The following is a 72,089-nucleotide window of genomic DNA, read 5'->3' on the forward strand; positions in this document are numbered from 1 at the left end:
AGTAAGTCACAAATACTTAGTTTGAGTCTGGTCCAGAGGGAAGACTTCTTTGCCCCTCCTTTTTATAATGCTAATCTCCTCACAAAGTCTAACATGTGATTAGCTATAGGAAGCATTGGCACCAGCATGAACTGCTCCCTAAGGAGACAAATTCTCCATCTAACAGAATTTTCCTTACAAAAAGATAAGGAAGCAAACTCAACAATGAACTTCAAACCAATTTTTTTTCACAACACAGAGCAATGTCACTCTAATGTTTCCCATTTATTGAGCTCTTACTAGAGTCTGTCATTGTGCTAAGAATCATTTCATTTAATTCTCACAAAAAGCCAATGGAAAGCAGACCTAGTTCCCCATTTTATACATGAAGAGACTGAAGGTCTAAGAGTTTAAGTAGCCTTCCACAGGTCATGATGAGTGATAGATCTGGGAAGGAAACCCAGATCTTGCTGACGCAAGTCTGCATTTAACCCATATCGGATCCAAGGCAAAAAACAAAACATGGTATTTTAAGTAACTAGAATTTTCCCAGCTCCATAGTTCACCTCCAAGTTATGCTCCATGACACTTGGCATTTCCTGTTTGGACACCATTTACTATTCTCATTTGGTTCAGGGAAATCAGTGTCCCATCCTTGGGAATAAATTCGTAAAAGGTATGGAAGTAGGAGGCAGGTCATGTGGAATAAAACATAGAGAGAGGCAGTGAATCACAGAGGTTTGGGGCCCAGGTTCTCAAGTCAGAAGGATCTGGATCTGCATCCCTGATCTGCAGAAAAAGAAATGGAAGAAACAGGAAGGGAGAAATCCTTGGCAGCTCTGGTGTTCTATTACATCTGCAAAATGATGAGATAAGTGATCTCAAACATATGAAATTCCTAATTTTTAAAATATTCTTACTATTTACTATTGGGGAGAAATAAAAATATTGCTTTGTTGAGATAATGGATTTACTTTTTGTTTTCAACTTTTTGATTCCATGTATTCCTATAAACCAGCATTTTTTATAAACCAAGCCAAACTGCCTTCTTCAAGAAGTCCAGATTGGATACAAACACACACATTAAGTTATGGCCTGGGTTACACTGACAGGCTCAGGCCATGGTAGAACAACTGTGTGATCAGTGTCAGGGCCAGGCCTTGGATGACAAGGGGGCACATCAAGGAAGAGAAGGAATCGTTTAACCCAGGACCAGACTAAAGTAAAAAGCCACATCCTGTAATTAAGTCCATGGGTTAAAACCAGGCTAAGTACTTTGAGATAATCACACTAAGGAAAGTCTAATGCCAGGAGTTGCATGTATTTGAGTGAAAGGGCCATTTACCATAATTTCATGCTGAATCCCAAATCAGAGTGTGTCTTGAAATAGCAACAGAACAGTCAGCTGGCAAGGGTGCATGGGCAGTACGAAGTCTCACACAGGCAGACGGGCACTGCAGAAGGCTATTACCTCCCTGAAGGAATTATGTTAGAACAAAGGTTAATCAGAAATCCTCTGTAACATATTCACTTTACACTAAAGGCCAAAAATCTCACTATGATATTTCCCATCCTGAATTACTTCCAACCCACACTGTCCAGTAGGGGGTTCTGCAGTGAGATCGAATGATAACATCAAGAGATTCCAACCATAAAATATCTCCAGTATAAAAGAAGCTGAAAATTTGAATATAAAATTTCTTCCATTATAAAATTTTCTGAGAGAAACAATCTAAAAATTAAATCATTTTGCAAGTTAAAGCCCAAATTTAAAGGCCCAAATGACATCCAAAGTTAAAATATCTTGCTTCTGTGAATTAATTAACATTCAACAATTACCCCCCTCCAAACCTTCTAATTCTATCCAGTCTCAGCTGTTATAGTTAGGGTTCTTCTCACAGCTGAAGTTTAGGCTCTTTCACTGGAATCAGTGTATCTTTCAGGAATTAAGTCGTTGAATTATTCAACAATAAATTTCTCTTGAGCCTTACTTTGAAGAATTCAAAGCATTAGTAAGACAAGAGATTTTTGCAACTCTGGCCCATAGCCTCCAAATTTAGAAAATAAGGCAATTCCCAGCCCATAGAACCATTATCATAGGTAATAGTTTCATAGAGGCCAATGCGTAGGAACTCAAAAGTAGGTAGAAAGTCAGTTTGGAGTCCATCTACAACAGTATGTTTGTTTGTTTTTAAGAATCCAAGCACATAAACTCAAATGGAAGACTAGCCCATAAAGATTTCGATTATGCTGCTCTGTACATCTTATCTTGTTAGGGGGAGGAATCTACCAATACAAGTTACTCTCTTAGAGAGTAGCATTGGAAACATTACTGTCTTTTCTCAATCTATGGAAAATGTATAATGGTGATAGCTGACACTCACTAATTCTTTTTTTTTTAAGATTTTATTTATTTATTTGAGACAGAGAGAATGAGAAAGAGAGAGAGAGCACATGAGAGGGGGGAGGGTCAGAGGGAGAAGCAGACTCCCTGCCGAGCAGGGAGCCCGATGCAGGACTCGATCCAAGGACTCCAGGATCATGACCTGAGACGAAGGCAGTCGCCCAACCAACTGAGCCACCCAGGCGCCCCAACACTCACTAATTCTAATTTGAAATGTGTTTCTTATGGCAAACACTGTCCCCTCCAGTATGGGATCCAGTGGGGCTCCACTTGTAAAGCTGTGTCCACTCTCTCATAAGCAGGCATTTTCAGTCTTATGTTGCAGTGGCTATTTCCCCTGCCTCTTGTAAAATTGTTCAGGACTCTCTCACCTGCCTCCTAAAGGGCCTGTCTCTCATGCAGCTTTCCCAGTAGCATGCTATGACCCATTCCTGTGTGGTGAATGGGTTACTCATGTACTGAGTACTTGTATCCTCCAGGCATATCGTGTTGGTGCATTTACTCCAATGAACAGCAAATACACTATCATGTTCAATATGGACAATGGCATGAAAAATGTTGGGAGGCACTGAAACCAATCCAAATCAAGAGCCAAATTGAGAACACCTAAGTGAGGTATCTCATGAGCCTGTGCATGAGCAATATGAATGTAGGATTATTCCTTCCTTAACCCTCAATTCCATTCACTGAAATGCAGTTTGGAAAAGCCTGACTCCTGAACCTGACCAGACCTGTCACTATCAACTTACATCTGGAATTTCACCAAATCTCTACAGTTTTCAGAGGACTCAGCTGCTTTGCAAGCCAAAAGCAGCAAAAACTCTTCTGCACTTCACATAAGCAGAATATATTTCCCCTATAACTGAGTCCTTGCCCCTGATGCTTCAAACTCAGGATTAGTGGTAGGGTGACCATATAATTCATCATACAATTTGGTCATAAAATGAAGCACTAAAAAGCATTATCTGAGACTTAGCTGAGCAAACAGGGACACAAGGTCACCCTAGTCACTGAGGAGCAAGCCTCAGGCAATAGGTTAGTAAGGTTAAATAAAACACCAATAATATGAATCACTGATTGATCTAGAGATAAGATTGCTTCCCTGTTACTGAGTCAGGGCTCCACCAACAGATGGAGATTGAGAGGCCCAAGTTGGAGAGATTATCACATGAGAAAAAGAGGTACTTCTCCAGTGGTTAGTACTCCATCTTCATCTTCTACTTCTTAACAATTTTCACATGTTTGAGTCCTTTCTTTTTATTGAAAGCATTCACGTACTGCTGGTAATCAGTTATCAGATTTTCTTACTGCTTCCCTGCTCATACTTTCTCAGTTCACTTTGTTGCCCCCTCCTTCTCTCTAGTCAGACTTTTAAAGGTTGGATTGACCCCACAGACTCACTTTGACCCTTTTCTTGACACTATGTCTCCTTAGGTGACTTTTCATCAAATGGATTTAAATAATATTTATGCTGATGATCTTCCAAGTTGTATATCCAGACTGGTCAATTCACCTTTGCCCCAGATTCATAAACTACCTACTTACATGTCATCACCATTGTAACCTAATAAAGCCCAAGTAAAACATAAACTCTAGCCTAGAAAGTGCACTTAGCCTCAAACCTTCCCTCTCTCAATAAATGGCACACCATTCATATGGTTACTCAAATATAAAAACTTGGATTGACCCTTGAGTACGTTTCATTTTTTTCCTCACACCCATCAACTAATGAATCACTAACTCTTCCTGTCTCTACTTCAAAGGTGCATTCCCAATTGAGTCATTTCTCGTCTTTTTTATTGGTACAACTTAATGTAAACTATCTCATCTCTCACCTGGAATACCACATTAACATCCTAACAGATTTCCTGGTCTCCCACTCTTAATCCCCAGTGACCCATCTTCCACAGTGTCTTTTTTTGTTGTTGTTGTTTTGTATTTCGTTTTTTTTATGTTATGTTAATCACCATACATTACATCATTAGTTTTTGATGTAGTGTTCCATGATTCATTGTTTGCGTATAACACCCGGTGCTCCATGCAGAAGTGCCTTCTTTAATACCCATCACCAGGCTAACCCCTCCCCCCATCCCCTCCCCTCTAGAACCCTCAGTTTGTTTTTCAGAGTCCATCGTCTCTCATGGTTCATCTCCCCCTCCGATTCCCCCCCTCATTCTTCCCCTCCTGCTATCTTCTTTTTTTTTTAACATATAATGTATTATTTGTTTCAGAGGTACGCAGTGTCATATATCACTACTTTCTCTATTTCTAAAAACTCACCAATGACATCCCAGAATGACAAGAATAAAACTTGACTGGGGCTTCTAAAATCCTATATAATCTGGCCCTCACCTACCTCTCTAATCTATTCTCTGCATTCCCTACATTCTAGCCACACTCTTCTTATTTCTGTCCCTTTAATGGACAAAGATCATTCCCATCCTCAGGGCCCTTATCTTGCTATTTCTTCTGTTATGATGCTATTCTCCAGAATCTTTGCACAACTTGACTCCACATGACTCAAGTCAACCTTCTCAGAGATATCTTTCTTAACCATGTTAATTAAAGCTCCTGCCTCCTCTTGTATGGGCTATTTTCCTTTATGTATCACTTATTGACTCCAGAAAATCTGGGTCAATTTAATCTCTTCAAACAATACCTGGCACCTGATAATCATTACATAGCTCTCGACTAACAAATATGGAAAATTTATCATTGAAACCACATTTCAAAATTGTGGCCTTTACATATACTTTCCCCAGATCTTCATTTTCACAACAAATCTCAGTTCTGAACTCTTGGTTCATTCTCCTGTGCATGTTTCACCTTGTCCACAAATCTGATGTGGCTTGCATTAGTTCAACAGTTCCAACATCAGTTGATGAATTTACAATATGCTTGTTTTTATATACTATCATAATTAAAAATGCAGTTTTTGCACTGTTTGGTTCCTCTTTCTCATTTATCTGCTTGCCAGTTGAACACAGAGCTTCTGCAGACACCATTCTCTACATGCAATTTCTCAGTCTTGTTTCAACTTCTGCCACATCCCTTCTTTTCTCCACACTACCCATAATTTCCCACATCTGGAAGTTCTAGAAATAAGACAAAAGGAAAGCAATCCCTTTCTTATGGTGCACCTCTACTAGTTCATTCCCTGTCTATGCAAAGAATGCCTAGATCTCAGTGATGCCAACACCCACATTCTCCTCTCAGCTCTCACCAAGACCTGACTTTTTTCACTCTCAGTTTCATAAATATATGCAGGCACCTTGGAAAGCTAATACTTTACTACCACTTTAAAATTATATTCCTTAAATGTCTGTTTCACACTGTTACGGAGTTGAAGGTAGATGATTTCTGCATTAACAAAAATAGTATAGGGGTAACAGGGTGACTCAGTCATTGGGAGTCTGCTGTCGGCTCAGGTCATGGTCCCGGGTCCTGGGATGGAGCCCCGCATTGGGCTCCCTGCTCTGTGGGAAGCCTGCTTCTCCCTCTCTCACTCCTCCTGCTTGTGTTCCCATATCTTGGCTAGTGAACATAAAGCTGTAATGAACATGAGGGTGCAGATGTCTTTTTGAGTTAGTATTTTTGTTTCCATTGGATAAATACCCAGAAGTGGAATTGCAGGATCATATGGTAGTTGTTTTGTAATTATTTGAAGAACTTCCGTACTGTTTTCCATGGTGGCTGCACCAGTCTACATTCCCACCAACAATGCTTTCCTGTTACTTATTTTTTATATTGTTACCAACATTTGTTCTTTCTTTTCTTTTCTTTTTTTCTTTTCTTTTTTTTTTTTTGATAATAGCCATATCTCACTGTGGCTTTGGTTTGCATTTCCCTAATGGTTAGTGATGTTGAGTACCTTTTCAAGTACCTGTTGGCCACCTATCTGTCTTCTTTGAAAAACTGTCTATTCATGGGGCGCCTGGGTGGCTCAGTCATTAAGCATCTGCCTTCGTGGTCATGGTCCCAGGGTCCTGGGATCAAGTCCTGCGTCAGGCTCCCTGCTCTGTGGGAAGCCTGCTTCTCCCTCTCCCACTCCCCCTGCTTGTGTTCCCTCTCTCGTTATATCTCTCTGTGTCAAATAAATAAATAAAATCTTTTAAAAAATAGTATAAAAGGTAGGAGGAGCAATGGCAGAGGAGTAGGAGACCTAAATTTCATCTGGTCCCAAGAATTCAACTAGATAGGCATTAAACCATTCTGAACACTTACGAACTAATTAGAGATCAAAGAAAAGAATACCAGCAACTCGAGCTTGGGGGGAAAAGATGGCAGAAGAGTAGGGGACCCTATTCCAACTGGTGCCCAGAATTGAGCTGGATATCTACCAGACCACTCTGAGCACCCATGAAATCAGCCTGAGATGTAAGAAGATTGATCTGGATTTCTACAAACAGAATATCATAGGCAGTTGGTTTTGAGGTACAAGGCAGGGAGCTGTGATTCCCGGGCAGATATCAGAGGATAAATGGAGTGGGAGGGAGCCTGGCTGTGGGGATCCTACACCGATGGTGAGCGATAGCCTCCTGTGCTGGGGACTGGGGCACAGACTCGCAGACCTGTAGCGGCAGGGAAAGGACTTTAGGGCAGCCCCCCGGACTGAAACTGGGGTGGGGCTGTGCCTCCGAACTGGGGGTGGCTGGAGGTTTTAGAAGCACAAAGGGCAGACACAAGCCCCAACCTGAAGGTGAGGACTGGGAGCATTGCTGAGGGGCGCACAACCCAGGACACTGCAGTTTATAGCAGCACAGACAGAAACAAGGAGAGTGTGACCTGAAGAGCTCACTGAAGAACAGACTATGAACTCTCTCCTCTGAGGCAGAGGATGGAAACAATCTCTTCTGCTCTGACTCTCAGAAGAGAAGCAGAAAGCCGCCAGGGAAAACTGCTAGAGAAAAAAAAACCCAAAACACTGGTTCCCACTGAGCCCAACCCTCACCACAAGAGAGCAGGGCAGGTTTGCCCAAACAGGGTTGCCTAAGTAACAGCATGGCAAGCGCCTCCGCTGGAAAACAGGCTGGGAAAACAAGAGGCCAGCAACCCTAAGGTCCCTAGAAAACAAGTGCATCTTGCTTGGGTTGTGGTCAATAATTTGGACTCTATACATTCCTTCAACCACCCATCAACAGAATGACTAGGAGGAGGAGCTCCCAAAATAGGAAAGAACTTAGAGAGTATGACTTATGCCACAGATTTACAAATGGATGCAGATATAACCAAGATGTTGGAGATGGAATTCAGGGTAGCCATTGTGAAGACAATAGCTAGAATGGAGAAATCAATTAATGGCAACATAGAGTCTCTAAGGGCAGAAATGAAAGCTGAATTGGCAAAACTTAAAAATGCTATCAAGGAGCTCCAATCTAATCTAGATAATCTAACAGCTAGGGTAAGTGAGGCAGAAAATGAATTAGTGACCTGGAAGACAATTTAATAGATAAGAAGGGAAAAGAGGAGGCCAGGGAAAAACAATTCAGAATCCATGAAAATAGAATCAGAGAAATAAGTGAAACCATGAAGCGTGCCAATATCAGAATTATTGGAATCCCAGAGGGGGTGGAGAGAGACAGAGGACTAGAAGATATATTTGAGCAAATCATAGCTGAGAACTTCCCTAATCTGGGAAATGAAACAAACATTCGTGTCCTAGAGGCAGAGAGGACCCCTCCCAAGATCAAGGAAAACGGGCCAACAACCTGGCATGTAATAGTAAAACTCGCAAATCTTACAACCAAGGAAACCATCTTAAGGGCAGTTAGGGGGAAGAGATTCCTTACGTATAGACGGAGGAACATCAGAATAACGTCAGACCTATCCACAGAGACTTGGCAAGCCAGAAAGGCCTGGCAAGACATATTCAGGGTACTAAATGAGAAGAACATGCAGCCAAGAATACTTTATCCGGCAAGGCTGTCATTTAGAATGGATGGAGAGATGCAGAGCTTCCAAGACCAGCAAAAACTGAAAGAATATGTGACCACTAAGCTGGCCCTGCAAGAAATATTAAGGGGGGTTCTATAAAAGGAGAAAGGCCCCAAAAGTGATATACAACAGAAATTTACAAGGACAATCTACAAAAACAAGGTCTTCAGAGGCAACATGATGGCAATTCATATCTTCCAATAATCACTCTCAACATGAATGGCCTAAATGCTCCCATAAAATGGCACAGGGTTGCAGATTGGATCCATATGCTGTCTACAAGAGACTCATTTTGAACCTAAAGATACATCCAGACTGAAAGTGAAGGGATAGAGATCCATACTGTATGCCAGCAGACCTCAAAAGAAAGCTGGGCTAGGAATTCTTATATCAGACAAATTAGATTTTAAACTAAAGACTGTAGTGAGAGACAGGACATATCATTCTGAAAGGGTCTATCCAACAAGAAGATCTAACAATTGTAAATATCTATGCCCCCAATATGGGAACAGCCATCTACATAAGCCAATTGTTAACCAAAATAAAGTCATATTGATAACAATACGTTATCAATACTCCTACATTAATTGTAGGAGACCTCAATACTCCACTCTCAGGAACAGACAGATCATCTAAGCAGAAAATCAACAAAGAAACAGGAGCTTTGAATGACACACTGACCAGATGGACCTCATAAATATATACAGAACATTCCACCCTAAAACAACAGAGTACTCATTCTTCTCAAGTGCACATGGAACTTTCTCCAGAATAGACCACATATTGGGCCACAAATCAGGTCTCAACCGATACCAAAAGACAGATTATTCCCTGCATATTCTCAGACCACAAGACTTTAAAACTGAAACTCAATCACAAGAAAAAAAATTGGAAGAAGTTCAAACACTTGGAAACTAAAGACCACTCTGCTCAAGAATGTTTGGGTCAACCAGGAAATCAAAGAAGAACTTAATTCATGGAAACCAAAGAGAATGAAAACACAACGGTCTGAAACGTACGGGATACTGCAAAAGCGATCCTAAGGGGGAAATACATAGCCATTCAAGCCTCACTCAAAAAAATAGAAAAATCCCGAATTCACCAACTAACTCTACACCTTAAAGAACTAGAGAAAAAGCAACAAACGATGCCTAAGCCACTAATTAGAAGAGAAGTAATTAAGATTAGAGCAGAGATCAGTGACTTAGAAACCAGAAACACTGTAGATCAGATCAACGAAACTAGAAGCTGGTTCTTTGAAAGAATTAATAAGATCAAAAAACCACTGGCCAGACATATCCAAAAGAAAGGAAAAGGACCCAAATTAATAAAATTATGAATGAAATGGGAGAGATCATGACTAACACCAAGGAAATAGAAACAATTATTAGAAATTATTATTAACAACTATATGCCAATAAACTGAGCAATTTGGATAAATGGATGGCTTCCTGGAAACCTATAAGCTGTCAGACTGAAAGAGGAAGAAATTGAGAACCTGAATAGGCCAATAACCAGCAACGAGATTGAAGCAGTGATCAAAAACCTCCCAAAAAACAAGAGCCTGATGGATTCCCTGGGGAATTATACCAAATATTCAAAGAAAAAATAATTCCTATTTTGCTGAGGCTGTTTCAAAAAATAGAAACAAAAGGAAAGCTTTCAGACTTATTTTATGAGGCCAGCATTATCTTAATCCCCAAATCAGGCAAAGACCCTATCATAAAGGAGAATTTCAGACTGACATCTCTGATGAATATGGATTCATAAATCCTCAACAAAATCCTAGCTAACAGGTTCCAACAATACATTAAAAGGATCATCCACCACAACCAAGTGGGATTTATCCCCGGGATGCAAGGGTGGTTCAGCATTCGCAAATCAATCAATGTGATAGAACATATTACTAAGAGGACAGAGAAGAACCATATCATCTTCTCAATTGATGCAGAAAAAGCAGTTGACAAAATACAGCATCCTTTCCTGATTAAAACTCTTCAGAGTATAGGGATAGAGGGAACATTCCTCAAGTTCATAAAATCCATCTCTGAAAAACTCACAGCGAATATCATCCTCAATAGGGAAAAGCTGAGAGCCTTTCCCTTAAGATCAGGAACACGTCAAGGATGCCCACTCTCGCCACTATTGTTCAACATAGTACTAGAAGTCTTAGCAAAAGCAATCAGACAAAAACAACAAAAAGGTATTCAAATTGGCAAAGAAGTCAAATTCTATCTTTTCACAGATGACATGATACTTTATGTCAAAAACCCATAAGACTCCACCTCCAAATTACTAGAACTCATACAGCAATTCAGTAATGTGGCAGAATACAAAATCAATGCACAGAAATCAGTTGCTTTCTTATACACTAACAACACAACTGTAGAAAGAGAAATTTGAGGGGGCGCCTGGGTGGCTCAGATGGTTAAGCGCCTGCCTTCGGCTCAGATCATGATCCTAGGGTCCTGGGATCGAGCCCCGTGTAGGGCTCCCTGCTTGGCAGGGAGCCTGCTTCTCCCTCTCCCTCAACTGTTCCCTCTGCTTGTGCTCTCTCGCTCTCTCTGTCAAATAAATAAATAAGATCTTAAAAAAAAAGAAAGAGAAATTAGAGAATTCCATTTACAATAGCACCAAAAACCATAAGATAACTCAGAATAAACTTAACCAAAGAGGTAAAGGATCTATACTCTAGGAACTAGAGAACACTGATGAAAGAAATTAAAGAAGACACAAAAAGATAGAAAAACATTCCATGCTCATGGATCAGAAGAATAAACATAGTTAAAATGTGTATGCTACCCAGAGCAATCTATACCTTCAATGCCATCCCGATCAAAATTCCAATGACATTTTTCAAAGTGCTGGAACAAACAATCCTAAAATCTGTATGGAATCAGGAAGACCCCGAATTGCCAAGTAAATGTTGAAAAAGAAAAACAAAGCTGGGGGCATCACGTTGCCCGATTTCAAACTATATTACAAAGCTGTGATCACCAAGACAGCATGGTACTGGCACAAAAACAGACATATAGACCAATGGAACAGAATAGAGAACCCAGATATGGACCCTCAATTGTATGGTCAAATAATCTTCGACAAAGCAGGAAAAAATATGCAATGGAAAAAATACAGTCTCTTCAATAAATGGTGCTGGGGAAATTGGATAGCCACATAGAAGAATGAAACTCAACCATTCACTAACATCACACACAAAGATAAACTCAAAATGGATGAAAGACCTCAATGTGAGACAGGAATCCATCAAAATCCTAGAGGAGAACAGAGGCAGTAACCTCCATGACACTGGCCACAGCAACTTCTCTCATGATACATCTCCAAAAGCTAGTGAAACTTTTGAGACTTCATCAAAATAAAAAGTTTCTGCACAGTAAAGGAAACAGTCAACAAAACAAAGAGGCAACCCACAGAATGGGAGACGATATTTGCAAATGACACTACAGATAAAGGGCTGGTATCCAAGATCTATAAAGAACTTCTCAAACTCAACACCCAGAAAACAAATAAGTCAAACAATGGGCAGAAGACATGGAAAGACACTTCTCTGAAGAAGACATACAAATGACTAACAGACACATGAAAAAATATTCATCATCATTAGCCATCAGGGAAATTCAGATCAAAACCACACTGAGATACCACCTTACACCAGTTAGAATGGCAAAAATGGACAGGGAAAGAAACAACAAATGTTGGAGAGGTTTGTGGAGAAAGTGGAACCTTCTTACACTGTTGGTGGGAATGCAAGTTGGTAGAGCACTTTGGAAAACAGTGTGGAGGTGCCTCAGAAAATTAAAAATAGAGCTACCCTATGACCCAGAAATTGCACTACTAGGTATTTACCCCAGAGACACAGACGTAGTGAAAAGAAGGGCCATATGCACCCCAGTGTTCCTAGCAGCAATGTCTGCAATAGCCAAACTGTGGAAAGAGCCGGATGTCTTTCAACAGATGAATGGATAAAGAAGATGTGGTCCATATGTATAATGGAATATTACTCAGCCGTCAGAAAGGATGAATACCCAACTTTTACATCAACATGGATGGGACTGGAGGAGATTATGCTAAGTGAAATGAGTTAAACAGAGAAAGTCAATTATCATATGGTTTCACTTATCTGTGGAACATAAGGAATAGCATGGAGGACATTAGGAGAAGGAAGGGAAAAATGAAGTGGGGGGAATTGGAGGGAGAGATGAACCATGAGATACCACGGACTCTGAGAAACAATCAGGGTTTTAGAGGTTTTAGAGGGGTCGGGGAAGGGTTAGCCCATTGATGGGTATTAAGTAGGGCATGTACTGCATGGAGCACTGGGTGTTACAGGAAAACAATGGATCATGGATCACCACATCAAAAACTAATAATGTATTGTATGATGACTAACATAACATAATAAAGTTAAAAAAACTAATAATGTATTGTATGGTGATTAACATAACATAATAAAATCAAATTAAATTAAATTAAAAAATAAAAGAATAACAGCAACTTTCTGAACAGAAAAGCAATCACTTTCTGGAAGGTAGGACATGTGGAGATCTAAATCCAAGGCGATATATGGGAAGATAGACCACGGGGGGAGGTAGCCTCCATCAGCCAGCTACCGGTAAGTGATAGAGCAGTGGAGCACAAAATCAGAACTTTTAGAAGTCTGCTGTGCTGAGGGATGTCACTCCACTGGCTAAGCAAGGGATGGAACCCTCACTGGGACCGTGTGGCCTCAGGACCCTCAGGGCCACAGAAAGGCCAGGGGTGCCTGAGTGCAGCAGAGCTCCCAGGTATTGAAGCAGGGAAGTCGGCTGTAGGCACGAAGCTGAGCAGTGGGCTCTGAGCTCAGGGTTGCCATAAACTATGATCCGGGGCACAGTTGGACCACTACTCTTCCAGCAAGGACCAAATAAGTGGCAGATCCAGAGAGACTCCCTTTTCTCCCCCAGGAGGAGTAGTGCAGGAGTGCACCACAGGAATAGGCTGAGTTTAGAGACTCCAAAGAGGATCTTGTGCCAGAGATAGAAACATTCGGTCACAGGCTGGCTGAGCACAGAGTACCGACTGCCAGGGACCTAATCAATACAGATTAGTAAGATGTCAAAACTAGAGTTAAGAAAAATGATTACATAGATACTAGCTATCTAGCTATTATATAAGATACTAGCTGGGCTTGAAAAAAGCATGGAACATACTAGTGAAACCCTTTCTGGAGAAATAAAAGAACTAAAATCTAACCAAGTCAAAATCAAAAAGGCTATTAATGAGGTGTAATAAAAAATGGAGGCTCTAATTGCTAGGATAAGTGAGGCAGAAGAGAGAATTAGTGATATATGAGACCAAATGATGGAGAATAAGAATCTGAGAAAGAGAGAGATAAACAACTACTGGATCACAAGGGCAGAATTGAAGAGATAAGTGATACCATAAGACGAAACAATATTAGAATAATTGGGATCCCAGAAGAAGAGAGAGGGGGCAGAAGATATACTGGAGCAAATTATAGTGAGAACTTCCCTAATTTGGAGAAGGAAACAGGCATCAAAATCCAGGAGGCACAGAGAAACCCCTCAAATCAATAAAAATAGGTCAACACCCTGACATCTAATAGTAAAACTCAAAAGTCTCAGAAACAAAGAGAAAATCCTGAAAGCAGCTCAGGACAAGAGGTCTGTAACCGACAATGGTAGAAACATTAGATTGGCAACAGACCTATCCACAGAGACCTGGCAGGCCAGAAAGGACTGGCACTATATATTTAGAGCACTAAACAAGAAAAATATGCAGCCAAGAATACTATATCCAGCTAGGCTGTCATTGAAAATAGAAGGAGAGATAAAAACTTCCAGGACAAACAAAAACTAAAGAATTTGCAAACATGAAACCAGCCCTACAAGAAATATTGAGAGGGGTCCTCTAAGCAAAGAGAGAGCCTAAAAGTAACATAGACTAGAAAGGAACACAGACAATATACAGTAACAGTCACCTTACAAGCAATACAATGGCACTAAATTCATATCTTTCAATAGTTACCCTGAATGTAAATGGGCTAAATGCCCCACTCAAAATACACAGGCTATCAGATTGAATAAAAAAAACAAGACCCATTGATATGCTGTCAGCAAGAGACTCATTTTAGACGCAAAGACACCTCCAGATTGAAAGTGAGGGGGTGGAAAACCATTTACCATGCTAATGGACACCAAAAGAAAGCTGGGGTGGCAATCCTTATATCAGACAAATTAGATTTTAAAACAAAGACTGTAATAAGAGATGAGGAAGGACACTACATCCTACTTGAAGGGTCTATCCAACAAGAAGATCTAACAATTGTAAATATCTATGCCCCTAACATGGGAGCAGCCAACGATATAAGCCAATTAATAACAAAATCAAAGAAACACATTGACAACATAACAATAATAGTAGGGGATTTTAACACGCCCCTCACTGATATGGACAGATCATCTAAACAAAAGATCAACAAGGAAATAAAGACTTTAAATGACACACTGGACCAAATGGACTTCACAGACATATTCAGAACATTCCATCCCAAAGCAACAGTATACACATTCTTCTCTAGTGCCCATGGAATATTCTCCAGAATAGATCACATCCTAGGTCATAAATCAGGTCTCAATCAGTACCGAAAGATTGGGATCATTCCCTGCATATTTTCAGACCACAATGCTTTGAAGCTAGAACTCAGTCACAAGAGGAAAGTCAGAAGGAACTCAAATACATGGAAGCTAAAGAGCATCCTACTAAAGAATGAATGGGTCAACCAGGAAATTAAAGAAGAACTAAAAAATTTCATGGAAACCAATGAAAATGAGAACACAACTGTTCAAAATCTTTGGGATGCAGCAAAGTCCATCCTAAGAGGAAATAAATAGCAATACAAGCCTTTCTCAAGAAACAAGAAAGGTCTCAAATATACAACATAACCCTACACCTAAAAGAGCTGGAGAAAGAACAGCAAATAAGGCCTAAACCCCGCAGGAGAAGAGAAATAATAAAGATCAGAGCAGAAATCAATGAAATAGAAACCAAAAGAACAGTAGAACAGATCAACAAAACTAGGAGCTGGTTCTTTGAAAGAATTACCAAGATTGATAAACCCCTGGCCAGACTTATCAAAAAGAAAAGAGAAAGGACCCAAATAAATAAATTCATGACTGAAAGAGGAGAGATCACAACCAACACCAAAGAAATCCAAACAATTATAAGAACATATTATGAGCAACTATGTGCCAGCAAATTAGACAATCTGGATGCAATGGATGCATTCCTAGAGACGTATCAACTACCAAAACTGAACCAGGAAGAAATAGAACACACAAACAGACCTATAACCACTAAGGAAATTGAAGCAGTCATCAAAAATCTCCCAACAAACAAGAGCCCAGGGCCAGAAGGCTTCCCAGGCGAATTCTACCAAAGACTCAAAGAAGAATTAATACCTACTCTTCTGAAACTGTTCCAAAAAAATAGAAATGGAAGGAAAACTTCCAAACTCCTTTTATGAACCCACCATTACCTTGATCCCAAAACCTGACAAAGACCCCATCAAAAAGGACAGTTACAGACCAATATCCCTGATGAACATGGATATAAAAATTCTCACCAAATACTAGCCAGTATGATCCAACAGTACATTAAAAGGATTATTCACCAAGACGAAGTGGGATTTATTCCTGGGCTGCAAGTTACATTCAATATCCACAAATCAATCAGTGTGATACAATACATTAATAAAAGAAAGAACAAGAACCATACGATCCTCTCAATGATGCAGAAAAAGCATTTGACAAAGTACAGCATCCTTTCTTGATCAAAACTCTTCAGAGTGCAGGGATAGAGGGTACATACCTGAATATCATAAAATCCATCTATGAAAAACCCACAGCGAATATCATTCTCAATGCAGAAAAACTGAGAGCTTTTCCCCTAAGGCCAGGAACGTGGCACGGATGCCCACTCTCATCACTGCTATTGAACATAGTACTAGAAGTCCTAGCCTCAGCAATCAGACAATAAAAAGAAATAAAAGTATCCAAATTGGCAAAAAAGAAGTCAAACTCTCACTCTTTGCAGATGATATGATATTTTATGTGAAAACCCGAAAGACTCCACCCCCCAAAACTGCTAGAACTCATACAGGAATTCAGTAAAGTGGCAGGATATAAAAGCAATGCACAGAAGTCAGTTGCATTTATATACACCAACAACAACACAGAAGAAAGAGAAATTAAGGAATCGATCCCATTTACAATTGCACCCAAAACCATAAGATACCTAGGAATAAATCTAACCAAAGAGGCAAAGAATCTGTACACAGAAAACTATAAAATACTCATGAAAGAAATTGAGGAATACACAAAGAAATGGAAAAACGTTCCATGCTCATGGATTGGAAGAACAAATATTGTGAAGATGTCAATGCTACCTAGAGCAATGTACACATTTAATGCAATCCCTATCAAAATGCCATCCACTTTTTTCAAAGAAATGGAACAAATAATCCTAAACTTTGTATGGAACCAGAAAAGACCCCGAATAGCCAGAAGAATGTTGAAAAAGAAAAGCAAAGCTAGTGGCATCACAATTCTGGACTTCAAGCTCTATTACAAAGCTGTCATCATCAAGACAGTATGGTACGGGCACAGAAACAGACATAGATCAATGGAACAGAATAGAGAGTCCAGAAATGGACCCTCAACTCTATGGTCATCTAATCTTCGACAAAGCAGTAAAAAAATTCCAATGGAGAAAAGACAGTCTCTTCAACAAATGGTGTTGGAAAAATTGGACAACCATATGCAGAAGAATGAAACTGGACCATTTCCTTACACCACACACAAAATAGACTCAAAATGGTTGAAAGACCTAAATGTGAGACAGGAGTCCATCAAAATCCTAGAGGAGAACACAGGCAGTAACCTCTTCGACCTCAGCTGCAGCAGCTTCTTCCTAGAAACATCACCAGAGGCAAGGAAAGCAAGGGCAAAAATGAACCTATTGGGACTTCATCAAGATAAAAAGCTTTTGCACAGCATAGGAAACAGTCAACAAAACCAAAAGACAACCGAGAGAATGGGAGAAGATATTTGCAAATGACATATCAGATAAAGGGCTAGTATCCAAAATCTATAAAGAACTTATCAAACTCAACACCCAAAGAACTACTAATCCAATCAAGAAATGGGCAGAAGACATGAACAGACATTTTTCCAAAGAAGATACCCAAATGGCCAACAGACACATGAAAAAGTGCTCCACATCGCTCAGCATCAGGGAAATCCAAATCAAAACCTCAATGAGGTACCACCTCACACCCGTCAGAATGGCTAAAATTAACAAGTCAGGAAACGACAGATGTTGGCAAGGATGCAGAGAAAGGGGAACCCTCCTACACTGTTTGTGGGAAAGCAGGCTGGTGCAACCACTCTGGAAAACAGTATGGAGGTTCCTCAAAAAGTTGAAAATAGAGCTACCATACAACCCAGCAATTGCACTATTGTGTATTTACCCCAAAGGTACAAATGTAGTGATCCGAAGGGGTACGTGCACCCCGATGTTTATAGAAACAATGCCCACAATAGCCAAACTATGGAAAGAGCCAAGACGTCCATCAACAGAAGAATGGATAAAGAAGATGTGGTATATATATATATACACACAGACACACACACACACACACACACACACACAATGGAATATTATGCAGCCATCAAAAAGGAAAAAAAAGAAATCTTGCCATTTGCAACGATGTGGATAGAACTAGAGGGTATTATGCTAAGCGAAATAAGTCAAACAGAGAAAGACATGTATCATATGATCTCACTGATATGAGGAATTCTTAATCTCAGGAAACAAACTGAGGGTTGCTGGTTTGGTGGGGGGTGGAGGGATGGGGTGGCTGGGTCATGGACATTGGGGAGGGTATGTGCTATGGTGAGTACTGTGGATTGTGTAAGACTGATGAATCACAGACCTGTACCTCTGAAACAAATACTACATTATATGTTAAAAAAAGAGAGAGAGAAGATAGTAGGAAGGGAAAAACGAAGGGGGGGAAATCGGAAGGAGAGATGAACCATGAGAGACTATGGACTCTGAGAAACAAACTGAGGGTTCTAGAGGGGAGAGGGGTGAGGGGATGGGTCAGCCTGGTGATGGGTATTAAACAGGGCATGTATTGAATGGAGCACTGGGCGTTATACTCAAACAATGAATCATGGAATACTACATCAAAAACTAATGATGTAATGTATGGTGATTAACATAACATAATAAAATAAAATTTAAAATAATAGTATATAAAAACAAATTTGCTCACCTGGTGTCTCCACCAATTAAGGAGAACCCAGGTTATGAAAAACAAAAACAAAAAACTCAACAAAGCATTTCCTATTTTTCTGTAGTTCTTGTTTTCTTTTGCAGAGGTATAAACCAGACTGCTTGCTTGGAAGCATTTTGGAGAAATTAGATTTAGGTTAAATTTTGTGAAAATCACTCTTTCCAAGTAAACTACAGTGGACCAGGTGTTATTCAAGCTCAGAGTTAGAGCAGACTATAGCTTCTGACTTCGGCAGACTCCAAGTAGGTTGCAAAAAAACATTTAGCCTATGTATCAGCACTGTGAGAATGTCTTTTTCTCTTCCTTTCCATTTAAGGGTAGTGTCTACTTTGGCATTAGTGTGGCCAAATTACATTTTTCCAGTTATGTAAGAAGTTACACATAGAAAGTTGGCTTAAACAGCTCTGTTTCATTTTAGTGTTATTTCAGCTTCCTGTCTCTATGGTTTCCTCAACAATTGCTGCTCGGCTGGCCTGCTCCTAAATCTAGCTCAAGGGGTGCCACCCTGCCCAGTCTTTGTTTCCTCTGCCACAAATTGTACCAGTTGTGCTGGCATCCTTGGGCTGGCCATATACAGCCAACTGACCCCATTGCTGGCTCTTCTCCATCTGAGGTCCAACTCACAGAACACCTTCTATGCCTATTTGATATATTGAGTGTAGAGTTGAGAGCAGCTATATGCAGCAACCTCACAGGACAGAAGAGACATAGGAATGCTGGTAAGGGAGGAGCACGGTGTCAAAAGGAGAGGAAACCTGACCAGGACATGGGAGTGGAAAAACACGAGACCAGAGAGACACATAAAATAGAGTCAGAGACAGAAGGAGAAAATTCATTAGCAGTACATTGAATCAGACACAATTTTTAACAGTATTATTTTTAGATAAAAATGACCTAGAAATAAAAAAAATAGGATTCTAAATTGATTGAATTGTTTAAAATTAAGACTTAATCAAGTCATATTCTTAAACCATATACTATTTATGCCTAGTTACTTTGCAGGACAGTAGTATACATTGTTAAATGTCAAAGGGACATTTCTGAGTGAGATTTGCTGATTACAATAGTAAATCCATTCTGTCTCTATGCTCAGTCTTCATGGCTTCAATGTCTGCTTCTTTGAACTGATTCATAAAGTATGACTCTACCTAACTGAGAGAAAATCTGATTTCACTACAAAACCACAGGGAGAGTACCAATTCAGAGATGAAGAATCTTATAATCCAGTTCATAAAAGAAGAATGCAAAAAACTTTAAGTAGAAGGGAATAGTTGAGCCAAAAAAAAAGAAAAAAAATTGGTTTCAGTTTTAGTTCAAGTTTGCAAACAGTAGAATTTGTTAGTCACTCCAGGTATTTGGTTTCTACAAATGTCAAATCCTTTTATTTCCATTCTTTGCTTCCACAAAGATACCTATAATAAAAGACAAGGATTATGATAATCCATTTTAATACTATCTACAATAATAGGAATCTTTTTACCCCAGCAACCCAAAGTTTTCTACCTGGAAAAAAATACTATAAAAAATCAGAAGCACTATAGCTGAGAAGGAGGTAGATGACAAGTAACAAAAGAGCAAAGACCACTTGAAAATACTTTTTACGCATACTTTTCATCATTTCAGCTGTAAGAAAGCCTGTATTTTCTAACCCCTTTGATTAAGCTATGCTCATTTCTTTCTAGTCATTCCTACCTTCCAATGGTCACCATTTCATTTGTTAAGAAAATAAAAAAATGTAACTTAAATAATGCATAAAAAGTTTTTCATAAATGTAGAGTTCCATTAATCCAAAACTATAAGAAAATAATAAATTTATTACATTTCAAGGTATAATAAATGCCTTTAAGATTGCTATGTCTTCTTCTCCAGAGAAGACATACAAATGGCTAACAGACACATGAAAAAATGTTCAACATCACTAGCCATCAGGGAAATACAAATCAAAACCACAATGAGATACCACCTTACACCAGTTAGAATGGCAAAAATTAATAAGACAGGAAACAACAAATGTTGGCGAGATGTAGAGAAAGAGGAACTCTCTTACACTGTTGGTGTAATGCAAGCTGGTGCAGCCACGCTGGAAAACAGTATGGAGTTTCCTCAAGATGTTAAAAATAGAGTTACTCTACAACCCAGCAATTGCACTACTAGGTATTTACCCCAAAGATATAGATGTAGTAAAAAAAGGGGGGCATATGCACCCCAATGTTCATAGCAGAAATGTCCACAATACCCAAACTGTGGAAGGAGCCTAGATGTCCTTCAACAGATGAATGGATAAAGAAGATGTGGTTCATATATACAATGGAATATTACTCAGCCATCAGAAAGGATGAATACTCACCATTTGCATTGACATGGATGGAACTGGAGGGGATTATGCTAAGTGAAATAAGTCAATCAGAGAAAGACAATTATCATATGGTTTCACTCATATGTGGAATATAAGGAATAGTGCAGAGAACCATAGGGGAAGGGAGGGAAAACTGAATGGGAAGAAAACAAAGAGGGAGACAAACCATGAGAGACTCTGGAATCTGGGAAACAAACTGACTCTTAGAAGGGAAGGGGGTGGGGGGTGTGATGGGGTAACCAGGTGATGGGTATTGAGGAGGGCACATGTTGTGATGAGCACTGGGTATTATATGCAACTAATGAATCGTTGAACACTACTTCAAAAACTAATGATGTACTATATGTTGGCTAATTGAACATAATAAAATTTTTTTAATTAAAAAAAAGATTGCTGTTTCTTAATTCTTGTTATGTTCTGGTATGCTTCGTGTGCATGTGTAGTTACATGCGTATGTACATGCGTACGTGTATGTGTATACTTTAATTTTATTCTTTAAAGCATAAATTCATATAAAATAGATACTTAATTTAAAGAACACATCCATGTATATGGTTGAAATAATGATGCATAAAGAACATATGCATATAATGTAGCAAATGTAAGTATTATGGCATTACCAATGCACTGAATATTTTATAAATATAACGAAGCTGGCAGAACTTAAATGATGCTGATCACAGAACCCATCCTGACCCAACCTTCTGAATAAAAGTATTCCTAATTTATTTCAAAGCAATTCCTTTGACCCCACTTTCCAAAGACTGGTCCAAGGTGTTTATGTGTGATAAGCCATGGCCAGGCTGGCTGCACTAAATTCTGTGTAGGCCTGATAATGTAGTAAGAAATACAGCTTGGAACAACACACCTGAATTCTCTTAAATGGTAATAGGTAGAAACCACCCTGACTTAAAATAGTATAAATCCAACTGGCTTGGCAGATACCTCACTCTGCACAAGTTTCAGACACCACCAAACTCTGGATGTGTAAACTTCAAGAAAAGCAAAGGAAAATACTGAGACCTAATACTCTTGAAGTATATTTTATGCATATCTTCTTCACTGGGTGTACGTATGAGTAAAGCAAACTAAAAGGGACATAAACCAAATCCTATATATTGTTGTTGCCATTTCTCAAACATGAAACTGATGATTTGATCTGGCCCTGCTCTTGTTGGAATCAACATGAATAAGCATAGAACAAGAAAGGACTGAAATAAGGCTGAGACCACCAGGCTTCCTGGATATCTGACTACCTCTAGGATCAGGGTCACTTGATCTGTGGAATCTAAGAGAAAACTTCTGAGAAGACAGGTTATTTAAGAAGTAGCCTGTTAAGACAGAAGATTTGCCAGCTCTGCCAAATCCTTCCCTTAAGTCATTACCTATCATCTCAATGCTATTAAATTGTGATCATCTTGAAGGATTTTCCAGAGAGTGTAAGTTGGAACACCCAAGCCTAACTAAGGCAAGCCTGTTATGGAGGTTTGGGGCCAGGGTCTGGATGCAGGGATGATTGTGGATGTAAAGGGAATCTTTCCCATAGAATTCCTCAGTTCCGGTGGGATTCATACAAATGCCCATGGATCTGGCAGCCCAGAATGTCAGGCCTTCTGGCCACAGGTTTATTATCCTTTCCACTCTCTGGCTTCTCTTCTTGGAGGGTTCTGGGTAGGGGCTCTCAGAAGCAGTAGCAATCTCCCTCATAGGTTCACCCCTGGACCACAGTTACAACTAATGTCTCACTCCTAGTTAGACCTAACAGGTAACCCAAACTAATGTGGGTTCCATTTCAAGATGGCAATGTAGGAGGATCTTGAACTGACCTCCTTCCATGAACACACCAGAATTACAGCTACATAAGGAACAATTTCCTCTGAAAGAAACCCCAAGAGTAACTGAGCAATTCCTATATGTCAGGTAAATGAGAAAAAACCTACATCAATATTGTAGTAGAAACAGAGACATGATCTCACTGTAAACCCCACCCCCAGTGTGGCAACCCACTATCCGGGGAGAACTCAAAATTCCAAGCTGCTCTCAGAGAAGTGAAGGGTTTGAACCCCATGTCTGAAACCCCAACTTTTGAGATCTGTGCCTGAGAAATGAGACCCAAAATATCTGGCTTTGAAAGCCAATGGGGCTTGCATCTGTGAGACCCACAAAACTATAGTAACTGAGAAACAGTTCTTAAAGGGCCACAGGCTCATCTGGCTAGCTCCCAGAGCCCGGTGCAGAGGCAGCTGACTGAAACACACCTGAAAGAGTCCTGTTTGCTTATCTTAAAGCTCAAGCCTGAGGAACAAGGCATCTAACTTAAAACACAACTAGGGGCCTAGTGAAATATTCTCCAAAGACAGAGACCAGCAGGTACCATCTTTGCTCTCTCCCTCTGCCTCACTCCAGGTCACCGGTATCTCCTGGGAAGGAGCTTGTACACACTTCTGGTGCCCTGGTTTCTACAGCTGCCACCCGGGGATGCCCCTTGATTGGCTGGCTCTGGTGGCCTTTCATACGTCTCACAGAACTATAACAAATGGAGAAAGACTTCTTAACTAGCCACCTCCCCGAGCAGAGAAGCAAGAGACTGAAATGCCCCATTTTTCTGTGAAAGGGGGTCTATTAGCTTACTTTCACAGCTGCTGCCTGAGGGGCAGGCTTCTAATTAAACACACATCTAAGGGCCAACTATAATCTTTTCCAGAGACCTTGGAGGGAGGGCTCTCCCTGTGCCTCATTCCTTGACATCAGTCTTGGCAATGATTTTTTGGATTTGACACCAAAGAAAAGGCAACAAAAGCAAAAGTAAACAAGTGGGACTACATCAAACTAAAAAGCTTCTGCACAGCAAAGGAAACCATCAAAAAAATGAAAAGACAACCTACTGAATGGGAGAAAATATTCACAAATCACCTATCTGTTAAGGGGCTAATATCCAAAGTACATAAAGAACTCATACAACTCAATAACCAAAAAAACAAGCATCTGACTAAAAAGGCAGAGGATCTGAATAGACAGTTTTTCAGAGAAGATATATAAGTGGCCAACAGGTGTTTGGAAAAGTACTCAACATCACTAACCATCAGGGAAATGCAAACCAAAGCCACAGTGAGATATGGCTATTATCAGAAAAGAAAAGAAAGAACAAATGTTGGTAATAACATGAAAAATAAGTAACAGGAAAGCATTGTTGGTGGGAATGTAGACTGGTGCAGCCACTATGGAAAACAGTACGGAAGTTCCTCAGATAATTACAAAACAACTACCATATGATCCAGCAATTCCACTTCTGGGTATTTATCCAATGGAAACAAAAATACTAACTCAAAAAGACATCTGTACCCTCATGTTCATTACAGCTTTATGTTCAATAGCCAAGATATGGCAAAGATCTAAGTCTCCATCAATGGCATGTGTGTGCATCCACGCACACACACATGACTATTATTCCATTATTAAAAAAAAAAAAAGGGAAATCCTGCCATTTGTGACAACATGAATGGACTGAGGGCATTATGCTAAGTGAAATAAGTCAGACAGAGAAAAACACCTACCATATGATCTCACTTATATGTGAAATCTAAAAAAGAAAAAAAAAGTGATTGCCAGATGTAGAGGGTAGGGGAGTGAAATGGGCAAAGGTGATCAAAAAGTACAAATTTTAAGTTATAAAATAAGTCCTGAGGATGTTATGTGCAGTATGGTAACTATAGCTAATGATACTACATTGTGTTTTTGAAAGTTGCTTAGATGGTAGACCTTTAAAAGTTCTCACCACAAGGAAAAAAATGTGTAACTATGTATGGCAATAGGTATTAACTAAACTTATTGTGGTTTTCATTTTGCAATATATACATACATCAAATTATTATGTTGTATTCCTGAAATTAATGTTACATGTCAATTATATTGCAATAAAGAAAAAAATTAATGTGGACGAGATAATATGATAATCAATGTGATAGTCAAGAATACCCAATCCAGGGGATGGGAGGGAACAGCATGTCTTGGTAAGCCCCACCTCGTCCTTCTGCCACAGATGCTAGGCCCTATTCCAAACTTGTTGGCTATTCTACTGCATCACAAGTAGGGAATCTTCAGAAAGGAGTTCCAGGCCCTTTCAGCACAGAAGAAACACCTTACTAAAGGACACAAGGAAAAAATGGATTCAGGTCACCAGCTCTAGAGTAGAGAGAGACTGTGCTAGTTTACTCTCTATGAAAAAGCAAGTCCCAGGTTTATAGGGGGGCTCCATCCAATGTCTTGTAGTGCTTATGGTCCTATTGGTACTTTGTGAAGTGCCTGGCAATGCTAACTTCGGATGAACTTCATCAGGGATGATGGGGAAGGAGTAGCATAGAGTCACAGAAATGTCAGGTATGAACCAGATCCTGCCTGGTTTGTGTATGTAGTAGCTGAGAAAACCTCTGCATTTAGTAGTGATAGAATGCAGCAGTATGTTGTGCTTGTGAACCAGATGATCCCAGTTCTACTGGATATCTTAGAAAGCTCAGACTCAGTCCTCTTCCCCTTCTGCCTAAAAGCTGCTTAGCACTGATGAGATCTTAACCAATGGTCCCACTACCAAGCTGCAGAAATGAGTGTTAAGGACAAAGTGTGGCAGACTCAAGGGTGGGCTTCATAAATCACTCAGGATCCCCAGATGAAAGGACATTTGTATAGCTGGTTAAAAAGGCAGTTGAGAACTTTGGACCCAACACACATGGTACTTAGTTCTGGCCAGGTTTGGCAGAGAACAGGGTATGCCAGTGTGCTGAACTGGTGGGAAGGAATATTAAAGAAAATAGTCTCCAAACTTGGGGTGGGGGGGAATCTCTATAAAGAAAGTATATTTTTTTATGAAATTTATATGAAAGTAAGTGGGAGAGATAAACTATTCTCAAGAGAAATGACCTTATAAAGTCTGAATAACTTAAGCTTAAAGAACTGTTCTTAATGGAGGCTAGTAAAATGAAGAGCTACCAAAATGAAAGCATGCACATGGACCAAAATCCACTAAATGCCACTCTTTTAAATTTTTAATAGCCAAGCCCTCATTGTCATTTGTACCAGTCTTTAAATCTCGAACAGATTTTTGGTCTATTTTCCACTTTAGACAGATGAAACATGAGTATATAGATTGTTCAGAGTTTTTTGTGAAGGTTCTTTTTTCATTAACTGGTTTGGCGTTTTTAGATGTTTATTAAAACTATATATTTATTATTTTGTATTATATGGACACTACCTCACTTGACATTAAATTTTTTTCTAAACTGACATATTCACTGTATCGTATAGACACTCTCTCTCTTTCATTAAAGAATAAGGTCTGGCCAATAGCTTATGATAAAGATGGAAAAAGGGGAAAAGCTAGAATCAAATCTACAAAATTAACTTAAGAATCCTATGCAAATACTACCACAAACACCAGGGGGTCTATTTAGTTTGCTAACATCACCTATATCACGTCTCTTTTCTATGAAATGAGGAAAGAAAGGATAAAATAATTTCACATTGATTTTAACCTATCAACAAATTCATAAGAACTGAAGAAGTGTAACCTATCTCTATACAAGCATGAAGAGTGATTGTACTTTATTCCAATAAGAACCCAATTTTAAAAAGCATCAGTAAAAATCTCATTATTTTATAGTTCATCAACAATGGTAAGAGACAAAAATAAATGGGAAATAATTTTATTTCATCATTCTAAATGAATGCAAATCCCTTATGAAGAGACCAAGGAAAAGTTCATACTCCAGTGTAAAATTCATAGGGTTTTGAAATAAATGCTTCATTCTATCTGAAGCACATTAAGTTTTCTCTTCCTCATTACTGTCTCTAGTGAAGCAATTCTGATTTTTGTGCATTTCACTATTAATGTGCATAGCATTCTGAAATAAACTGACAATATCTACAGAGAAACAGATATCAATCTACTAGTTGATAAGCAGGAAGATATAAAGCCTTTCATACTTAGTGTTTCCATGGAAACCACTCTCAATATACACTCATTCAACATGCAGACTTTGAAGGAATTGTATCATCTCTGTGCATTTGAGAGGAAAGCAAATAAGAGGTGTAAGTTAAAAACTCTAGAATGAAACATTACTTCCATGACAATGAAGAGTATTGAAAGAACTGGCTAACTATATTGATTTGATTGAACACAAGCAAGATGATGTTTTAAAAAAGAGGAAACTAGAATAAATATGCCTTAGGGAAACTTGTTAGTGAAATATTTCACAAGGGAATGCCCTTGTAAACAATACTAAAATGACAGCACAAAGAGGGCTGAGACAAGAAAGCAAAATAAAATAACAGCAACAAATAAAGAATTGAAACTACAGAAAAACAGAGACAATGGATTAAGGAAGCAAATCTGCATACTAGAATTTATTAATATTTATTTATAGCAACACTACTATAAAGAAAATTGGCCAATGTGGTCAATTCCAAAAATCAGTGGCAGCTGTAAGACTTTTAAGTTAGTCATTTTTCCCTTCCTACTATCCTTTTTTTTTAATAATTACTTTAAGAAGCTTTATTTTTTAATGTGTATATTTTGGCATACAGACTTCACATCTGGTGTAAAATCAGTTTGAATATTTTACTAAGTAAGGAAAGCCTAATGTGTTTTTGATTAAAGAATTATGTTTTGGTACAATTGTGATTCCTAATATATCATTATTTTTATCTATTCTTTGGAAAACAGCAGTAGGCACTTACTAATAAATTGATTAAGAAGATTATGTTAAAAAAAGACTTTTAAGTTAGTCAAAACAGTTGATTGCACTACCCTACACTGAAAGTATTTGATGTCTAGCCTCTCTGGTGCACTCACTAAGCATCCACTATTATTCATTTATGAAAAGTATAAGGGCTTCTGAAATACTCTGAATACTAAGATATGCATAAATATGGGAGGCTTTCTAAATATAATTTCTATATATTCTAGATATAATTTAATTGGAATACTTTATTGTGCTTTCATTTTTTAATGTTTGAAATTAACATTTTTAATACTTAACATGTCTAATGTTCAAAGACACGCATATGCATACACATTTCCTTCTTATTGGACATCTGAGAATACACACACAGGCACACCACTTAAAAATGTCATGGTTCTACTATCACTTCTAATCCTCCAAGGAGAACCCTTCAGAACGAAGTAATTCACCTTCATACCTCCTGCCTCATCACAGCAACATTCTAGTAACTAATATACTTCCAGTCACTATGTATTTTGTCTTCTTCCACATGCTTCCAAAGTACATTTCATTTTAAGTGTATAAATTATGGATAAGATGTCTCTTTTTGGTCATAGATGCATCTTTATCATAAAGTAGCTCTATTACTGAAGCCCATGTCAAGACTTCAAATGAAGTTTGTGCTGACTTTATTTTCAGAGAAAACCGACCTGCCTCTTCCTTTCATAGCTGAGGCATTGTCATATGAATGTTAATGCTTTTTCTTCTTAAACTAATAAAGCTTGAAATGCACACACTGATGGAATAAGTGTTATTGTGTCAGTGAGGGTTTAGGCCAATGTGTTATCCTTTCCACAGTAAGGATCTAAGAATTTAATTCATGAATGTTGGATCTATGATGTTCAAGGATATTTAAATTCAAAATAAGCTGTCCTCTAAGGAGTAAATATATGTTTATAACCTCATTATGTCTTGGCTCATCTATAATATGACCTCATTACTGTAAACCAAAGAAAACTGTAAAATGAAGTGATAATGACAAATTATTATTTCCTAAAATAAAAAAGATCATTCAGCTAAAAAGTGATAGTGCTAGGATTTAAACAAATTAGGAGAAAATGGTATCTTTGGTGTATTAACATGATAAGTATAGGTCATTTTGGCAATTAATGCTACAATTCCCCTTTTAAAAGATTTAGAAATTCTCTAACAATAACGTCAACCAATATCTGTACTTTATTTGAACAAATACGCTTTCGTAAGTGTTTAGGTCAGTGTTACAAAAGGGGGCACTAGTAAGTGACACCTTGGAGATTCAAATTTAGATCTTTTCCCTAGACTTGAGACAATACCCAGCACCTAAATCCAGATCCATTCAATGATCATGTGGTTAAACTTTGGAGTTTAATTCTTCTGGCCTTCAGTGTCCTTATGAATAAAAGAATTAAGTGATCACTAAGCTCCATATAGTGTTTTGAAATTAAAACGTATCCTTTAAGTCTGATTAGACACAATAAAAGATTCATGAGATAGGAAACTATGTGTTTTAAATGGAGGCTAGTGATTTGCAAAACAGAGCTTTACCTATAGAACCAAGCAAATTTTGCAATATGACAAGTAAAGCATTATGTGCATGTTTCTTTTCTCATAATATGTGCCATTCAAACTCACAGGCCCCCTAGGAAGATCAGTATCAAAATGAAAAAAGGAATATAAATATATTTGTAAACTCTTATAAAAATATGTAATTTTATCCTAACCTCATTTTGTTTTATAACCTTTTGTTATATAATGCTTTATAACAGCTTTATTGAGATATAATTCATATGCCATAAAATTCACTTTCAATGTGTACAAATCAATGGTTTTTCGTAGATTCATAGAATTTTGCAACCTAATTTTAGACTATTTTCATCACCCTCAAAATAACCCTTCCACCCATTAGCAGATTCTTACCTCCCCCAACCCCTGGTAACCACTAATCTATCTTTTGTTTCTCTGGATTACCTACTCTGGTCATTTCAAATCAATGGAGTAAGTACACCTCTTGTGACTTTCTTCTTTCACTTGGCATAAGGTTCCCAAGGTTCATCCATGCTGCAGCATAAACAGTATGTGATTCCTTTATATTACCTAATAATATTCCACTGTATAGATATACCAAATTTTATTTATCCATTCATCAGTTGGACTTTTAGGTTGTTTTCACTTTTTGGTTATATGAACAACACTGCTATGAACACTTAAGATTTTAAATGGATGTACATCTTCATTTCTCTCGGATACATTTATGTATCTAGGAGTAAAATTGCTGCATTACACGATAAATCTAGGTTTAACATTTTTAGGAACTTCCAAACGGTTTTCCAAAGTGGGATTAGCCATTTCATAATCCCAGTAGCAATGTATGAAGATTCCAATTTCTCCACATCTTTGTCAACACTTAATTATCTTTTTAATCTTAGTAATCCTAGTGGTTTGAAATGGTATTTCATTGTAATAGTTTTCCCTAATGACTAACAATATTGAGCATCTTTTCATATGTTTGTGAACCATATATTTTCTTTGAAGTAGTATCTATACAAATCCTTTGCCCATTTTTAAACTGGGTTATCTTTTTATTGTTGAGTTGTAGGAGTTCCTTATATATTCCAAACACTAGACCTTAACAGATATGATTTCCACATTTTTCCCATTCTTTGTGCTATATTTTCACTTTATTGATGGCATAATTCGAGGCAAATATATTTGCATATACAAAAGTCCAATGTTTCAATTTCCCTTTCATTGCTTGTGCTTTTGGTATCATATCTAAGATTCCATGGCCTAACTCAAAGTCATGAAAATTTACTCATGTCTTCTTCTATCACTGTAGTAAGTTTTCAAGTTAGGAAGTTGAATCTTCCAACATTGTTTTCTTTTCCAGGATTATCTGGCTATTCTGAGTCTCTTGCATTTCTATATGAATCTTAAGTCCAGCTTGTCAATTTCTGCAAAAAAATGTCAGCTAAGAATTTGAAAGGGATTGTGTTAAATTTGTAGATTAATTTGGGGAGAATTACCATCTTAAAATGTTGTCTTCCAATCCGAGATCATGGGATATCTTTACATTTATTTAGGTTTTCATTCATTTCTTCTCAACAATGTCTTATAGTTTTCAATGTACAATTCTTGCATTTCTTAGTTCAACACTTAAGAATAAATTTAATAATTTATGATATTACATTAAATGGAATTATTTTAATTTCACTTAATGTTCATTGCCATTGTAATTTTTTTCAAGTTTTTCTTTAAATTCCAGTTAGTTAAAATATGGTGCAATATTAGTTTCAGGTGTAGAATTTAGTGATTCATCCATTGCCAGTGTAATTTTTAAACAATCATTGTAAGGGCACTGCTTTGGAAGAATACACAGCTAGGTTTCTCCTTCCTTTCAAAAAAAAAAAGATTTTATTTATTTGTCAGTCAGAGAAAGAGAATGCAAGCAAGGGGAGTGGTAGGCAGAGGGAGAAGCAGGCTCCCTGCTCAGCAGGGACTGGGACTCGATCCCAGGACCCTGGGATCATGACCTGAGCCAAAGGCAGATGTTCAACCAACTGAGCCACGCAGGCGTCCCTAGGCTTATACTTTTGCACTTGAAGTTGTATTATAAATATTTGATATGAAGGAGAAGGAAGGCAAAGAAATTTCTTTGTAATTAAGTAGATATTTTTATGCTCTGTTCTTTATTTTTACTCTTTTTTTAAGACACAGAACAACATAGAAAAGGAGAGATATCATTGGAAAATGATCCCAACCAAGAAGAACTGCTCAACTCTGACATCACTGATTCTGTATACTTTATAGAAAAGGTCCTTGACTCTCTGGGCTCAGACCTAGTTTGCAGCGACATGGCTAAACGCACCAAGGTCTGAATCATGGGTAAATATGGGACCCGTTATGGTGCCCCCTTCAGGAAAATGAAGAAGATTGAAATAAGCCAGCACGCCAAGTACACTTGCTCCTTCTGTGGCAAAATCAAGATGAAAAGACGAGCTGTGGGGTCTGGCATTGTGGCTCCTGCATGAAAACCATCGCTGGTGGCGCCTGGACCTACAACACCACTTCTGCTGTCACAGTAAAATCTGCCATCAGAGGACTGAAGGAGTTGAAAGACCAGTAGAAGATTCACCATTTGAAACATTGCTAGCCTATAATAAATGGGTTAATTTATGTAACAAAAAAGAAAGAAAAGAAAATGTACTTGACACTGGTTATCCGAGTCAAACGGAATACACTTAGAAACACAAATGTGGAGAGAAGCAAGACTACAGGACAATACTCTACTTTCAGCCCCATGCCTATGTAAAGCTTTTGTCAATCTGCCTAATAGAACATGTTGTTTCTGGGTCAAAGACTGTGGAGTGGCTAACCCTGCTTTGTTATTTTGTTCCTTAAAAATCCCCAGATGTATTCAGGGTCATGTCAAAGTTATGCATGTCCACCCAAAAGTGAAAAATTTAGGACAAGAGTTAGTTTTTTGAGCATCACCAGGTGAACAGTCTTGCTTTATTTTTTTCATATCTTTTCCATCAGCCTCTGTGATGACTGAAAATGACAAAAAAGAGAGAGCAAAAGCAAATGTCAGCCAAAGGACAGTTGAGGGGAGTAAGTCAAATGTTCTTTGCTAAAAGGCCTTTAAAATGCCGCAATTACAAGGAGTGAGAGATGAGTTATGACTCAGTATTTGTACCATGGATCTAACAGCACTTTGAACATATTTATTAACAATGAAGGAAAAGGAGATTCAATAAAGATAAAGGCTGTCTAATAGCTGACAGTTTTGCCATTCCCCTGTGTCTTTTAGTCTTTGGATTTTTTTCACATTATTCTTCCTAAATAAAGCAAAGAAGTAAAGGAAGTATATGATTGTGTATGGGTGTGTATATAGATACATACACATCATACAAATATTATCTCAACTCATCATCGACTGTTTCGTATCTGTTTTACTATTAACTATATTTTCCTAAATCTTTCAGGAAAAGTGATTCTCTAGATAGACATAAATTTTATCCTGGAGTTTAAGTTCTTTGCACATTACTATGGACCCAATAACGTATGAGAAGCCTAGTAGATATTCTATTACACATCTATACCTATGTCTTGAATTAATGTTCATAATTTATCTCACTTGTTTTAATTTAGAGTTTTTATAGTTAATGAATGCTGAGCCACTTTAAATAGTTTCTGTCTGAGCTTACTGTGCTCTTCTTTACCCATCATTTGTGGTACTGGTAGAAATGTACACATGAGTAATTGAGCCTATAATTACCAAAATGTACACACAGTTGGGCATTCAAAAAGAATATGAATGGTTTTTATTTTTTGCTCCAGTTGCTTTTTCAACCTTTCATTTATCCTGCAATATGCTTGTGAACTGAGAAAATACTTTAAAAAACAAATAAATGGACTAATTCAGGGTTAATGACTTTCCAATTAAGATAAAGAACAAGACCGTGGAAGAGATCTTTTTTTATTCCTCTAGTTAACATTTATTCTGCCTCTAAAACTCAGTTAATGTTAGTGTACCAAATAAAAGCTTTCCTGAATATTTTCCTGTATCTTGCCACTCCCAGTCTAAACTAGGTACTACATGAACTCTCAGAATACCTTGTCCTAGGCAAGAAACAACAAATGTTGGAGAGGTTGTGGAGAAAGGGGAACCCTCTTACACTGTTGGTGGGAAGGCAAGTTGGTACAGCCACTTTGGAAAACAGTGTGGAGATGCCTCAAAAAATTAAAAATAGAGCTACCCTATGACCCAGCAATTGCACTACTCGATATTTACTCCAGAGACACAAATGTAGTGAAAAGAAGGGCCATAATGCACCCTAATGTCCATAGCAGCAATGTCCACAATAGCCAAACTGTGGAAAGAGCCGAGATGCCCTTCAACAGATGAATGGATAAAGAAGATGTGGTCTATATTCACAATGGAATATGACTCAGCCATCAGAAAGGATGAATACCCAATTGTTACATCAACATGGATGGGACTGGAGGAGATTATGCTAAGTGAAATAAGTCAAGCAGGGAAAGTCAATTATCATATGGTTTCACTTATTTGTGGAACATAGGAATAGCATGGAGGACATTAGGAGAAGGAAGGGAAAAATGAAGGCGGGGAAATCGGAGGGGGAGATGAACCATGAGAGACTATGGACTCTGAGAAACAAACTGAGGGTTCTAGAGGGGAGGGGCGTGGGGGGATGTGTTAGCCCGGTGATGGGTATTAAGCAGGGCACATACTGCATGGAGCACTGGGTGTTGTAAGAAAACAATGAATCATGGAACACTACATCAAAAACTGGTGATGTATTGTATGGTGACTATCATAATAAAATAAAATTAAAAAAAAGAAAAGAATACCTTGTCCTTACTTTTATCATAGCATGTATCACATGTTTACAAGGTAAATATCTAGTTGCAAACCTACTCCCTAGAGAGGGAGCTTCCTTAGTTCAGGGACTGTGCCTTTCACTTTTGAAACCCTAGTGTCCTACCCTGTGTTTAATACATGTTTGAAAAATAATAATGAAGGACTTGACACTTTCAAAACCATCAATTCCCTATCATTCATCCCATTTCTGTTCCTTTTGATCTTCTATTACCTGTTTTAAATGGACATAGACCAGGACCCCATGTCAAACTACTGTTTTCAATTCCAGCAAAGGTTCTCATTTAGGCCTTTACTGGTAGATTAGATTGGCCTTCCACTAATCTTCCAGTTTAAGAATCTCCTACAAACAAGATTTGCTTTAGATTTAGAGTAGGCTCTTTATTGTTCAGTGATCCATTCAAATCTTAATTCAAGAAGAAAGCCTACATCTCGAGTAGGATTAAGTTAGTTTCTGGTGGATGACTTCAGAGGGCTCAGGAAAGATCCCTATCAAAGTCTTTCCTGTGAGCCCAGTATTGGCCAGTCCAGTTTTTGGTCTTACAAATAGAACTTGAGATGCCTGAGCTATATTCAGCTATTAGCAATGGCATCTTAGTGTGAATTTATTTTACTGCTTTTTCCTAATATCTAGCTGAAATCAACTGCCCTAAAGAGTGTGATTTTACTAGACCAGAAGTAAAGCATTCAGGAACCTGTGCTGCTCACTTTCTGGGAGGAAAGACCGAGGGTGGTGCCACATTAGCAGTCTGTACAAAGTCAGGGAGAAGCACAGACCCCTGGGGCCTAGGAGGGAGGGAGGGAGGAAAGAAGAAAAGAAAAGTAAAGAAAAGAAAAAGAAGAAAGAAAAGAAAAGAAAAGAAAAGAAAAGAAAAGAAAAGAAAAAACTGTGTGTGTGTGTGTGTGTGTGTGTGTGTGTGTGTGTGTGGTAATAATTAATGCTTATAGGAAACTATATTCAGGCATTAATGGAAGACAAAGGGGACAAGAGACAAATTTCATCAACTCTAAAGTGTGTGTGGTCTATGTAATACCTTTTTTTTTTTTTTAATGACACTGACAGAGGAGAGAGGAATAAGTGGCCAAATTCACCCTTCCAGCTCTAACCCTACTCCACTCTGGAGCAGTATTTTGGCAACGTGTCTTCACAGAGTGGATGTACAAACTCTCAAGGAATAAATACGATCACTTTCATTTGATGTGATGTGATTCATGCAAAGTGACAGTCAATTTTGCATTACAGAAATAATCCTTCATATAGAATACCCTCATAAGGATGCTTCAGACTTAAATTTCGCCTCTCACCCTACCAGAGCATACCAAAAAAATGAAATAGGGTCCATATATCTTCTCAGCTGGAATCAGTTATACAAATATCTACCACTAGCATTCCAATGCTGACACTATCATTTCATTTTAAACTGACAATAAAAATCCTGCTGGACACTTTATGATATGTAATCAAATCAATGTCACCAGAAGGATAACAGTTTGGAATTCTTTTTTTTTTTTTTTAGATTTTATTTATTTGAGAGAGAGAGAGCACGAGTTTTGGGCGGGGCAGAAGGAAAGGGAGAAGCAGGCTCCCTGTTGAGCAGGGAGCCCAACTAGGTTTTTAATCCCAGGAACCTGGGATCATGACCTGAGCCGAAGGCAGATGCTTACCTGGCTGAGTCACCCAGGTGCCCTAACAATTTGTAATTCTGATCCTAGGAAAGATGCAGATTTTCTCTGGGTTATAGAAGGCACTAAAGGAAGTACAGTCGACACTAAAGATACAAAGAAGCACTATCAATAACTAACACAATCCCTTCCTTGTAGACTACACTAAAAATAACAAAAATATCATGTAACTTGATTACCTACTTGGGTCTCACAATGACCTTGAAAGGTAATCTTAATTGTATTTATCTTTTTATAATTTTTTATTGTTACATCACCATACATCATTAGTTTTTGACGTAGGGTTCCATGATTCATTGTTTGTACATAACACCCAGTGCTCAATGGAGAAAGTGCCCTTGCTAATACCCATCACCAGGCTAACCCATCATCCCACCCACCTCCCCTCTAGAACCCTCAGTTTGTTTTTGAGAGTCCATTGTCCCTCATGGTTCATCTCTGCCTCCGATTCCCCCCCCCTTCATTCTACCCCTCCTGCTATCTTCTTCTTCTTCTTTTTTTTCTTAACATATATTGCCTTCTTTGTTTCAGAGGTACAGAACTGTGATTCAACAGTCTTAGACAATTCACAGCCCTCGCCATACCACATACCCTCCCCAATGTCCATCACCCAGCCACCCCATCCCTCTCCCACACCCGCACTCCAGCAACCCTCAGTTTGTTTCCTGAGATCAAGAATTCCTCATATCAGTGAGGCCATATGATACATGTCTTTCTCTGATTGACTTATTTCACTCAGCATAACACCCTCTAGTTCCAGCCACATCATTGCAAATGGCAAGATCTCGTTCCTTTTAATGGCTGCATAATATTCCATTGTATACATATATACCACATCTTCTTTATCCATTCATCTTGGACATCTTGGCTCTTTCCACAGTTTGGCTATTGTGGACACTGCTGCTATAAACATCGGCGTGCATGCACCCCTTCGGATCCCTATATTTGTATCTTTGTGGTAAATTCCCAGCAGTGCAATTGCTGGATCGTATGGTAGCTCTATTTTCAACTTTTTGAGGAACCTCCATACTGTTTTCCAGAGTGGTTGCACCAGCCTGCTTTCCCACCAACAGTGTAGGAGGGTTCCCCTTTCTCTGCATCCCCGCCAACATCTCTCATTTCCTGACTTGTTAATTTTAGCCATTCTGACGGGTGTGAGGTGCTATTTCATTGAGGTTTTGATTTGGATTTCCCTGATGCCGAGCGATGTTGAGCAATTTTTCCTGTGTCTGTTGGCCATTTGGATGTCTTCTTTGGAAAAATGTCTGTTCATGTCTTCTGCCTATTTCTTCATTGGATTATTTGTTCTTTGGGTGTTGAGTTTGGTAAGTTCTTTATAGATTTTGGATACTAGCCCTTTATCTGATATGTCATTTGCAAATATCTTCTCCCATTCTCTTGGTTGTCTTTTGGTTTTGTTGACTGTTTCCTATGCTATGCAAAAGATTTTTATCTTGATGAAGTCCCAATAGTTCATTTTTGCCCTTGGTTTCCTTCCCTTTGGCACTGTTTCTAGGAAGATGTTGCTGTGGCTGAGGTGGAAGAGGTAGCTGCCTGTGTTCTCATTTAGGATTTTGATGGACTCCTGTCTCATGTTTAGGTCTTTCAACCATTTTGAGTCTATTTTTGTGTGTGGTGTAAGGAAATGGTCCAGTTTCATTCTTCTGCATACGGTTGTCCAATTTTTCCAACACCATTTGTTGAAGAGACTGTCTTTTTTCCATTGGACATTCTTTCCTGCTTTGTCCAAGATGAGTTGACCATAGAGTTGAGGGTCCATTTCTGGGCTCTCTGTTCTGTTCCACTGATCTATGTCTGTTTTGTGCCAGTACCATACTATCTTGATGATGACAGCTTTGTAACAGAGCTTGAAGTCCGGAATTTTGATGCCACCAGCTTTGCTTTTCTTTTTCAACATTCCTCTGGCTGTTCGGGGTCTTTTCTGGTTCCATACAAATTTTAGGAGTATTTGTTCCATTTCTTTGAAAAAAGGGGATGGTATTTTGATGGGGATTGCATTGAATGTGTAGATTGCTTGTAGCATTGACATCTTCACAATATTTGTTTTTTCAATCCATGAGCATGGAACGTTTTTCCATTTCTTTGTCTTCCTCAATTTCTTTCATGAGTATTTTATAGTTTTCTGAGTACAGATTCTTTGCCTCTTTGGTTGGATTTATTCCTAGGTATCTTATGGTTTGGGTGCAATTGTAAATGGGATCCACTCCTTAATTTCTCTTTCTTCTGTCTTGTTGGTGTATAGGAATGCCACTGATTTCTGTGCACTGATTTTATATCCTGCCACTTTACTGAATTCCTGTAGGAGTTCTAGCAGTTTTGGGGTGGAGTCTTTTGTGTTTTCCACATAAAGTATCATATCATCTGCAAACAGTGAGAGTTTGAATTCTTCTTTGCCAATTTGGATGCCTTTGATTTCTTTTTGTTGTCTGCTGAGGCTAGGACTTCTAATACTATGTTGAATATCAGTGGTGACAGTGGACATCCCTGCCGCATTCCTGACCTTAGGGGAAAAGCTCTCGGTTTTTCCCCATTGAGAATGATATTCACTGTAGGTTTTTCATACATGGCCTTTATGATATTGAGGTATGTACCCTATACTCTGAAGAGTTTTGATCAAGAAAGGATGTTGTATTTTGTCAAATGCTTTTTCTGCATCTATTGAGAGGATCATATGTTTCTTATTCTTTCATTCGTTAATGTTATTGTATTACGTTGATTGATTTGCAGATGTTGAACCAACCTTAAAGCCCAAGGATAAATCCCACTTGGTCGTGGTGAATAATCCTTTTAATGTACTGTTGGATCCTATTGGCTAGTATTTTGGTGAGAATTTTTGCATCCATGTTCATCAAGGATATTGGTCTGTAATTCTTCTTTTTGATGGGGTCTTTGTCTGGTTTTGGGATTAAGGTAATGGTGGCCTCATAAAACGAGTTTGGAAGTTTTCTTTCCATTTCTATTTTTTTGAACAGTTTCAGAAGAATAGGTATTAATTCTTCTTTAACTGTTTGGTAGAATTCCCCTGGGAAGCCATCCAGCCCTGGGCTTTTGTCTGTTGAGAGATTTTTGGTGACTGCTTCAATTCCTTAGTGGTTACAGGTCTGTTCAGGTTTTCTATTTCTTCCTGGTTCAGTTTTGGTAGTTGATATATCCCTAGAAATGCATCCATTTCTTCCAGATTATCTAATTTGTTGGCATATAGTTGTTCATAATATGTTCTTATAATTGTTTGGATTTCTTTGGTGTTGGTTGTGATCTCTCCTCTTTCAGTCATGATTTTGCTGATTTGGGTCATTTCTCTTTTCTTTTTGATAAGTCTGGCCAGGGGTTTATCAATTTTGTAAATTCTTTCAAAGAACCAGCTCCTAGTTTCGTTGATCTGTTCTACTGTTCTTTTGGTTTCTATTTCATTCATTTCTGCTCTGATCTTTATTATTTCTCTTCTCCTCCTGGGTTTAGGCTTTATTTGCTGTTTTTTCTCTAGCTCCTTTAGGTGTAGGGTTAGGTTGTGTATTTGAGACCTTTCTTGTTTCTTGAGAGGGGCTTGTATTGCTATATACTTTCCTCTTAGGACTGCCTTTGCTGCATCCCAAAGATTTTGAACAGTTGTGTTCTCATTTTCATTGGTTTCCATGAAATTTTTTTAGTTCTTCTTTAATTTCCTGGTTGACCCATTCATTCTTTAGTAGGATGCTCTTTAGCCTCCATGTAGTTGAGTTCTTTCCGACTTTCCTCTTGTGATTGAGTTCTAGTTTCAAAGCATTGTGGTCTGAAAATATGCAGGGAATAATCCCAATCTTTTGGTACCAGTTGAGACCTAATTTGTGACCTAGGATGTGATCTATTCTGGAGAATCTTCCATGAGCACTAGAGAAGAATGTGTATTCTGTTGCTTTGGGATGGAATGTTCTGAATATGTCTGTGAAGTCCATTTGGTCCAGTGTGTCATTTAACGTCTTTATATCCTTGTTGATCTTTTGCTTAGATGATCTGTCCATTTCTGTGAGGGGGGTGTTAAAGTCCCCCACTATTACTGTTATGTTGTCAATGTGTTTCTTTGCTTTTGTTATTAATTGCCTTATATAATTGGCTGCTCCCATGTTAGGGGCATAGATATTTACAATTGTTAGATCTTCTTGTTGGATAGACCCTTTAAGTAGGATATAGTGTCCTTCCTCATCTCTTATTACAGTCTTTGGTTTAAAATCTAATTTGTCTGATACAAGGATTGCCACCCCAGCTTTCTTTTGGTGTCCATTAGCATGGTAGATGGTTTTCCACCCCCTCACTTTCAATGTGGGGGTGTCTTTGGGTCTAAAATGATCCTCTTGCAGACAGCATATTGATGGGTCTTGTTTTTTAATCCAATCTGATAGCTTGTGTCTTTTGATTGGGGCATTTAGCCCATTTACATTCAGGGTAACTATTAGTGCCATTGTATTGCCTATAAGGTGACTGTTACTGTATATTGTTTGTGTTCCTTTCTGGTCTATGTTGCTGTTAGGCTCTCTCTTTGCTTAGAGGACCCCTTTCAATATTTCCCATAGGGCTTGTTTCATGTTTGCAAATTCCTTTAGTTTTTGTTTGTCCTGGAAGCTTTCAATCTCTCCTTCTATTTTCAATGACAGCCTAGCTGGATATAGTATTCTTGGCTGCATATTTTCCTCGTTTAGTGCACTGAAGATATCATGCCAGTCCTTTCTGGCCTGCCAGGTCTCTGTGGATAGGTCTGTTGCCAATCTAATGTTTCTACCATTGTAGGTTACAGACCTCTTGTCCTGAGCTGCTTTCAGGATTTTCTCATTGTCTCTGAGGCTCATAAGTTTTACTATTAGATGTTGGGATGTTGGCCTATTTTTATTGATTTTGAGAGGGGTTCTCTCTGCCTCCTGGATTTTGATGCCTGTTTCCTTCCCCACATTAGGGAAGTTCTCTGCTATAATTTGCTCCAATATACCTTCTGCCCCTCTCTCTCTTTCTTCTTCTTCTGGAATCCCAATTATTCTAATGTTGTTTTGTCTTATGGTATCACCTATCTCTCGAATTCTGCCCTTGTGATCCAGTAGTTGTTTATCTCTCTTTTTCTCAGCTTCTTTATTTTCCATCAGTTGGTCTTCTATATCACTGATTCTCTCTCCTGCCTCATTTATCCTAGCACTTAGTGCCCCCATTTTTGATTGCACCTCATTAATAGCCTTTTTGATTTCCACTTGGTTAGATTTAGTTCTTTTATTTCTCCAGAAAGGGTTTCTGCAATAAATCCCATGCTTTTTTCAAGCCCAGCTAGTATCTTTAAAATCATGATTCTGAACTCTAGGTCCAACATCCTACTAATGTCCGTATTGAGTAGGTCCCTGGCAGTCGGTACTACCTCTTGTTCTTTTTGTTGAGGTGATTTTTTTCCATCTTGTCATTTTGTCCAGAGGAGAACAGATGAATGAGAGAACAAAATGCTAACAAGGTAACAACATCCCCAGAAAATATACTCTAAACAAATCAGAAAAGACCTGAAACTGGGGGAAAAGAAAGGGAAAGAAAGGAAAAAGCTAAAGATAAAAACAAACAAAAACAAAACAAAACAGAACAAAAAAACAGAATATGATCAAATATGATCAGGCTGGTGCATAGATCAGTGCCACACACTAGATTTGGGGTTTATTTTGATCTGTTAGAAGAATGTGCCTCCCAAAATTTTAAAGAAAGGAAAACTTACATAAGTACAAAAATAAGAGTTGATTGATGAAGGGATGGAATATGACTGTAAAGATGAAAATTATAAAAAATTTTATAGAAGGAATTGATAAGTTATTTGAATAAAGAAAGAAGAGGATTAAAAACAAAGAAAAAAAAAGGGAGAGAATGTGATCAGGCAGGAGACTAGAACAAAGCCATACACTAGAGATTTGGGTATATTTGGATCTGTTAGAAGAAACCGTTTCTCAAAGTTTTAAAGAGAGAACAACTTATATATATATGCCAAAAATAAGGGTAACTACTCTGAAGGGACAGAATATGATTCTAAAAATGAAAAATAAAAATGTTTTTTAAAAAAGGGATTGATAAGATTTTGGTTGAGAAATGGAAAAAGAAAAATTCAAAAAAAAAAAAAAATTAACTTTGAAAGACGAAAGAATCATGGTAAAAAAAGCCATGGATTCTATGTGCAGTATTCCCCTAGCTCTGGAGTTCTACTGTTCTCATTGATTGATATACTTGGTCTTTGGCTGTTCTTGCTGATCTTCTGGGGGAGGGGCCTGTTGCCGTGGTTCCCAAATATCTTTTCCAGACGCGGAATTGGCCCACCCTTGCCCGTCCAGGCTAAGTAATCTGCTCGGGTTTGCTCTCGGGAGCTTTTGTTCCCTACAGGCTTTTGGTACAGCTTTGGAGGACGAGAGCAGAAATGGCGGCCTCCCAATCTCTGCCCTGGAAGAGCCGAGAACTCAGGGCCCCACTCCTCAGTGCACCCCCAGAGAAAAGCAGTCAATCACTCCCGTCTCCCCAGTCTCCGGCTGCACTCTGTGCTCACCCGGCCTGTGACTGAGCGTTTCCATCTCTGGCACCCGACTGCGTGTGGAGTCTCCAAACCCAGCAGATTCCTGCGGTGCTCTCCCGCACCGCTCCTCCTGGGGGAGGAGGGGGAGTCTCCCCGGATCTGCCGCTTGTTGGGTCCCTGCTGGAGGAGCAGTGGCCAGACTGTGCTGCAGATCACGGTTTATGGCAACCCCAAGCTGAGAGCCTGTGCCTCTGCTCCGTCTCTGTAGCCGGGTTCCCCGCTCCAATACCTGGGAGCTCTGCCACACTCAGGCACCCCCGGTGTCTCTGTGACCCCGAGGGTCCTGAGACCACACTGTCCCACAAGGGTTCCACCCCCCGCTTAGCCACTGGAGCGACGTCCCTCAGCGGAGCTGACTTCTAAAAGTTCCGATTTTGTGCTCCGCTGCTCTATCACTTGCCAGAAGCGGCCAAGGGAGGCCCCCTCCTCCACTGTCTACCCTCCCGAATATCGCCTCAGATTCACTTCTCCTCATGTCCTACCTTCCAGAAAGTGGTCGCTTTTCTGTTCAGAGAGTTGTTGCTATTCTTTTCTTCACCACATTGGAAGAGGTGAAAGAATATGAAAAGAACATTCCAGAAAACAACAGGAGCATGGTACAAAGTTCACACCATATCTCAGTAGTAGGCATTATTAAATGTAATTATTAAAGGTTTTAAAAGGAAAAATTATAGAGAAAGAATGCTTTCAGGAAAGCCAGTTGTAAGTTTTTTTATTTAAGAAAGTTATTGGAATATATGTTATTTCAAGTTCACCGATTTTCAAATTCCAACCACTAGGTCATCACCCATGAGACAAAAAAAATAGATTCCATAGAATAAAAAACTTATAAGACTTTCCTTGTATTTTGGTGAGCCAAAAGTTGTGTCCCTGGCATTGGCTTCCAAGATGAGGTAGGAACATATCACCCACAGCACTGCCACAAGACATATGAAAGTAAAAGGCAAATGACCTGGGAGAGAAAGCAGACTGGTGAGGACAAGCCACTATAAAGCTGAGGAAGGACCAAGCGTGAGGCATGCTATGCAGGTACTGAAAAGCTAATTCAATTATAAGAAGGCATCACCTAGGGTGACCAGAAGCAATGGAATGCTGGGCAAGAGTTGGTACTAATGAGAAAAGTAAACGGGCACCTTGCACCTTTCCCTACTCTTCAAAGACAGCTGCTAGACACACAGAATTAAGGAGCTACAAAGCCCTGCTACTCCACAGACCCAGGCCTCAGAACATCAGACAAACCATCCTCGACAGGGTAATATTCAAAGAGCTACTACTGAATAGCATTGTTGGTATCAACACAATTCCCGAAGCTTCAGCCCTTGCCTGCAGAATAGCAAAAAGTTATTTCTAAACACCAATTTCCAATGCAGCAATATCCACACACTTCTGAACTGGATTAAACTGCTTCTTTAAAAAGCAAGGTAGTCAGAGGATGGCAGAATTCTCATCCCCGACTGCAAATGAAGAGCTAGTTTGGGTCCAAGTATTTATAATACACAATCCTGGTTTTACTTTTAATATCCTCTTGCTTAATAATGCAAAAAACATTTTATAATCAGCTCAATCTATAAGATCACATTTAAGATTTGTATTATTCTTTTATTCCATTTAAAGACATTTTTATTATCTTTTTTTTCTTTCCAGTGGACATTGCTGTTTTATACCAATGTCTTTCAATATCCCTCCATTATTTCATTAATCTACAAGTGGAGGCTTATATGAAAACACTTATTTCAATTTATATTTGATATATGTTTATCAATATATATATCAATATATATCTATATATCTATATATCTATAGACATATAGATATATTTAGTCATGTTAGATGGAGTGTGTAGTATCCTTTGGGGCTATCTTAATTTGTAGGCTCTGATTTCCCATTCATTCATATAGCTGTTTTATGTAGATAGCACATATACAGAGAAGTTTTAAGATTATATCCTTTCAAGAGATTCTATCTTACATGCTGTGATAGTTAATTTTAGATGTCAACTTGGCTGGGCTGTGGTGCTCAGATATTTGGTCAAATATTGTTCTGGATGTTTCTGTGAGGGTATTCTTTTGGATGAGATTAAAGTTGGTGGATTCTGAGTAAAGCAGATTGCCCTCTATAATGTGAGTGGGCCCCTTTCAATCAGATGAAGGCCTTAACTGAACAAAGACTGACCTTCCCGAACCAGAAAGAAATCTGCTAGGAAACTGCCTTTGAACTCAAACTATAACTCTTCCTTAGTCTCCAGCCTGTTGGCCTACCCCATGAGATTTTAGATTCACTAAGCCTCCATAAGTAAGAGATTCAATTCCTTAAGGCACATCAATCAATTATAGATACAAACATACAAGCTGTATATATGTACATACACATATCCTGTTGGTCCTGTTTCTCTGGAAAACCTTCAATAATATAGATAGCTCTGAGCTATAGATACCCATAGAGATATAGACATGATGTAGATATAAACATATATTAGGTTAGCAAACTTAACAGGTTAAAACAACACACATTTATGCCATTTCTGTGGGTCAGGGTCTGGGCATGTCTTATCTGGGTCCTCTGGGTAGAGTCTCAAGGTGTTGGCAGGAGCTGTGGTGTCACATAAATGACTCAACCAGTGAATGATCCACTTTTTGCAGAATTCAGTTTCTTGCAGTTGTGGGATTGAGGGCTTTAGTCCTGCTGGCTATTGACCAGAGACCACCTTCAGCTTCTAAAGCCATCCTCAGTTCCTTCCTACACGGGTCTTTCAACATAGGCAACCCACAACATGGTGACTTTCTTCCTCATAATTAACAAAGGAGTGAGTGACTCCAGCAAGACCAGTGCTACATCTTACGTAACATAATCACACATATCCTGTCGCATTTGTGTATGCTGTTAATTAGAAGCAAGTCACAGATCCCATCCATATTCAAAGGGAGGGACTCACACAGGTTATGAACACCAGGAGTTGGGAATCATGTCAGTGACTTTACATACTGTCTCCTATATTTTTTCTGTAGTCCAAATACTTATAAACAAGGGCTGCCACCTTTTTAGCCCAGTGTTCTTTCTCTTCTTTTCATGAATATGATGAAACTGAGGGTGTGTTCACATATAAAAAATTGTTACATTCACTTACTTTTGGATGTCAGGTTATGCAACTTTTACCTTCATAAAAATGGCACCATTATAAAAGTGCAATTCTGAAATTCATTCAGGTCAGGACAGTTGCAGAGAAGCCAAATGTGGTCTCTTAATGGTCACTGGTTAGTTGCTGTGTTGCAAGACCTTGTCACTTCCTTGTGTTTATTTTTTTTTATATTTTTGTTAACTTCCGTTAAAGTACCCAGAAACAAACTGCAGCAAATAGACAAATGCATATTTTTCATTGCCTTAACTTCTACCATATTTTTCTTAATCCCCTTTATTAAAAAAAGCACATGAAATCAAAATTGAGTGTTTTTATTTTAAAAATACCAGCTAAGTAGTAGCTAAATATGTTCACATATTAAGATGTTTCTCACATACATAATTTTACACAAGGTCATAACCTTCCTTTTCAAGTTACTTGCTTTAAAAAATATTAAAACTTATTTGTTGTTAATTCAATTTTTTTTTCATGAACATTGTCCTCCAATTCTAAAGCATTTGTTTGGTGCTGCATATGAAGTTTCTTAGGAACACATACACATTTCACAAATTATAGGACAGTACTATAAAAATAACTTGAATTCTACTGAACAGAACTTTGTCCCTGACCTTGGTATAGGACCTAAATCTTATACTGATTTTATTTCATATTTTGTTTCCCATCTTGTCTTTTTTTTAATGTTTATTAAATGTTTTACTACATATAACAAAAGATGTTTTAAGAGATTTAACAATAGCAGTTCAAAGTAGAAAGTCAAATTAATGCCAGGCTATTATTGTAATCTATCCTAGAAAAAAGAACAAATATCCATTAAGATAGTATTTACTTTTCCTGAATACTTTCTGCATAGAGTAGGTTAAAACTAATGTGATATGACCTTGACTTTCAGAATAATGCTATTAATGTCGTATGGAATATGCTGACAATTAGAAAATGTATCTCAGACTCCTATTATAACAACTAACTTCCTAACAAAGGTGATCTCTGGATTTTGAGATGAGTTGCCTGTTGTTTCTATTTTTGTACTAAAATGTTCATTCACCCAACATCACTGTTTCCCTTTGTAGCCTCTCAGGTGGTGAATGCACAATTATAGTACCCAAAAATACCAAAGGCCTAGGAGAGAAGCAATTTGAACATTCTCCTATTTGCATACTACACAGGTTCCAAACCATTATTCTTATACAAAACATACTCTGCCTTTACGAGTTACCTGAGGGGTGTAGTGTGGGGACTGGGGGGCTTGAATGTAATCATTCACCCCACTCCACAAGGAATCCAATCCTAAAGCTGTGTTCACTGGGAACAATACTGGAATGGGAAACAAAATACCATTTCAATAACAGCTGAGTAAACACTGTGTCCCCAGTATGGCATTAGAGAACAAGCCAAGAGAGGCTTTCTGTATCTACACCCTCCATTCTGTGTTTCACATACGAGTCACGGAAAAGTGCTTCATTTATAGGGACAAGTAACAGAAGAGAAGACATCGTGCATGCATACTGACCACTAATGAACAGTAATATCATCCACTGGTAAAGCAAGAAAAAATGACCAACAAATGTTCCAAATTCAAGCTAAATCTTTTGTTTCGGGTGGGAATCAGAGAACAAGACTGATCATTTCAGGAAAGAATGATGGCCAGGACTATCCTCAACAGCTTAGCGCCTTTCACTAACTGACCCCTAAACCATTCCTCTCCATACATAGATGATACCTATCAAGCTTACAGACTTTAATGCCTATTCATGTCGTGCCCTGCTCCAGGACCCTTGAATCATGTACCCTTCCCCCATCACTAGTGTGATAAAGAGCTAACTCTATGGCATGATACTATAGCACATTGATGCTGACTATCTGGGTCAGAGCTACAGCTCATCACTTTAGGACTGTATGATTTTGAGTAAATTACATAATTCTAAACCTCCATCTGTAAAATGGAGATGTACCTCACAGTGTCCTAACGATAATTAAAGTAGCAAATATAGGTCAAGCGCTTAGCATAGTGCACATGTGATATGTGTCCTCTAAATGTAAGCTGATATTTTATTTTTTTAAGATTTCATTTTTTTTATTTAGAGAGAGAGCATGAAGGGGGGGAGGGGCAAAGGGAGAGAGAGAATCTCAAGCAGACTCCATCTGAGTGCATTGCCCAACCTGGGGCTCAGTCCCACAACCCTGAGATCATGACCCAAGCCAAAATCAAGAGTTGGAGGCTCAAATGACTGAGCCACCCAGGTGCCCCATAAATGTAAGCTGATCTTTTAGTTGCTATTATCATCATCATCATTATCAGGATAGAATCATAAGTACTTCAGCTTTGTAACTTCAGTAGATATAGCCTAAGTTCTAGCAACTATTCTAAATTCATCTCCTTCCATTTCTCTCTCACCTCTAAACTGTATATTTATTATCCAGCAAAACTCAATGAATTGTTGTGCTACGTTGAATAATGACTCCCCAAAATGCCCACATCCTAATCCCCAGAACCAGTGAATATGTCACCTATGGTGTAAGGCCTGAGATTAAGATTCAGTATTAGGTACTGCCTTGAGACCTAATAATATTGGGAGGGCCTCAAATAGCCCAACTCCAAGTCTCCTACCCACTTGGCTCCGGCAGGTAAAGTTCCCTAGCTAAACAACCCTCCTGATCAGGGGCACCAGGCACAGTGACTGCTTCTCCCTGTGTAGTGGGTTTCAGTTCCCTGCAGTCCACAAAATTATTCAAACAAGGCAATTCTCTTCTCTGATGGGAATCATGCACTCACGGGAACCCAACCCAAAATCCTGCCTCCCACAGCCCCCACTTGGTCACTGTATTCCCAGGTGCAGCCCCCTGCACTATATACACCACCCCCTACATGATATGCAGTGTCCTCAGCTGTGAATATATATGACCAGTAAACTGATGTCCATTTCATTATTCCAGTGTCAGGTGTCATGTGTTTGCCTTGTACGATTTAAGACAGAGAACCCTCCTTAATCAGTGGGTTAAATAAAAGACCATCAAAACATTAATTTCCATGGAAGAAAAGGATTTTGCAAGATGTAAGTTTAAGCATTTCGAAATGGGGAGATTATTCTGGTTTATCCAGATGGGCCCAATGTGATCACAAGGGGAGAGAAAGAGGCAAGAAGATTACAGTCAGAAAGGGAAAATCTTAGAACTGAACCAGAGAGCAGAGAGCATGCTAAGCTGCTAAAGACTGAGGGAGGGGCCACAAGCCAAGGAATGTAGGAATGCTCTAGAAGCTGGAGAAAGCAGCTTCTGCTTTCTGATGTCTCCAGAGGACATATAGCCCTGCTGACACCTTTATTTTAGGCTTTGACAGTCAGAACTCTAAGAGAATACATTTGTGCTATTTTAAGCCAGTAGGTTGTGGTAATTTGTTACCACAAAAATTTGTCATCTTTAAGCACACTTTAAGTCATGCCTCCATGTTTTTGCTCATATGTCTGTCTTAGCTCAGAATATGCTTCTCATAGAAGACGGGCCCAATACCTATTTATCATTTAGATCAGCTCAAGCTTCACAGCCTCCAGGAAAGCTTCTCTGATATCTCCCCTGCCCCACACTCAGACTCAATAAATTTCTTCTCATTTACATCCCTTAGCATCCCAGGCTTATTTCTACTGTAACACTTAGAAGAGTCTAGCTCCTGACCAAAAATCTGTGTGTGATCTTATAGGACCAACCACAGACAAATACAAAGGCTTTACCTGGCAGGCCTCATAGGGGAAATCTTTCCCCACCCAGACATGGTGAACAGCCAATGCACTGCAGTCTCTGAAAGGACTATAGTGAAAGACTCAGGACCACCCTCCCCCCCAAGACCTGCCATGTTCCTATACACACCTACAGTCCCTAACAGCTGCTTCTATTCAGAGTCCTCTCTCACTGCAACCTTCTACTGAGCTCTTCCTCAGGCTCTTCTCTTTATGGTTGAAAACTCTATGTGGGGAAGAGGAAGGAAATTTTAAGATACATTTTCTCCCTCAAACACTCAGTACTTTCCCACTCCTAGCCCTTTCCCCCTCTCCTTTCTCCCAGCCACTGTGTCTATCAAACTGCAGGAACCCATTGTTTGGGGCAGTGAGACCACAGTGAGACCACCTCCACATCTAGGCCATTCACCTGATTCTCAATTACTGCCAGGAACAGAGAGGAGCCAGAGTTAAAGATAGCTAAGTTGTCAGGTATTGAAGTAGCCCACAAAGACAGGTCAAAATTAAAGTAACTGTCATGCCTTTAATCACTTAGATCACCTGAGCTCTTGATGCACTTAGCACACATGAGTATAAGATTTTGACAATATGTTTGTCTCTTGCCTATCTCAGTGCTGTGTAGCCCACAACACAACACAACACATACACACACACACACACACACACACATATACATATACCACCCACATGTTCCCTGAGGGCAGTAACACTGTCTTATTCATTCTGATCCTTTACCACCCAATTTAAGCTTTAGCACATATTTGGGACTTAGTATAGTTTTATAGAACTAAACTGAATTTTCTTTTACAATGTATCAAGTATTCATGGTCTCTACATCTGCTCTCAATGAAATGTGTATTTTTAAAGTTAATGAGATGTGTCTGTTTTTAAAAGTCACAGAAGAGTATATAAATATAAATGAATGTTGCTTTTTTTTTTTTAGACACAATGAGGGATATACATATGATGTAATAAACACGTGACAAACTATGAGCTCTTCCAGTGTACTATTTATAATGATTCAAGTTGCCTGAGACTGACTCCACCAAAATATCCAGTAACTGTGGGTAGCAGTTGTAATGCCAGGAGATTAATGGCACTGAGGTGGTGCAGAGCATGGGAATTAGATGCATGATATTAGCACCAAAAGAGAAAAGGGTTTTGCTTAAAGATTAAAAAAAAAAAAAGTACTGAGAAGCAGCGGGTGGCCTTAAAACAATGCTAATACTTCAGAACAATCATAGGGAACTTCAAAGGCAGAGTTGGGGGGGGGGGTCTCCACTCACAATGGCTATTATAAACCCATGTAGAGAAAGGCACCAGGATGTGAAGAAAGAAATCCATGACACAATGACAATACAGGAAAGTTCATTTATAATAGAATCAAAATCTGTATGAGAATAGTGAGAGGTGATGAACAGGAGCCCAGCAGCAGAAAAAAACAGCAGATCAAAAAATGGTTCAGATAAAGATGATGACAGCACTCTATGAGGGCAGAATCAATCAGGAAACTTTAGGCTTTGGTTAATGAAAAGGTAACCAATGACCTCTGTGTTGTAGAATATAATGGTTAATTCTTGGTCCTCAGCTCACTTGACTCATTACATTTCACTGACTTCTCCTCCCCTGGCTTCTAGAATATCATGCATCTTGTTTTTTGTTTTGTTTTGTCCTATCTCAGTATCCTCACCCTCAATTTTCTTTGCTGGTTCATCCTTTCTACTTCATTCACTTCACTCCCTTGAAAATCTCACTCAGTCTCCTGGCTTTAGAAATCATCTGCATGCCTAAGACTCTTAAGATTTTACTACCACCCCACATCTTTCTCTTGAATTCTGGTATAATTAATCCAACTACATTTCCACAACTCCATTTGAATATCTAATAAAATTCACAAACATAACATATGCCAAATTGAAATTCTGATCTTCCCTGCTCATACATTCTTTCAATCTTTTCCTTCTCAGTAATGCCACTCTAGTTGCTCAGGCCCCAAAACTTGGGTCATCTTTGACCCTTCTTTCACACACTCTTAACCTGATCCTCTAACAAAACCTGTTGTCTTGACATTCAATATATATCAATTACCCGACACAGTTCACAACCTCCACTGCTATCATCACCTTCAAGGTACCATCTCTCACCTAAATTGACTTCAAGCCCATATCCCTTCAGGCTGGTCTCAAGACAGCAGCCAGAGTGACCCTGTGAATCATAGGTCAGATTAGGTCACATCTCTATTCAAAACCCTCTATTCAAAACCCTTTTCTTTGAGAGATTTAGGAATGGCTTCCTAAATCTCTCAAAGAAAAAGTCAAAGTCTTAGTAGCCTCCTTCTAGACCCACACCATCTGGCCCCCATTACTTCATTATCTCCTCCCTTAATCTTCTGACCTTGTGCACTCCATAGAGATTCCTAATTGTTGCCACCTCAGGGCCTTTGTACTTGCCCAATCCCTCCCCTTGGACTGCTCTTCTTCCAGAAATCCCATGGCCTATTCCCTCCCCTCTTTCAGGTCTTTACTAAAATGTCATCATTTCAGTGATGCCTTCTCTAGCCAAACTATTCAAAATTACAAACTCTTTCTCAGTGTACTTCCTAATTCTCTTCTCTGACCTATTTTCTCCTAGTACTTATCATTATCTAATCCACCATTTATTTTACTTAAGTAATTTTGGTTATATGTATACTTTTTACTTTCCCATTCATCTGTTTTGTTCACTGTTGTATACCCAGACCTTAGAGTACTGCGAGGCATATATAAGGGCTAAATAAAAACTGTGGAAGAAAGGATTCATAATGACAAACATTTAGTGAATGCCTACATTTGCCAGGCACTATGCTAGTCACAATGCATGTATTATTTTTATTAACTCCCCACAACTACCCTAAGAGATAAGTTAAGATTACAGGTCTTTAACAGATGTGAAACAGGCTTAGAGATTCTAAGGAAATGTGTCCAAGATCACATAACTAGTAATTGGGACTGAGTTACCACATTCTTTTGATACATAGTTCATAAGAACAAGTTACCACCAGAGAAGGGCCTTTTGGATGACTTATCCCCATGTCTGTGAACTTTGTGATGTCAACTGTACACTCTTTAGCGACTTACACATTTCCAATATGTATACACATATGAACACATGCCATAACAAAATTCTTATGGAAAAGTAAAGGTTAGAATCACTAATAATCATATTCCAAACAGTATAACTCCCACAGGGAAACAGTCTGAAATATGATAGTTTATAGTCTTACCATGGTATTACCTTTTCTTCTTATCTCCCATTAATATCTATTCAGTTTACAGTTATTCTTTCCATGTTATAACTCACTAGACTATAAAATCAATTTGATAGTTTAAAATTGGGGGATGGCAGAATTATTTTGTCAAGTTTTATACTGCTTTAATATACTTACCTAACCTTAAAATAAATCTGAATTAAATGTCAAAACCATTAATCAGTTTATGTCTTCTTAGAATGAAAAAGACAAACTAGCCATTAGTCAAAAAAAAAAAATACTGTTTGTTTTTGAAGCTTTGCATTTCTTATATGTTCTATACTTTTAGCTAATTCTGTCAACTTGAACAACTGAACTGTCAATTCAGTTGGGGAAAATCAATATGGATTTCTGTGGGTATTCTTTTTTTATTATAACTATCTCAAAAATAATCAATAGTATTTTTTCTTATTTTTCTTCAAAACGTAATGTGTAATCAAACATATCTCAAAGGCAGTTCTGAAAAATTTAGTGCCCATATAATCATTAATATTTAGGAAAAAAATCCACTTTCTTATAAGAAGCATCAAATTTAGTTCATATTTGACATTGTGCTTAATTTCTTATTATGGAGAAAACAGGTGACAATGTGGTAAAATTGGCATTACCTGTAACCAGTTTAAAATCCATTTTTATCCTATATTCCAAATTCTTAAATTCTAAATGGGCTTGATCATTAAGCCAAATTGAGGAAGAGGTACAAAGTATAAATATATACAACTGGGCTTGGTTATAGGACTTGATAATATATTTAAAGAGAACTGAAAACACGCATTTAAAATCACACCTGAAGATGAGAGAAGTTTAGGGAAGGAAATATCTGAACAAATTTGTAAGGATCTGAAAAAGTTGATAATGTGTTGCTTGAAAAATAAATTGGTTTATAATCCATATTTAATGGTTCCATTAAAGTTTTTTTTTAAAAGAGTAATATTTCTCTTCATTTAATTCACAATTTTATTCATTACAAACTTTCAAATTTATATGTTCCAGGTTCAAATGCAAATGTTTCATCACTATTGTTGGCTTAAAAAGAAAGGATTTTATAAATTCAAAATGCAATTATTTGGCTGCTCCTGAGAACTTCAGCTTTATTCTTTTGGTCTCAAACATCTCAAAAATAGATAATACATACATAAAAAAGATCAAGCTGAGGTTATTTTGAACTAAGTAATGAATAAAACCTTAAGTGAAACCAGGAATATTTCTAAAAGAATTTATTCTCTTCTTCACATTATGCTCTTTTAATCTGTTTATAACATTGAAAAGGCATATAAAAATAATTCGTTGGAGTCAAAGTATAATATTTCTGAATTATAAAATGAGGTAGCTATAATACAATAATAGGCCACAAGAATTGGGCCTATAATACCTATCAAAATAATCTTTAGCTTATAAAGATGACATAAAAAGTTAACTATTTTAAACTAATGTAAAAAAAGTGCACTATTTCTGAAACTTTTAATAAGCAGTATTAAATTTCAAAACTATCAATACCTCAAATTTATACCTTATAGAGAAATATCATTTTAAACCTAGCAATGCCTTAAATTTTAAAATGTTTAAAGAAGCACACAATTACATAAAATTAAGAAACCAAATAACTAAAATATTGAAAAAATTAGAAGATGAACCATGAGAGACTATGGACTCTGAGAAACAAACTGAGGGTTCTAGGGAGGTGAGGGGATGGGTTAGCCCGGTGATGGGTATTAAAGAGGGCACGTACTGCATGGAGCACTGGGTGTTATACGCAAACAATGAATCATGGAACACTACATCAAAAACTAATGATGTAATGTATGGTGATTAACGTAACATAATAAAATAAAATATAAAAAAAAAAGAAAGAAATTACCTGGAACTGATTCCAGTATGTATTTTATTGTTGACCTCAAGTGAAATTCAAGAAAATGGTATCATGGGGTAATTTCCCTCACACTATCCTGTGTCCCTCCCTATCTAGCAGGTTGTAGCCATCTTGACCAAATGAAATGAGAGGGTTTCATTTGGTGAGCTCCCAACCGAATCCCTTATTATCTTTCCATTTTTTTCCCTCATTTTTTATTACATAAAAAATTCCAAAGGAGTTGACTGATTCTAATAAAATATTATTAACTGAAATTATTAACATAGAATTTGAGTTGCAAACTGGAATAGTGTTTTTCATTCAGTTCACCAGATAATTATGAAAGACCTGCAATGCCTAAATCATTAGACACAGAGGTAAAGACTAAAAATATAAATGCTCTGTGTGATACCAGCCATCTGGCATTTATGACCTTGTGTAATTCACTCTCCTTGAGTGTGGGCTGAATGTAGTGGTGTTGATTCTAACAAACAGACTATGGCAAAAGTGATGGGGGAGGGGCACTTGGGTGGCACAGTCAGTTAAGCGTAAAGCATTATGGTGGACCTAAGAATGATGATTTCTGACAAGGAATATTTATTAGGAAAGAGATTACCAAAAGAAGAAGGAAAAAGGAAGGAGATATTTTTAAAAAGAAAGAACACAGATGATGATCATGGACCCTGCATTGTGGCCCTAAGGAATCAGTACTTTATTCTGTACGTGAAGAACCATTAAATGTTTTTAAGCATAGATATTATTTTTTTGAAGATTTTATTTATTTATTTGACAGACAGCGAGCGAGCACAAGTAGGCAGAGTGGCAACAGAGGGAGAGGGAGAAGCAGGCTTCCCGCGGAGCAGGGAGCCCGATGTAGGGCTTGATCCCAGGACCCTGGGACCATGACCTGAGCCGAAGAGAGACACTTAATGCTTAATGACTGAGCCACCCAGGCGCCCCTTGAGCATAGGAATTATAAGATGAGACCTCCATTTCTGTGAGAAAATTCTGATGTCATTATATTTGAAATGGACTGGAAATGAAAAAGAAAATAACCAAATCATTTAAAAGTCCATTGAAAAAGTCTGGATGAGAAGGAATGAGAGTCTGAGCCCTATAGAAGTGGCAGTGGGAACAGAAATGGAGAAATGGGTGTGAGGTGCTTGGGAGCAAAACTGGTAGGATTTGGTGAACAGAAGACTACCAGGAAATTGAAATAAAGAGGGAAGGTAAAAGTGGCACTGAGATGTTCAGCCTGGCTGACTTGAGAGAAACGGCAACATGAAACAAGGAAGGGACCACAAATGGAGGAAAAATTTAAAGGAGGAAAGTAAGTTCTTTTGAAGTGGACTCATTTGAGTAACAGCAGGATAATAATAAGTCAACAGTTTCAAATATGATTATGATACTAAGGAACAAAGTCAGAACTGCAGATTAAGATTTGGGAATAGCTAATTTAGGGATGCTGGTTAAGCCATGAAAAGAAATGAGATAGCCCACTGAGTGCTTAAAAACCTCTTATTACTCTGCGCTACCTGCAGAATAAAATACAAAATGATTAGTTACCCACTTATCTAGCTTCAGCTGCTGCACATTTCAACATACATTCTATATTCCAAACACACAAAATGACTTATGGGTCTCCCAAGACACTATGCATTTTTCACACCCCATGCCGAGTCTTTGTGCATTTCCCATTCCTGAAATGCCCTGTTCCTCAACACCCATTTAGACTTTATGGAACTTCAAATGTCACCTCTTGTATGTTTCCAAAGCACATAGCCTTTATCACATATTATTACAAATCATCTTATCTTTCTGTCCTAACACGTGAACTTAGGGCAAAGATCAGGTCTTATTAATTTCTTATATCCAGTCGTGCCTTGAATATTTAGCATAATATTTAAATGACAATGTAATTACTAGAAATAAAAGGAAGAAAGGAGGAAGATAGAGAGACTCTGAAGAAAAAATAGGAATCATACACCTTTAAGAAGCAGACCAAAGAAGAAATGAGGGAGATTAAGGAAACAAAATGGTTATTTGTATTTTAAAAGGGTGATGATGTCTCCTAATATTGACTGGAGAGTTCTCTTTAGTTACCACCTTCACATTGGTTAAATATGTCAAGTTCAATCTTTTTTTAAATACAATAAAATTCATCTTTTGTGAAGTTTGGAAGATACTTTTTTCAATAAAAATCAGAGAACTTTGTCAAATCTTCCAGGAATTGGCACTATCCCTTAAAACACTCTGCTCTACTTGACAGAGCTGCTGCATAATAATGTAACTCCATTCTTTCCTTAATGCTTCCCATACTAAAGAGCCATGACCTCTAAGACCACCATTATCTCACATAATTCCACAAGACTCTTTGACTTTACTTCATAGTACACATTTATGTAGACTCCTCATGGCAACCCAGTAACAGTCTTCAAATTTTGTCAATAATATGTCCTCTTTGGGGCGCCTGGGTGGCTCAGTTGGTTAAGCAACTGCCTTCGGCTCAGGTCATGATCCTGGAGTCCTGGGATCGAGTCCCACATCGGGCTTCCTGCTCAGTGGGGAGTCTGCTTCTCCCTCTGACCTTCCTCCCTCTCGTGCTCTGCACACAGACCACTGCCTTTACCACAACCATTACTTACCACAATTGGCAGTATAGGAAATAGGGCTATTCTGTACACTTCAGCCAGCACAGGCTAGATTTTTCTTGCTTGTATTCATTTCCTTGTTTTCAATATTTTATCTGTAAGGGAATATATAATAACTTCGCTGTTACTCTAAACTCTTTCTTTCCTAAAATCCCCTATGTACTAAAAGAATGTTAATTCATGGTGTTTGAACAGTTTATGTAACACGGTAGAATTTTGTTTATTCCTTACCTGGACAAATTTAATATAACTTTCTTTTTCTTAATATAGAAGACTTTCTACTCTTTGTTATAAGATCAATTTTTTAAAAATCATGCTATTCATCATCTTATAATGCATTCCCAAGAAAACTAACCCTAAATCCTTGCCCAGAAAATGACTGACAGCACAGGGTTCTTTATATTATTTTATAGAATAAATTTGCTTTAAAATAAGTTGCAGCATAATACAATAAAAATAATACTGTGATTATAAATAGTATCTGCTGAGCACTTAGTAGGTATCAGGCAATGAAATAACGAAGCCTCAGAGAGAGGCTAAGTCACATGCCCAAAGTTGTACAATTAACGCAAGGCAGAAACAAGACTCAAACCCAGGATCTGACTTCAAGTACCAGGATCTTAACCACTGTTTTATAATGCAAGATCTGAACCTATACAGCCTTTTAAAATTTATAACAAAACTTTAACATGTTATGGTCCTCAAAACACCACCAATGGGATGTCAGGGCAGACACTGCTAATTAGTGATAAAGTCAGATTTGCTGATTTCAAGTACTTTTTTAATGAATTTTCTCCATGAACTCCATTAACATGTTTTGAAAAAGATCATAGAAATTGGAGAAAAAAAAAACCTCTGAATTAAAATATAATCTTAACTAGGGTACTCACAAGAATAAATGACTTATTTAACACTATTTCTGATTCAGTAAAGAATCTCTGTTTTGGCAGGATGCATTTCTAAGAGCTCTGAGAGCTGACACAAATATCCCAAATGAGGTAACAAATTGTCCACCCACAAAGAAAAGATATTTCCTCAGATTCAAGATCTCAGTTGTTGGCTGGAGCCAGGGACTAGTCTTTCCCCAAATCCTCCAACACCTTGCCTCTCCTCCTCTTCCTTCAAGGTCTCATATTTTAAGTCTTTAGAGAGAAAAAGGAAACCTCTTCATTCATCTCACATGTATGGAACACTATGTCAGGCAGGGAATAAAAAGGTGATGATGCTTATTCTCAAGGGCATCACATTTTAGAAGAGGAAACTAGTCCCAAAAGTATCACTATGTACCTTGTATTTCCACACATAACAGGTGTTCAACAAAAGTTCGTTGATGAAAACTGTGACTAGATATCTTCCCTAGGCCAACTGTGCCCTTTCTAGTTCTTTCTTAATGTTTAAAATAGCTGTGTGAACATTGTACTTAAAAAAGATCAAGAAGTCAGATTCTGGACTACAGTTTTAAAATATGAAAATTGAAAAAACAAAACAAAAAATGGACTGATTCAAAGACAATATATATTGCACAATTTTCCAGGGGTGGGGAGGGTGGAAGTCAGTAGGAGATTTGACTGAGATCTGTGGTTTAGACTAAGATTCTTCCAGGGACTGCAGGATGGACCGAATCCTGGGTTTCAGCTGCAAATCTTTTTTGCTGGTGACGGAGCAGACAACGATCATCCCAGGTCCTATTTGAAGCATGCTTTTCAAACCACAATAGGAGATGTGAGAAATCTTCAAGGGCTCTGTGTCTGTAGTCACCACCATAAATTTGTAGATGCTTCTATTGAGAGTTTTACTGACATCCTTGAGAAGCTGCCTATAGTTAACAAGACAGCTGAGCCACTTCCACCCATTTCACAGTGAAGTAGACTTCTATGAAGGGATTGGCTTTAGGAGTTAACAGACCTCTGTCTCTGTTGGAGTTCTGTAGTCTCATTATCTGCCCAAGGAACACAGAGGACTTCAAAATGAGAAGGCTCACCTCAGCCCAGGAGGAAAGAGCAGAAATATAAATTGAAATTTTTAATAATTGTTTTCTCCTCCTTTTTCCATCAAATACATCTAACTGCTAATCAGAGCTTCTGATAGGCATGAGATACCATTACACAATTATCAACTGAGTAGATATAATTCTATCACAGAGGAGATATTTGACAGATTAGTTAGCTCATGTCACCTCATCATGAGAAGCTTTTCAGTTTTTGTTAGTTTTTCTGAATATTTGAAATGTCTCAGAGATTCCCTACTATATTCCCAAGCTGCAAGGAGCACAGGAATGCCAACCTACCTCCACAAATGGAGTTAGAACAAATCCTTCTACATTTAAAACTGCTGTTGAAGCTTTTTGAATATAAAAGAAGTGAAGATTGATTGATTGATTGATTAAGATTATTTATTTATTTATTTATTTGACAGAGAGCGAGAGACACAGTGAGAGAGGGAACACAAGCAGGGGGAGAGGCAGGGGGAGAAGCAGGCTTCCCACCACGCAGGGAGCCCGATGCGGGGCTCGATCCCAGGGTCCTGGGGTCATGACCTGAGCCGAAGGCAGACGCTTAACAACTGAGCCACCCAGGTGCCCCAAAAGAAGTGAAGATTCAAAGCAACAACCAAGGCAAGTAGAATCCAGGCATCATTCTCTGCTTTATGGTTTCCTCTAATTTCTATCTCATGTCCAGGGAAAAGAATCTCCTTAGAAAGAATTTTCCCCAAACCTGGAAGTGTGCCTTCTGTTATCTCTAATTCTGATTTCCTCTCTTGCTAAATTCTTATTTGTGTTTGACCCAACATATTTATTCTCTTCTCTGTATTCAGCAGCCATCACAGACATACAGCCTTTTCCTTTGATTTATCAAAAAAGCATTTAGCCAAGAAATTTGTGTATAGAGCAGACACTGCTAAATGGGTGTGTGATGGAGCAAGATGCAGATGATTATGGCTCCCAACAGCAACAACAAAAATAAGGACAGACTTTTACTTATCCCTCTCCTAGGAATTTCTCACTCTTGTTATTTCTCTACTGTCCCTACCTGCTATTATGTTTCTGACCCTCTTTCTCTCTCCTGGGTCACCCCCACCTTCAAGTAACAGTTTATTTCTTAGGCTGAGCAGTCCAGCCATCAGTCTCCTTCAAACCATACCCTGGGGGGCTCTTGCTTTCCAACATAAAGAGGTCTCTCAAGGTGTCTTGTTAAAAACTGTCCAGGTACTTTAGGAGAGAAATCATGCCAGTGCCCAGAGGGGCAGAGCAGTGACCTTCAGTTGTATTTTTAAAATAGTGTGTTTTTTTTTTATCACTCCAGCTCTGTTTTGTTATCCAAACAAAATGCATGTATTAACAAAAAGTTAACTCAAAGATTTAAGAGCGTTCCTTGACAACCATGCTATTGCAATACCTGTCTCAGAAAGCATAATGTCAGCAATAATTTATTCACTTATATTACAAACCACAAGAAGAAATGTGACCTGCCTAGTTACTTAACATCTTTACATTTCTATTCTTTTTAACCCTAAAACAAATGATACATTTGTCATGCCCTTAATTAAACACAGACATTCATAATATTCAGGTTAAATGTAAGATTTAGTCCATAGGTTAACTAGAGAAAACCAAATTATTTCATTATTTGCCTGTACTTAATGAAAACACAATGCACAATGGCTACAAATATAATAGCTCTGTTGAGCTTAATTCCACTAGCTGATGATATGGTTAAACATCATGGGCTTGCATATGTGTATATGTGCACATGCATACACTTATCAGTGTGTGTGTATGCACATATACATTGAGCTCATTTGGTTATATATTGTAACAATTTAGACTGTTAGCCAAAAGTAGTTTTTACTATTTTTATTTTAGTAAAATAAAACAAAATAAAAAGACTAGTTGTAAGGGTTTGCTTATTACACGTACTTGTTTTTGCCCAAGATAATATACTCCTGTAGTAAAGATGCCACTAAAAGATAATTGGACAATTAAATATGATGCCATGTTTAACTTAAACAGAAGAGCATTCCAATGCTATCTGTTGAGGAAAACTTAAATTTGACCAAAAAAAAAATGCAGAACTGCATTATTTGATCAAACCATGGAAATTGTAATTTTCTTAGACCAGCATGTATTTCAATCAATATTTATGAAGTCATCCAAATGTTCCTCTCAATTGAACCAAATTTTGCACTCATAACAGCCTCTCACAAAGGCCTTGGCCAGTAATAATACAATACTATAGGTTTCATAATTTAAAGGCATTAACTTAAAATGACTATAGTTTATAACATGCAAAGTATACCAACTAGACCAGCATATCTGAAAGAGTCATGTCAAGATAATTATTTAGATATTCAGGTATTCGAAGTACTGAATCTGTGGAAGGGAGAAACAACCTGAAAGTATATTCCATCTAAAACCATTGGGAAGAGAGCAGGTATAATTTCTACCACCTCATAAGTTAATCCTGTTTACACACCATGAAACCCTGTTGGACACATATTTGCAGAGCCTAGTGACTTAAACACAGCGATAACTACAACACCAATTAGCATAAATTTTAGGAGGAGGATGAATCTGATGGTAACATATTAACATTGGATTAAAATACCTTGCAAAATATTCTTTTCATAAGGTCCTTTGCCAAACGTCTGGTGTAGCTGACTACTATACAAAATTGTTTTACCACAAAGGAAATACTGTAGACTCTATATTCCTAATATATCCATAATCCATCTATTTCTATTTCACTGATACCATCCTGAAACCATCATCATATTTTACCTGTTATCTGTTGTTGCAACAACTTCCTAATTGAGCTCCATGTCTGTTCTCTTCTCCATAGCAATCCCTCCTCTCCAATTTGTTCATCTAACAAAATCCTATTAAATTTTCAAGTCCCAGCAAAGCTTTCCTTGCCACCTTTAGTGTTCTTTCATGCTCCAAACAGTACTTACCAAATTGCATATTTTACTCTTTGGGAACGTCAGCAAGTCTGGGTGTATGGTTGCTGGCTTCAGGCAGTGGTATCACTCAGCCTTCATGGAGTGTGTCACCATAGAAGTGACATAGGTGGAGCAGTGGCCAAGGGTGACACACATGAGACCACAAAAATCTGAGAACGCGAGCAAGATGTGTCTGATACACAGTTCAAATGGCCTTTCTAAATTACTCATAGGACAACATCTCAAGGTTTGCCTGAAATTTTTCCTTCCACACATCCTTGCCTATATTTATCCTTTGCTCATTTTTACAATATCTTCTTTTTTCCATAGAGTAAAGCCAAGGTATTTGCCTATCTTTTAAGACGTAACCCATTAACCGCACCTAACTTTCCCAAGTAAATAACTCAGAAGCTTGTACTATACAAGACCCAGAAAGCCGGTGAACCAGGAGCTACCATACATTTCATCAGTTGTAAACGTGAGAAAGAAAATTTTCAACTTTTAATGTTTGTGGGTCCTGCCTCTGGTCTCCCTGGGAAGCTATACTTTTACCAAGGTCAAACTGACTTCACCCAACTTCAAAGCATGGGCTCTATTTCAGCCCTGAGCACACATTGTACATCTGCTTTGTTAGCAAATACCACAAGAAACATTTCAAACTGAAGAATAAAAATCTCCCTAAATTCTATTCCCGTACCCCTGAAGCCTGCAACCTTGCACATACTAAATCCACAAGATAAAGTTTGTAATTTTCCGAAACGCCCTTCATCAAAGTGATCTGTAACTCTTGACGTAACAAAAAACATATGTAACCCTGTACCAAACATCCCTTCTCTGGAGCACTCTCTTCTTTGTGAAGGTTATATATCTAGGGCAGCTGTCCTCACTTGGGCTTAAAGAAAACTCTTTTTCTTTTTTAGAAATTCTAACAGGTTTGTTCATTTCATATCAATACAGGTTTCTCTCAGGATACAGAATCATTTGATACAACTTCCCCAGGATTATCTCATTATTAACTGTTTCAGCAAAATTCCTCACAAATACGGGCTGGATTCACTAAGTACAAAAGTTTATTAAAAAACTATCAGAGCTACAATGAAACATACCAAAATATTAACAAGAACATTTTAACCTTCTTCTCTCTGTATTTTGTATTTTCCAAAATTTTTACATTAAGCATATATTTTTCTTATTTTCTTAGAAAAAAAATTGTAAGATTTGATTATAGGGAGAGAATGGCTTTGTACGTTCTAAAGTGTTCTAAGGTTCAAACAGTGTCTAGTTCATTCCTCTTGGTTTCTGATTCTTTAAGCTCCTGAAGTTATAAGCAGCAATAATTCAGAATACAGCTAGCCCTACGTCCAGCAACCAAAATGACCAGTCCCTAGAAATCCTGTTCAGCCCTTCCCAGCATATGGCTGCTCATTATGGCAACCTTGATTCGTTCCAGTCCTCGCCCAAACTATCCTGGGAATTGAAACAAATAGAACAGGCTTGAAAGCAAATTTGATCTTTAAATGATGTATTAATCTATTTTTATTTTATCTCATCTTGCTAACTAAAAACAAAGTTAAACTTAAAATATTATCCTAATTTTTTAGATATTGTCCTAATTTTCGACTCTTGATTATGCTAGTAGAGAATTCATTAATAATTTGTAGCTTATATCACTAAAAATGAATTTGATCTACAATGGCAAGAAGAGGATCAAGAATAAAAACTCTTGTGATTCTGTGAATCATTTATAATTTTTCTTTCTGAGATAATATTAGCACATATCGTTCTCCTTTCAAATAATATACTCTTTTTTTACTATAGAATCCCACTAAAGATATGTGTAAGGCACCAAGAGGACGTTCAGCTTAGTGTACTTCAAAACAATTCTGATTAAAAGCAAAACAGCCATAATCTTAAAAAAAAAAAAAAGACATCCTAGATTTGTCATGAATCTTTTGGCAAGAGACGAAGATCAAGCTGGGTATGTGTGGCAGAAACTCTCAAAAACACCACTGTGAGCATCCCTACTACAGCCCTCACCACAGGTACACTGTGCTAGGCTTGCAGATGTTTTAACATGAAGGGCACTGAGTCGATCCCTTGTGCTCAGGGACCTTCAAGTACTGGCAGGTGGCATTTCTCATACACAAAAACACTGTAACACAAGAGCGCACTTCTCCAGTGAGAAGGATCAGCTTTCAGAGTCAATGTTACCTCCACTTCCCTTGCCATGAATAATCATTAATGATTCTGAGGAACACTCCACAGGTTTGCAGGTGTGCCTGTGTGCTAGTCAGAGTGTTATATAATCGAAAAGCAAGAAAGGGCCCTCAGGAGTGGCTAATACAGTGCTTCGTTTTAGAAAATGAGACCCAGGGAGAGTAAGTACCCTGTTCCTCTAACATTCTGTACGGAGAATCATTATCAATGTATTAAGGTAATCTGCCTCTTAAAAGAATATTTTATGTAATTTCTTTATGATTGAAAAATGTTAACAAACCCCACATAGATGCAGATATAATTTTCTCAAAACCAGCTCAACTTTAATGTGATAATACCAACTCCCAAAACAATGCCTATATTTGAAAACTAAGATTATTTCTTGCTTTTCTAAACTGTTTTGTGGAAGTGAAGGCCTACACTATTAATCAACTTGAGAGAAAATTATTTTTATACCAAGAAAAATCCCCTCCCCTGAAACATGTCTTCCTTATTTTGTAGTTCAATTTCACTTTGCAGACAGACAAGAAGCATCTGTCGACAAAGTACCAAGTCTATTCAGTATACCAAAGAGAATGTCACAGGCTGGCCAGCTTTGAAATTAGCTATTAATAAAGTGGTGTGAAAAGAGAAAATTGACATTTTTTCTCAATTTGTTTTTGCCAATAATCAAAACTAACATGGGGGCAGTTCTCACCCTTCCTGGAGCAAAAACATGCATATATACAGAACAATCTACAACATTAACAATGAAAACAATGAAACATCTTTTCAGTGAATCACAGAATGAAGGATAAAAAGTATACAGGCTTTGCAAAAAAGACAGACTTGGGCTCCAGCACTTATTAGATGTGTGACCCTGTGGAAAGTAGTTACCCTCTAACATAACATCTCCTTCTTGTAAAATGACAAGGATAACAATAATATGACAAAGATGGTCATTTTAAGTGAGATCATATTTCTAAAGTCATTGACCCAAAGAAAGTATTGAATATATGCTAGTCTTCCTACACATCCCCCAAGGATAGGGACACTCTATCTCAGTTTGAAAAGCAAACCTGCATTTGTGTTATATATTTTTGTAAGTTTTATTGAGATAATACCCGCACCATACAGTTCACTTTTTTAAGTGTATATTTCAGTGGGCTTTAGTATATTCACAGAATTGTGAATCATCACCCCCCAAAAAAATCCCATACCCATTAGCAGTCAGTCAATGCTCTTTCCCCAACCCCCAAGCCTAGGCATCAACTAATCTTTCTGGGTCTACAGATCTGCTTATTCTGGACATTACATATCAGTGGAATTATACATTGTGCTGTCTTTTGTTGTCTTTTTTGTTAGCTTCTTTCACATAGCATAATGTTTTCAAAGCTGTGGCATGTATCAGCACTTCATTCCTGTTTATTGCTGAGTAATACTCCACTGTATTGATATACCACCTTTTTTTATTAACATATAATGTATTATTTGTTTCAGAGGTACAGGTCTGTGATTCATCAGCCTTACACAATTCACAGGGCTCACCATAGCACATACCCTCCCCAATGTTCATATACCACCTTTTAATTATCCACTCATTAGCTGATGGACACTTGTGTTGTTTACACTTGGGGTAGTAAGAATAATGTTGTTCTGAACATTGGTGTACAGGGGCTTTATACTGACAGGGTAAAATTTCTGGATCCAATCATGGCAACGTTGTGTTTTACATTTGGAAGAACTGCCAAACAGTTCGCCAAAGTGCTGTACCATTAACAATTCCAGCAGCAATATGGGAGGATACTAATTTCTCCATTCCTTTACCAACACTTGTTATTGCCTATTAATTTTAATTTTAGCTATCAAGGGGTATTACATAGTATCTCAGATGGTGGTTCTAATTTGTATTACTCTAATAATTAATGATGAGCATCTTTTCATGTGCTAACAGGTAGGTCACTTCTGTATCTTCTTTGGAGAAATATCTATTCAAATCCTTTACCGATCTTTAATTGGGTTGTCTTTTTTATTTTTGAGTTTTAAGAGTGTTATCTTCTAGACATATACTTTTCAATCAGATATACAATTTGCAAATATTTTCTCTCATTCTGTAGATTGCCTTTCCACTTCTTGATAGTGTCCTCTAAAGCACAGAAGTTTTGCTTCTAAAGTCCAATCTATCTATTTTTTTCTTTTGCCTCTTATGTCAATTTTTTAAATTGGAGTATGGTTGACATATAATATAGTCTCTTGTACTTTTGATATCATATCTAACAAACTGTTGCCTAACCCGAAGTCATGAAGAATCACCCCTATGATTCTTCTAAGAGCTATATAGACTGTTAAATATATGACTTTGATCTATTTTGAGTTAATATTTTATATGGTGTGACATGGGGTCCAAGTCCATTTTTTCACATATAAAAATCTAGTTGCCCCAGCACTATTTGTTAAAAACACTGTTGTGTTCACATTAAATTGTCTTGACACTCTTTATAAATCAATTGACAAAGGTAAGAAGCTATTTCTAGAATTTATATTCGATTCCATTTATCGATCTTTGTGCCAGTGAACACACTGTTTTCATTATTGTAGCTTTATAGAAAGGTTTGAAATTGGGAAATGTGAATCCTCCAACTTTATTCTTTTTCAATATGTTTTAGTGATCTGCGTTCCTTGCATTTCCATATGACCGTTAGGGCCATTTTTCAAAAGAGGCAGGTGGGATTCCTAGGAACTTTTTCTTTTCACAAAGGTTATGCAGTTTGTGGCATGATTGTTCACAGTAGTGATACCCACTTTCACTCTTGACTCTAGTAATGAGTCTAGCTCTTTATTGTTTATTCTAGCTAATAATTTGTCAATTTTGTTATCTTTTCAAGAACCAAACATTCGTTTTCTGGATTCGCTTTTTTGCCTTTCCATTTCCATTTATTTCTTCTCTCGTCTGTGTTATTTCCTTCCTTCTACTTACCTATGGGTTGAGTTTGTTCTTTATATAAGTTTTCATTGATTGATTTTCTTCCTTTGTATGAATCAGATTTCCTTGTTTCTCTACTTGCTTGATAATGTTTTTGCCAAAAAACTGGTGTTATAATATTATAATGTGGTAACTTTAAAAATGAGATTCCTCCTTACCAAGCATTTATTTTCATTGCTGTCTGTAGTTTTTGTTGTAATAGTAGTTACTGTTTGCTTGGAACTTTCCTGGGCTAATTCTTTTATAGTTTTTATAGTCTTTATTTTGTGTGTGTGCAGCCACTAATGTCTCTGTTTGCTTAGCTTAATGGCAAGCTAATGATTGGATAGAAATGTCCTTAAATACCTTGAACCAGTAAACATTTTACACACAGAGAGATCATCAGCAAAAAGTATCAGTGCAAAACTTCAGTGCTTGGTGATTTACAACTCTACCTTAGCCTTTGCTTCCAGGTTGCATAAAACTTCATATTCACCCAGAGATGAGAAATCAGTGCTCTCCCAGGTCTCTCCAGGCATGTTGACAGTTCTCACATGCACGTGGATTTTAAGATCCCCCGTAATAAATTCAAGCTTCTAAAAGCCTCCAATGAACATTCTATCTCCCTAATTTTTCATTTAGGTTTTACATTGAGACTCTTGTTTTGGTCAACTGGTATTTTCTCAGATAGCTGTGATGCTGATGGCTTTTTGACCAAAGACTCCAGGGGAAAGAGCTTCTCTCACTGAGTAGGGCTCTGAGTCAGACTGAATATAAACACATTCTGTGAAGGGCTTTTCCAGAGATCTAGACAGGTTGAATATTAACGACTCTCCTGGAATGGGGCACTTGGGAGATATTCAACCCCATTCTTCTTTTCTCTAAGTATCTCTAAGCTGCTGGATTCCACAACTATTATGACTACAAGGCTACTGGTTTTCAAAACTACCATGGTGCTGGGGAAAAGGGAATGAGAACTGAACAACTTACAAGGCCACAGTATTGCTGTTCTTACCAATATTCAGTAATGTTTCTTGTATAAACCCTCTCCAGATTGTTGCAATATTTAATTAATTCCCAGAGTTCTGAAAACATTGATTTTTACTTTTGAGGGGATGGGGGGAGTATTCTCATTGCTTTTAAAAAGGAATAGATTTTCAGATGTCTCTGTTCCACTGGGACAGAAATGCCTCTATCCTTAAAGAAAAAAAAAAGTTGAGAATATTTCATTAAAACAACAACAACAAAACTCTAAACTCTCCCCCACCCCAAAAACATTTGGAAGGTACCAACTTCATTCATTTGAAATTGTTTCTATAGAATGAATATTTTCATTGTGATGCCACAGATTCTAAACATAGTAGCCACCCAGGTATTTTGAATCAGCCAGATCTAGATTATTAATCCTGGACCTGTCACTTACTTGCTTTGTGAACACTAAATTTCTTAAATTCTTTCAGCCTCAGTTTATAATAATACCTACCTATAAAGGTCGCTGTGTGCATTAAGGGTAATTACACATAGAAAGGATGAACACCTTCAATAGGTAATAATTCCTTCCCCTCTTCTCTTCCTTTCTAAAATGTTCATTGACTAAAAGAATGCCTGGCCTATATTATTTGGTTCTTCAGTGTAATAATGCCATCTGCTGGAAATGTCAACACGATGACCAACAGAGAAAATGAATCTTTTTAACAAAGAAACATTATTATGTTCAACTTGGTGCTCTATTAATCCTGACCCACTGAAAAATACTGACATTCCCTTGGTACATTTTTTTCTGGTATAAAGTTGCTTTAGACCTCCCCCCTAACACACACACACACAAACATCAAGATGGCTTACACTTACAGTAAATTCCTATTTTTCAGTATCTTGAGGGAGAAAATTACTAGAAGAAATAGTTGCCATAAGTTAAAGTTTTTCTTATTAATAAAATTTTTCTAAGAACCATGATTTACTTTCAAATGTTTGTGTCAGATCTGTGACTTTAGCCCATAACTGTAGATTTTTTTTAATCATATAAGAGCCTCGTTAACAAAAAAATTAAGAACTATTAGATCCCAATTTTCTATTTTGCAAGAAAATGACGCAAAGATAACAAGTCAACTATTATTGTAAATAAATATAAGTAGGCAACTATTATTGTAAAGTAATATAAATAGTAATTAAACTATTATTGTAAGAAGTAAAACAATTCTTGAAAACTCTCTAATTGTGGAACAACAAGTGATTAAATAAATTAAATCACAGCACATACTTATAGCCTAATACCCTAGTCAAAAATCAGTCCTCAAAAATATTTAATATGTGAGAATTATTGTGATTTATTATATTTAGAATAATTGAATTATAAAATGATTAATATAACTTGATCAAAATTTCATACAGATAATAGAAAAATTATAGATATGTTGGTAGACCTAAATGTTCACCAAATTGTTGACAGTGGCTTTATATCTTCACTGTGACATTTATTTTTATTTCTTCTTTATGTGTCTAGGAACATAATTTTTGAGATTTTCTACAATGAATGATATTTTATCACAATAATTTGAATTTTTGATTATAGAAATATATCCATATGAGTCCTGATTTTTTTTTTCCCTAATATGTTCTGCAGCTATAGTTGGTAAAATTTTAGTTGATTACTTCCTTTAAAACATCCTTCCAATTTCCTAGAGGTTGCTTTGATGAGAGATAATGATTCTTTATGTAGTCTTTCTTTCATTTACAGTAACCCAAAATTTAATCTGACAAGAGAAAGAAAGAAAGAAAGAAAGAAAGAAAGAAAGAAAGAAAGAAAGAAAGAAAGAAAGGAAGAAAGGAGAGAGAAAGGGAGGGAGGAAGGGAGGGAAGGAAGGGAGGGAGGGAAGGAAAAAAAGAAAGATCCATAAGAGCTCAGTGTTACTGCAGAGGATTTGCATAGTTAAGAAGTGCTGTCCATCAAGTAATGTTACAATTTTCAAAGCTCCTGAATTTTATGTACTGGAGAAACTGAGGCACAACCTAAACACAATAGGAAAAACAAAGAATACCTAACAATGCTCAATATCATGACATAATGACTCATTTTCTCCCATTTGTTGAAGGGTGGTTCTACGGGATTACAATCAAAGTGAGGAAAATGTTGCTATTTGTAACAGGGATTTTGGTTTTACCACTTGTATTTGTGTACATGTGTGTAACCCATTGGGTACTGAAAAACAATGGAGAGGAGTAAGTATATCTTACTGGAGGGAATCCTCCAAGGGAACTAGATTTGAAGGGCTAGAACCCCGCCTCACAGCCTTCTGGGAAATTTTTATGTCCCATTAACAAGAGCAAGGACAGGAGCGGGGTTTCCTAAAGGGGGATGGAAACTTACATGCAGAAGTGTTGAAGAATGAAACACTTTGAAGAGGTCCTGAAGAGTAAAGCTCTAAGGCACATCTGTGAGATCTGAAATAAATTTAACCTTCTTGTTCTCCTGCCATGGTTTAGGAGTATCATATTTCAAAGTTTGATTTAAAATGTATTTCTCTGTCTCCCATACAGTAACTTCTAGTAGATATATCAATTCCTTGGTAAAGTCTGTTATACTTATCTAGACTTTGTAAATAGTACATTAGAATCTGGGAAAGATAAAATAGAATAGAGGCTTTTCACATTCATTTCTTTAAGCCCCAATGTAACAGCATCATGAGAGGAAAATGGTAGTAAAGAAATTGTGAGAAGTTTCCAGTACTAATCCAGGTTTTTAGCCTAAGTCAGATCAAAATGTAGACTAGAACTGACTTAGAAGTGAACATAATACATGAAAGTTCTTCCCCTGGATATCCTAGTGAGAAGTCATCTTTGAAGGGGCTAGAGCAAGAGGAAGGAATGCTAACATCAGGGTCACACATATACATTTGCAAGCCAAATGATCACTTGAAATTCAGTTCAACGGAAACTTATGGAATTTCTTCAAGTGCTAAAAAGCACGGTGTTTATAAATGAGAAAATTCCTACCCCACTTGAAAAATAAATGAAATAAGCCCTTTGATATAAATCACCCAGATTGTATCACAGAGGCATAAAGCTGAAGAGACCAGGGGACCTAATTTCAATTTGGGCAGCCAAAATTTTTGACTTTGTTTTATTACTACTTTCATGGTAATTAATAACTCATGGTGATCACCCTTATTGTGAGCTTTTCAAAATTAACTTACTAAAGTGTCACAAAGAAATAGGTTATTTCCACTCGACAGAAGGAAACAGGGATCAGAGTGATTAATAAGCATGACCTTAACTGCAAAGCTTGTAAATGACAGAAGTAGGGTTCTAAAACAGTTCTGCACGACTCCAGATTTTCAAAAATTTATCAAAGCTTTGTTCCTTGTTTTTACTAAGACGTCAGTGTGACACACTTTGGATGTGAGAAGAAAATAGGTAAATTGTCTTTAAATTTCTCTAAGGTAAATCAGGGACAAAGGGAAAGAAGGCATTACACAAAATTTCCTTTCCAGTCTGATATCTGATATCACATACCAGCTCCTCTGTCCATACGTGATATCTAAATGATGAGAGTTCCTCAAGATGCTGTATAAGTGTTCTTTTCTCCCTGTAAACACTCTGTCTGGCTAATCATTTCCATGGCTTAAATATGGCCCATAAAAAATTGTCTCTCCTATTTACATCTCTACCTTAAATCCATTATGTTCACTCTTGTCTTTTTTATCCAATACTTTGTTTGACACCTTTACATGGATGTCTCACCAGAGGCCAAATGTAGTCTATCTGATATCAAATTCTTGATTTGAACTCAAAATGTTTCTCACCTACTCTTCCTCTGTCAGTGAATGGCAAGCTAAGAACATAAAAGCCTTTATTCTCCCCTCTCCCTCACTTTCCAAACCAGC

General features: G+C 37.8%; 1 pseudogene; it reads left to right on the forward strand.

Moving 5' to 3' along the window:
* Positions 1–31,654: 31,654 nt before the first annotated feature.
* Positions 31,655–31,942, forward strand: LOC114207746 (large ribosomal subunit protein eL43 pseudogene; annotated as a pseudogene).
* The last annotated feature ends 40,147 nt before the right edge of the window (positions 31,943–72,089 follow it).

This window comes from Eumetopias jubatus, unplaced genomic scaffold (genome assembly GCF_037043125.1).
Source record: "Eumetopias jubatus isolate StellerSeaLion01/CBP00866 unplaced genomic scaffold, mEumJub1_p1.0 scaffold_7, whole genome shotgun sequence".
Taxonomy (NCBI): domain Eukaryota; kingdom Metazoa; phylum Chordata; class Mammalia; order Carnivora; family Otariidae; genus Eumetopias; species Eumetopias jubatus.